A 72089-nucleotide genomic window follows, 5' to 3' on the forward strand; every position below is an offset into this window, starting at 1 on the left:
ATATTTTCTATGCTGCAAAATAAGCCCTGAAACTCTCATTTTAATGGTTGCATAATGTAGTATTTTATTATACTATATTGTCACTTATTTAACCATTCATACACTGCTCAAGTCATTTCCGGTTTCTCAAGTTATAAACAATGCTATAATGCATCATATTTGCATAGATAACCATTCCTAAAACCACTTACTGTGGTTATAGTCCAGAAATAGAATTACAGAATCATTTTAATATAAATATTTTGGGTTACTTACTCATTTTGAAGAAATTCTTTCTTGAAAGCATGCTGCCTGCTTCCTGCCATCATTTGAGTGTAGGAAGCAGCTTCACCAAGCTCTCACTGCTGACATCTCCGCATCCTGGACTAAGTTCTCTCCATGCCCAGAGCCTGCTGAAGCCCTGATCCTTAGCTTCAGGGCCATGGGATTTTGAAAGGACATCTTCAAGAAGTAACCAAGGTTAGATGAGAACAAGAGGATGGGGCCCAAATGTTAGAACTGATGTCCTATAAAAAGATCCTTCAGCACTTCTGCTACTTCTCCCAGCCACGAAAGCTTTGTACAACGTGGCTCTTTGAACCATGAAGAAGGGGCTCTCAAGAGGAACCACATTTATCACCATACTCAGACTAGAGAAATTTATTGTGGCAGCCAACCTAACACACACAAACATACACACGCACACACAAACAGACATACACACACACACACACACACACACACACACATGTGTGTGTGTTTGCTATACAAATACCTGATAATAAGCAACTTAAGGTAACACACACACACACACACACACACACACACACACACACAAGTTGATTTGTGATTATAATCTGAGGGAATACATACATTTTGGCCCAGAAAGCATCAGGGACGTAAGGAGTGTATATGTGGGGGTCGGGATGCCACATTGCTTATACAGTCAAGAAATAGCAAACAGGAAATGGGTCCCAGCTATAAAACCTCAAGGCCTGCCCACAATGTCCTACTTCCTTCAGTAAGACTGCACTTCTTAAAAATTCCCGAAATTTCCAAACCAGGACCTCCAGCTGGGATGAAGTATACATGACCCTATGGAGAACATTTCACATCCGAATAAAAACAATCTAATTTCTGTTTTAATATCTTATTATAAAATTATAACTGTAAAATAAAGCTTTTTACCCATTCATTGGCTTTTTAGCTATCAGTGTCAATCCCTCTGTAATCTCTGGCTAATCCTCTTTTACTAACTATAATTTTGCTTGAGCCCTTGCAACGGGACTGATATCACGTATAGATGCCTATTTATAAAACATGCTTCTACACACAGACACACATGCTTCTACATGCAGACACACATGCTTCTACACACATAGAAACAGAGCCTCATGGAAAAGTGTGTCGTCTTCTCAAGTCCTTATCTGACTAGTGAGTCAGATATGTAAGAAAGAAAAGTTTAAATGCTCCATAAGGGGACACTGGGAATAAGGTCAAAGGTTGAGGGTGCTTGAGGAAGAGGAGACATCCACTAAGAAGGAGAATCCTGGCCAGGTAAATGGCTCAGCTGGGTGGCTTAGGCAGTTGCTGCTAAGTCTGATGACCTAAGTTATGTCCCCAGAACCCCAGAACTTCAATCCAGGCTGAAGAAGAGACCTGACTTCTCTAGGGGGCCCTTGACTTGCACATGAGCACCATGCTTCGTGTACCCACAGCACAGACGTAAATGTCACACAGACATTAAGTAGCATCAAATGGAACTTGAGTGAAGAGGTGGCCTTAGAAAGAGGCAAGACGGTGAGATGGATGGCCAATGGGGATAGAGAACCAGAGAGGAAGTTCTGGGGAAGCGACTAATGCGCTTAGAAGCCAAGGAGAGCTAGCCTAATTACAGATATAAAATACTTGATGTGGCTGGCCACACCCTTGAGTCATCAAACACGAGTGCCTTGCCCGCCACGCCTTTCTGCCTTTCCTCCTTCCCTGTGGGTTCTCTCCACATCTACCCTCCAGCCTGCCCCACTGTTCACTTTGTTCCCACACAGCAGCCTTGCTAACTGTACACCGCACTCAGAAATGGAGAAATTGAAAACCTGCCTTGCTCCTGGGTTGATGTGGTGTGATAAGCCGGGAAGCCTCTGGCTGGGCACGCTTCTGCTTATGTGTTTGAGCAGAAAAGAATCTGTATAGAGAGGCAGCACACAGCCATTCCAGCAGCGGGGCAAGGCATGCTCTGCCTCCTGTCTCTGCTCCAGGCAAGCCTTTCCCTCATTTCTTCAGACATCTCAGAGCTTGCCAAAGTGGATTCCCACTGGCAGATTTCAGCACTGCACGTTGCTTCTCTCCACAACAGACAGGGAGATGAGACAGAGACAGAGAGAGCAGCGGGTTCACTATGCTGGGGAAGTTAGGCTCACACCGAGTTGGATTTCATTTCCACTGAGTTAGAAGCCCAGGCTCAGCGAGGATCGAATCAGTGTTCTTCAGTAGCACAAAGCGAACTAAGTATGCAGACTGCTTTCTGTTGTGCTCCGAAGACACAATGGTTTTTTTTTTCTATTGTGTTCGCGTGCTCTGCCCTCCCCCAGAAACACTGCGCTTCCTGGGTGCCTTTGTGCTCCCACAAACCTGTAAGGCTTCACAGCACCCTTCAAGAGGGTCATTACATGGTCCAAATCCTTTATGATTCAACCGCTGAAGATGGCAATCATACAGTGTCACCAAGTCTTATGACCTCAGGCAACACCATTTCAAGCTGGACTCTTGAATTGGGTGACTCCTGGGCTGACATCTACTCTGTGAGAAAGGAAGTACTCCTGGGAGGACACACTAGGTCTTTGTCCAGCTTTCTCCTGCTGCTGCCTGAACGTGCCAGGAGCTTCTAAGCAGTAAAGCTGGATGCTTGTCCTGGCGCCCTACAACTTTTTACTTTGCTCTCTGCTGTGTACAGCCTTGGAGAAGACCTCACCTTGTGGGTTCCAACTGCTCCTCCAATGCCTCTTCAACACACAAACAAATCTGCGAGGCACTGGAGCTTATGGGGCTTTCTGTGGTTTTGTTTGTGCATTTTAACATAAAGCGTGTTTCAAGTGTGTGTGTTCTGGTTAGGAGAGTACACTGTGCATTCTGCCTGCAAACCCCATGTTTCCTTCCAGTAAAATGGACACTTTCTGTATCAGTTACTTTTCTGTTGCTGCAATAAACACCATGGCCTGAAGTGATTCAAGGAAAGAAAAGGAATTTGGCTTACATTTCCAGAGGATTAAGATTCCCTAATGAGCAGGGTGCAGTGGTGTGTGCCTGTAAGCCTAGCACCTAGGGAGGCAGAGGCAGGAGGAGGGTCTCTGTGAGTTCAAGGCCAACCTGGTCTGCGAAGTAAGTCCAGGACAGCTAAAGCTGCACAGAGAAACCCTGTCTTGAAAAAGTCAAAATAACAAAACAAAACAAACAAAATCCCAAAAGGTTCTGTAATGGTGTGGTGGCAGGAATGGGAAAATACAGTACATTTTATCCACACAGGAAACAGAGAAATGGAGAGAAAGGGAAGAGAGCCAAGTCTACAAACCCTCAAAGCCTACCTCCTGTGACATGCTGCCCCCAGCAAAGCTTTACATCATAAAGAATCCATAATGTCCCCCAGTGTCACCAACTGAGGACCAAGTATCCAAAACCATAGTCTGCTGGGCACATTTGCCACTACCACACACCCTGATTTAACCATCTTAAAATGGGTAACTACCACCTTGCTAGACCTGGTGAGGTACACCTAAGCTTGGCAGGCTGAGACTGAGATAAACACAAGATCAAAGGCTTCTGGATCAAATTGTCATGACCTCATGCCAACCATGTCAAAGCTGAAGAAAGTAAGAGTAGAAATAGAAGTTAAAGGCTAGGGATGTAGCTCAGTAGAAGAGCACTTGCGTAGAGTGCAGGCAGGTGTGAAGGAAGACCCAGGTCCCACCCTATCACTGCGTACAAGACAAATAAAACACAAGGAGTGACCTTTGACCCTCACTTTACAACCTTTTCTGGAATTGGAGTGTTTGCATATCTAATTCCCCTCTTTCATGGCATGTTGCAATTTCTCAAGATGGCTATGAAGCTCCCCTCAGGTGTGTTCCAAGACAAGGTCACCTTGACACCTTTTTTATAAAGAGAAGCATCCACAGCTCCACTGAGGGCCCAGCTTGGCTTGTGATGCAGTGTTCCCCAGAGCTAAGACTTTGCCCCTTAGAATCAATGCTCTGCTCAAGACCCTTCATGTATTGAGGAAGTCCCCCAACACACAGGGCCTCATGAGTACTGACTTCCAAGACAACTGTTGTCCTAGACACAGACAGAATCCACTGCCAGCTACAGGACTGTAAAACACATCTTTAGATTCTGTGAGCCTCAACTATCCCTTGGTTTTGTCAGCTGAGATCACAAATGTGGGCGACTCAGGCTCCTCCCACCACACTTTCTATCACTGTAGCCAAATTTAAATGCATGAAGCAATGACAGGGGCTTGAGGAAAGAATTCATCATGGAGACTGTTTAAATGGAAGCATACAAGCAACATGGAAAATGCCCAGTCATGAGCCCATCTGCTTAGTGTAATTCCCCAGCAAAGAACGTCCCTGAGACGCTGAGCACCAGAGAAATTAGAGAGCAAAGCTCTGACAGCCCAGGATTTATCAACCAAAGCTGCCTTCTGCTGGTGAAAGGGGATGTGCTGTAGAGGGTGCATATCTGCAAGCCAGATAAGGATGTTAATTGTCAATATTTAATAATTTATACATTCCTGACTTTGTGGCTTGTTTTATGATTTCTTTAATTTGAGTTGGGATTGTGAGAGAACACAGTGAAGACAGGCTGGGATGCGGTCCTCACTCCCTTGGACAGCTTCCCAGAGGTTGGGGCTGAGATGGCTCAAGGACTTTTCCTGTGCAACAATTTTGAAACAGATGGCTAAATGTTTGGCATTCATTGTTTAAGCAATAAAATATAGATTTCTTTTTGAAAAGTGAAGGAAAGATAGGAAGAAAAAAAAAGACTTCCAGGTAATGACACTAGTTTCTGAGCAGCTCCCTGTGGCATTAGAGGCTCAGGGACAACAGGGAAGTTCAGATCTGTTGTTTTTTTCCTCTCCATCTCCCAAGCTGATCAGACACTGGAAGTAGGACAGAAGACAAGGGAGCTCTGTTCCTGTATTCCTCTGAAACAGGGCCTGTCTATCCCGGGGAACTAGGAATCTTCCCCTCTGGGAAGACAAAATATTGTTTAATTTGCTGCATGGTGGTTTCTGTAAATAAATCACATATTGGTGGAGGCAAAAGAAATGGCTAAGAAACTTTGCCTGGGAGGTTAGACACATTGTGTGGGACTTCAAAAAAGCTGGGCACACACTGCAATTCAGAAGATGCATGTAGCTGCAGAGCACAAAGGCAAGGGCTTTATTTACACATTCATATGGTGCTGTGTACAGCATGTATGTATGAATATAAACTTAATCTTTGTGTGTGTGTTTTGTTCCCTACTCTACAATGAAAAGCCAGAGAAACAATATTCCCACGAAGGCTTGCAGCAGCACACCCTGTCCCTCTGAGTGCTCTTTATTCATTCAGCAAACATCTGAGTGACAATGGAAGTGGTTCTTCTTATTAGGAGACCAAGGATAACAGGAACAATTCCTGCTCAAAGAGGAGGAAAACTAGGCTGGTCCTCATAACAACTTCAGTCTGTGCAAAACACCCATTGGTCTCAGGGCGCCCTTAACTCATCAACTCAACAGCGTTCACTAAGTACATGTTAAGTCCAGTCACAGTGTGGATTGTTGCAGCTACAAAAATAATAAGGTAATAAGACATAGTCACTTCCTTCCAAGAGGCTGTGATATAGAAGACAAAAATACAAACAAGTGATGAAGACGGTGTGGGGAGTGACTGCTTCAGGCTGGTGTGAGGGAGTAAGAGGAGAATGTTGGAACCCAGGCAACCTCCACAGGGCAACACCAAAGCTGGGTTTTGAGGGATAAATGAGAGTTTCCAAGGGATGGCATTGGTGAAATAGTTCATATGGAGGAAGCAGGATATGAAACAACACAAAGACACCATTTTACACATCACAGCTGTTTAAGGAACTTTACATGAATATATTGTCACTGACTCTATGTACGAACTGTGTGAGCATGGAAGAGGGTAGGGGAGGTGAAACAAAGAGGAGAAATGTGGAAGGCACATCCTCCTGTGGGCTGCAGGTAGCTGGGTGATTAAACGGTAGACAGTGCCGAGGATGGCAACCTGTGTGATCGCTCTCCTTTGCCTTTGCATGATGAGGAGCTGGGTCAAAGCCAACAAGGCAGCACCAGGGGCCAGCAGAATCAACCAAGAACGTAATTAAGCAAGTCTAGAAGGCAAAGGGGTCTGAAAGGCTTACTTTAAATAATCAATGTGTCAGTTCCATAATTCGTGCTGTCTTTAGATGTTTGCAAGGGAGCAGCTACCCTTGTTACGCACGCCCCTACCAGGCTTTAGTGGAAATAAATCTGAAGCATCGTTTGGCTCCATACAAAGCAGAGCTTCCTAGTTGAGTTATTAAAGCACGAGCTGTGTTGTGAGTAGGTACAAGGTCTGTGGCTGATGAGTCATACCAGGGGTGAGTCCCACGTGGTAGGACAGGCAAAGGCTGTGATGAGGGCTGATGGGAATGTAAGGTTGGCCTCTCCAAGGTCCCTTTAAGTCGAGTATTCTATTGTGAGAATCACAAGTGCAAACACGAGAGGGTCAGGTTGAACATCAATGACAGAGGGAAATGGAGTTAGGGTTGCAGCTAACTCCACAGACAGTAAATAGAAAGGTCACATTTGTTTAAAATAATGAAGCCATTCACAGGTCAAACCAACCCTCTTTGAGGGCCTGACTTACTCTCTGGGTTCTGGTAACATGATTCCTGATCCAGAAGTGCTTCTTGTATCAAGGGCCTGCTTTCTCCTTCATCCCGTGAGATGCTTGGACGGTCTCTGCACCTTGCCTCTGATCTGACTGGCACACCACCCATAGGAAAACTCAGAAGCCTGGGAGGACGGAATAGAAGCTACACGAACAGGAAGCACTGTTCTCCTTAGGGTCGTTACTGTTCAGAGAAGCTGTGCTGACTTACGCAGCTTCTGCTAGAGTGACAAGGCATGAGTTCTCTGTGGTTAAGGAGCCTGCCCTAGTCACCTTGCCAGCTTACTCTGTCCCCCTTTTATAGTAACAAATTACTGAAATATACAGAGCAGAATTATACTTTGCACCTGCCACCAGAAGTAAAATCTTCTTGTGAAACCATATGTCTTTAATTATAGGAAATATTAAGACCGTGTGGCCCCAAACTCATGCCCTCCTTTCCCAAAACACCCATTTCCATGGATGTAGTCTGCACGCTATATTTATGCTTAGTGTGCATATTTACATACTATGGCACTTCATATGTCCTGAAAGCCTACACTAATGGTGCCACATTCAGTGTATATATAAGGCATGTCCAATCTTTTACACAACATGGTAGTGACATCCACAAGATCAATGCTTGAGAAATGCTCAATCCATTCACTATGAAAAGGTTGCAAAGAATCTGATACCGTTGTATTTTTATGGCTTCGTGTTTGGCCACAGTCTTGGCCATCCGGGGGTTGGCCAACCTGTGGGGCAGGTTGGACATTTACCTGTGGAGCATGTCACCTGTGGGACAGGTTAGACAGTTTACCCGGGGAGCATGCCACCTGTAGGGCAGGTTGGACAGTTTACCCGTGGAGCATGTCACCTGTGGGGCAGGTTGGACAGTTTACCCGTGGAGCATGTCACCTGTGGGACAGGTTGGACAGTTTACCCGTGGAGCATGTCACCTGTGGAACAGGTTGGACAGTTTACCCGGGGAGCATGCCACCTGTAGGGCAGGTTGGACAGTTTACCCGTGGAGCATGTCACCTGTGGGGCAGGTTGGACAGTTTACCCGGGGAGCATGCCACCTGTAGGGCAGGTTGGACAGTTTACCCGGGGAGCATGTCACCTGTGGCACAGGTTGGACAGTTTACCCGTGGAGCATGTCACCTGTGGGACAGGTTGGACAGTTTACCCGTGGAGCATGTCACCTGTGGGACAGGTTGGACAGTTTACCCGTGGAGCATGTCACCTGTGGGACAGGTTGGACAGTTTACCCGTGGAGCATGTCACCTGTGGGACAGGTTGGACAGTTTACCCGTGGAGCATGTCACCTGTGGGACAGGTTGGACAGTTTACCCGGGGAGCCTGCCACCTGTGGGGCAGGTTGGACAGTTTACCCGGGGAGCATGCCACCTGTGGGGCAAGTTGGACAGTTTACCCGGGGAGCACGCCACCTGTGGGGCAGGTTGGACAGTTTACCCGGGGAGCACGCCACCTGTGGGGCAGGTTGGACAGTTTACCCGGGGAGCACGCCACCTGTGGGGCAAGTTGGACAGTTTACCCGGGGAGCATGCCACCTGTGGGGCAGGTTGGAAAGTTTACCCAGGGAGCATGCCACCTGTGGGGCAGGTTGGACAGTTTACCCGGGGAGCACGCCACCTGTGGGGCAGGTTGGACAGTTTACCCGGGGAACATGTCACCTGTGGGGCAGGTTGGACAGTTTACCCAGGGAGCATGTCACCTGTGGGGCAGGTTGGACAGTTTACCCAGGGAGCACGCCACCTGTGGGGCAGGTTGGACAGTTTACCAGGGGAGCACGCCACCTGTGGGGCAGGTTGGACAGTTTACCCGTGGAGCACGTCACCTGTGGGACAGGTTGGACAGTTTACCCGTGGAACACGCCACCTGTGGGGCAGGTTGGACAGTTTACCCGGGGAGCATGTCACCTGTGGGGCAGGTTGGACAGTTTACCAGGGGAGCACGTCACCTGTGGGGCAGGTTGGACAGTTTCCCCGGGGAGCACGCCACCTGTGGGGCAGGTTGGACAGTTTACCCGGGGAGCACGCCACCTGTGGGGCAGGTTGGACAGTTTACCCAGGGAGCATGTCACCTGTGGGGCAGGTTGGACAGTTTACCCGGGGAGCACGTCACCTGTGGGACAGGTTGGACAGTTTACCCGTGGAACATGCCACCTGTGGGGCAGGTTGGACAGTTTACCCGGGGAGCATGTCACCTGTGGGGCAGGTTGGACAGTTTACCAGGGGAGCATGTCACCTGTGGGGCAGGTTGGACAGTTTACCTGGGGAGCATGCCACCTGTGGGACAGGTTGGACAGTTTACCGGGGGAGCATGTCACCTGTGGGGCAGGTTGGACAGTTTACCGGGGGAGCATGTCACCTGTGGGGCAGGTTGGACAGTTTACCTGTGGAACATGCCACCTGTGGGGCAGGTTGGACAGTTTACCTGTGGAACATGCCACCTGTGGGGCAGGTTGGACAGTTTACCTGTGGAACATGCCACCTGTGGGGCAGGTTGGACAGTTTACCTGGGGAGCATGCCACCTGTGGGACAGGTTGGACAGTTTACCCGGGGAGCATGCCACCTGTGGGGCAGGTTGGACAGTTTACCCAGGGAGCATGCCACTTGTGGGGCAGGTTAGATAGACTTGATTCTATTCAGCTGTCCAACCTTCAAGAAACATCCAAGTTGCAAAATATTCAGTTTATTAGCTTTAATTAAAGGAGTGTTACGACATCAATATTTTATTATTTATTTTCACATTCCCTTAACTCTCCCCAAATCTCTGCTTACGTATTTTGACATTCGTGGGTGCCCTCACACGTGTCACTGTTTTCTTGGAAATGAAGTTGGCTGCTCAGTAGTCAACACCGCACTGTGTGGATTTCCTTGCTCTTGTCAACTCATTCTTTAAAATCTGGGTACCAATTTATACTTCCTGTTGCAAGGCTTGTAATTCCTATTTTGCACGAAGCATTGGTAAAACCTTGGCATATCAATGCATTCTGAAACTTTCGTCCATCCAATAGGTGAAAAATCTGAGGCCTAAACCCTGATCGGTGAGGCTGCATGTGTTTCCATCTGCATTTACAAGTCTGGCTTGCTTTACTTTACCCTGTTCAAATCTTTTGTCTTTCATTGGAATATATGTGCGCACACACACGCGTGCACACACACACACACTCCACTCTGGATCTGGGTGACAAGAGTTCCAAATATAAACTTATCACTTATACATTGTGGGGACTTGGGTGTGACATGACCCTTCAAGAGGAAAATGGAGATTAAACTGGTAGCCTGTGGCTTTATTATCATGGTTTGGGGAGTAAATTCAGACTAACCTACCTAACCAACTAGTTCAGATAGCGGTGTACAGTAAATGATTAATGTAGCCACCAACACCTGGCATGCAGGGAAATGCTCCATATACAGTTTGGATAGATTTCTTGTCTACAAAGCATGGTACAAAATCTCTTTCCCCCTTAGCGTAAATTTATTGTTTTTATTTTTATGTTTTTTTATTCTATATAATTAAACAATTTCGTAGTGCAATCATAAAATTGTCACCCTACGTTGTATTTCTAAACTGTTTTGACTGGATCTAAGCCTTTAATTTACCTAGAATTTATTTTCTTAGAGAGGAATCTCTAATTATCTTTGTTTCCATACAGATGACTAATATTTCAAAAGGCTCTGATATGTGAGGCCACCTCTCTCATAAATCCAGGTCCCAACGACCCTGGCTTCTATTTCTAAGCCCTCAAGTCTATCTAATTAACATATTTTAACCCTGAAAAATACCACTTCTAATTATTGCTGCCTTGAAATAATTTGTTCATCTAATTAAAATAATATCCAGAAAAGCAACTTTTCCAAATCCTATCATACCTAGTCTTGAATATTATTTATTCATAGTCTAGAATTTTGAAATTTTTTATTAAATTACATGAACAATATTTATTAAGTATTTTTATTAGAATTACATTGAATTTGTTGATCAATTTTTAAGGTAAATTTATAAAATATGCTCACAATGTTGAGCTTTCTTAGTATTCATAAATTAGTTTATACATGAATACTTGTATGATTTTGTTGCATAAAAGCACTAAGTAATATTTTTGGTCATTTCTCCAAGGCATCATGGAAGTTTAAATGTAATAGCCAGTGGGTATTTTAAAATGTGTTTTAAAACATTTGTTTACTTTTACTTATTTACTCACTCACTCACTTACCTAATGTGTATCTGTGTGTGCCTTACTGTATCTCTGTGCACCACAGCGTACATGCCTGTGGAGGCCAGAAAAGGGTGTCAGATCCTCTGAAACTGGAGTTACTGACAGCTGCGAGCTGCCCTGTGGGTGCTGGGAACTGAACCCAGATCCTCTGGAAGAACAGCCAGTGCTCTTAAAACTAAGCCATCTCTCTAGCCCCATAAAAGTTTTTTTTAACCTAATACTTTCTATTATCCAATTACCATTAAGTCAAAATCTAATCATTTCTGTGTATTTATCTCCTTTGAAACAAACTTCTTAAACTTTTAATTCTAAATACTTTGTGATTTTTTTTTGCATTTTGCATGAAACACTGATGCCATCCTTAATTCACAATTGTCTCTTTCAATAATTTTAATGCCTATTTTAATCATATTTTTATTCACCAAAATACCCTATAATTGCTATAGAGGAGGGGCCTTTGATCTACAGTGTCTTGTCCTGAGTTTAATTTGCATCCGTGAAATCTTGCCACAAATTATGTGATTGTTTGAAGTCTAGGGTGAAATTCTTTATAAGGTTAAAGATAGTTCTATTAATAATGTAGTGTTTCTCCCTTAGTTTGTGGATAAATTTTTGTTGTTACTATTGTTTTGTAAAGTAAGCTTTTACAATATCAATGAAACTAGTCTGGAACTCACAGAAATCCTCCTGCTTCGGGCTGCAAAGTTCTAGGATTAGCAATGTGAACCACCATGCCCAGTTTCATGTGGGTTTTTTTTTCATATTTTTCATTGAAAATACATTCTTTTCTCATGCAATATATCCTGATTATAGTTATATGGATTTTAAAAAATATTTTTATATCAATTGACCTGCAGTTTTCTTTCTTCTGTTAGTGTGCAGGTTTTTGAATGTTGAGTTATCTTTGTATCCTGGAAACAGACAATTTCATCACAACAAACTCCAAGTGCAGCCCTGGGCTTGCTAATGGTGTGCTTTATTCATCTGAATGACAGTGAGATTTGAAAGACAACTTCATTTCTTGTACTCTGTCTAATTTTGATAGCCTGTGATAGGCAGCTGCTCTCTTTTATCTATTCATTTAAATAAATTTTATCAGACTGGGATTTTGAACTTGTAATTTTTAGTAAAAACTGCTCCAGAATCTTGTGTTGTCATGATGCCTCCTACATGGAAAACTGTTTTAATCACCAATTGAGTATTTTATAGATTTATATGTTTGGAAAAACCCAGTTACACTAATTTTATTGTGCTGGGGTTAGGCAACACATATTGCACATCAGAAAGGGTTTGAGACCTTTTGTAAAGGGATATGTGACCAACTTTATGGTGGTACAAACAGTCAGAGGTGTTCCCTGAACCTCGGGTATGTAGCTAATGTGACACAAAGTGTGTCGTGCTCTCATAGTCAGCCTAGTGAGACACAGCTAGCCTGCTTACACCAGCCTCACAATTGATGTCTACAAGGTTAAAAGACTTTGGCTCATATAGTTTCAGCTTTTGGTGTTAATAAGCACTGCACTTACAGATTTGGAAACAGAAGCATACACATAATTTCCACCATAGCTATGGTTTCGGCCGCGTCTTCAGTACAGACAGCTTACTGCAGCTTCAGCTCTGGGAAGGAGACTTTGAGCCAGGCAAGAGCAGGTGAGAGATAAGACTTGAGTGACCTCATCATGTAATAGTGAGTCCCCCTGCGCCAAAAACATTCTTTCCTGGGGAGAAAAGGGAGGCTTAAGCCCTCAGGAAGCTCTGGAAACATAAGATTCATACTAGTCTCTTAGAGGTCATCAAAACAGTAAGCAGGCGCTGAGGGAGAGGAGACTTTTGGGGAGACTCAGATGACACGGTTTTGTGCGTGGGCATTCATGCTGGGACGAGCTTTCGATGATACCGTTGCGCTATGCTGCCCAAGCTTGCATAATCCATCAGTTCATGCTCCTGCAAGGAAACACCAGTAAACTCATCAGTTCGACAAGCTAGAAATGAGCGGAATAATTTCTTTGTTGTATCGCAGGTTTGAATAGATGTCTGTTCCCATCTCCGTGGAAAAGGCCAAACATCCTACAAGGGATACAAGAGCTGGTCCTTCATTACTGCTCCCAGCTGAGGTGAGGATGACAAGGCACTGCATGCCTTTGCCAGTTACTCATCCGATGCGAGCTGACCTGGAGAAAGTGTGGCTTAGGGCCAAGCAGGATTGGGAGGCCAATACAACCCTGCAGGAGTTTCTGGATGAGAGTACCTTCTGACTAGAGCCCTGAAAAGCTGGCGCCCAACTCCATCCTCAGTGAAGGAGTGTCCGGCAGGAGCTCCAAGTGTCCTCCACAGAAACATCTGAAGCTGTGTGGAGCCACCTCAGCCCACCAGCAGGACACGGATCACGAGTGGCTTTTGTAGCCACCACTACTACCACGTTGCTGTTCTAAAGTGCAGAATGGTCATCAGTAGGCATAGATGGACCCCGTTAAAATGTGGACCCCTTAAATCTGTCGTCTCTTCTTGTTGTGTGGTGTATAGTCCTGGGATGCAATACTCTGCAGAGCTCCACCGGGCACATTGCTTTTCCATGCTGGGAATTGATGCTTCAGGAATCGGATCTTCGTTTGAGAAACATACAATTCTCTTAAGGCTTCCACCAGGAGACATTTTAGGATCACTTTAGAAGCATTTATTAAAATTTAGGCTGGGATTTTGTTGAATCTATAGATTGAATTGGGGGGAATTGATCTCTCAGAAATATTGAGTCTTCAGCTCTCTTAGGAGTCTCTAACTGTCTGGGGCACACGCTTCTTAATGGAGGCGCCAACCAGCATCTGCTTCCTGTTCATCTGGTTCTGTGAACACACAACATCATCAATATAGTGAACAAATGAGGTATTCTGCACAGACTTCCAGATGGTGTCTGTCTCTTCATACTATATTTTAACAAAGGGCAGAGGAGTTAACACAGCCCCGGAGCAAACTCATAATGTATCTTGTTGTCTGCTCTAAATAAATGGAAACCTATACATTTCCTCTATTTCTAAAGATGAAAAAATATATTTTCTAGATCAGTGGTTATGTACCATTTATCTGGTGCCATGTGCTGTGGTTTGAATGTAAAATGCCCCCCACGGGCTCATGTGCTTAAACACTTTGCTCTCCAGCTGGTGGCCCATGCTTTAGGGAGTTATGGGTCCTTTAGGATATGAAGCCATGATGGAGGGATTAGATCAGACCCTGAAGTTTTACAGACAAGACCCACTACTTGTCTGCTCTCTGGTCCCTGACTATGGACACCATGTGACCAGTTACTTCGCCCTCCTGTGGCCATGCCTGCCCTACTGTAATGGACTATACCCCTCCTCAAACTATGAACTAAAATATTTAGTTTTTGTTGCCTCTTGTCGGGGATTTATTCACAACAGTGAGAAAGCTCACTAATATACCAAGTTAATCTCTAGCAATGGTGTCTGCCTTGGTCTGTGGCCAGGCTGTGTTTGCAGCTGTCCACTCTAGTGATCCTGTGTGGGTTTTGTAGGACTCATACTGGCTGGTTAACGGGGACTGATGAGGTCGGGTATTCCTATGCCCTTTAACAGACGTTAGTAAGGCACTCACTCCGACCACTCAGATTTAGCAAGGATTTGTTTTTATTGATGTGGATGATAGTGGCTTTACAGGTTTCCACCTGTCCTGTCCCACTGAGTCCCGGATGCTACAGGTTAAAGATCCAGGATGAAGGCTGTGATGACTGCTAGGCATGTCTGCTATGATGAACGATGGACTGGGTGGGTTTGTGGACATGGTGGTCCCCCTATGAGCTGGCCTTGACAGTCCCAGGTCTCAATCATGGCAGAGGGATAGTAATGACACTTAGGCATCCATGTCAATTTGGACCACATAAATACAACATTCACTGAAGTGTTTGCATATCCTTTCGTGTATGTGGGGATGGTTACACATGTTCAAGTGCATGTGTGCAGAAGTCAGAAGGCAGCCTTAAGTACCCTTCCTCAGGACAGTCCTCGGTATTGAAGACAGCCTCTCACAGGCCGAGCAGACAAGTGTGGCTGAGCAGTGAGCTCTAGGGCCCCTGTCTCCATCTCCCTAGTGCCAGCACCACACCCACTTAAAAACAAAACAAAACATGGCTTCTGTCGATCAAACTCAAGTTTGCATGGCAACTGATTGGCCACCAGAGCTGCCTCCCTGCTTCGATTGCTTTCTCTTCACAGTGCTACGACTTGGTAAGTGACAGGAGACCTCTCTGTGCAGGTCTGAGAGAGACACTGCCATTTCCATCGCCACAGTGTTGCAGGCTCCTCAGAAATGCTGGTGTGCTGGATAGTTTTCTGTTAACTTGATGCAAGCTAAAAGCATCCGAGAGGACATCACAATTAAGAAAATGTCTCTATAAGATCAGGCTGTAGACAAGTCTGTAGGGCATTGTCTTAATTAGTGATCAATGAGGGAGGGGCCAGCCCACTGTGGGTGGGGCCGTGCCTGGGCTGGTGGTTCCGGATCCTATAAGGAAGCAGGCTGAGCCAGCCATGGAAGCAAGCCAGTAAGCTGTACCCTCCATGGCCACTGCAACATCAGCTCCTGCCTCCAGGTTCCTGCCCTGACTGAGATCCTGTCCTGACTTCCTTCAGTGATGAACAGTGATACGGAAGTGTGAGCCAAATATACCCTTTCCTCCTCAACTTGCTCTTTGGCCATGGTGTTCCCTCTTGCTAATTGAGAAGTTAACTTCCATTTTTATTTTCCTTTCTCTTTGAGCAGCATTTATATTATAATCCTAATGCGCACAGGTAGCTAAGCTAAGACTAACCAGCTTCTTTCCCATATTATGGAACAAGAAGGAGTGTGCAGTGATTGCTGAGTCTCCCTCGTCCGATGCCTGGTCCTCCTGTTTCCCAGCTTGCCCTGCTTTGACACGCATCCCTGACTTCAGCTGACTGTGTGAGCAAAGCGCCCCATGTTTGCCAGTCCACTCTGATGGCAGAGACTCAGTTACTCCCATCTTGCTTCCAATTCAGACATATGTTCTTCTCTCTAAACAATCACTTGGCACCGGCAGAGATGTCTCCCATTTTGGCTTGGTTCATCACAGTGACTACAGGGTCTTCTGGCCAAACTTCTCCCCTTCATCCTTCAAACTGAGTAATACTTAAAGAATCCATGTCATTCATTTACTTAAGCCATTAATCCACTTCATTCATCCATCCATCCATCCATCCATCCATCCATCCATTCATGCATTGTCCCTTGGACATGCACCTAAGGATGATATTAACTTTTAAAAAAAAGTTAGGAAAACTCACTTTTGTATATCTAGAAAATATTTACTCTGTGGTATAAAAGGTAAGAAGGAGTGCACTCTGCCTGAGGCTTTGGAGTGGTCCATTTCAGTTACACATTGCTGGGAATAAATGCTCTCCTGAAACAGGTTGGACTAGCGAAGGCTCTGCAGCCACCCTGTCAGCAATGATAGCAGAGCTTTGAGCCTAGCAGCAGGCCTTAGGGAATGAAGGCCCATGCAATGAAACTCAAGATGGAATCGAAAACTTACTGCAAGCCATGTCCTTTGCCTTCATTTTACCCTGCCCTACCCTCACTCCTGGTGGAATACACCAGGCCTTTTACCATAGCTCACTCTCCTGGCATGGTTCCCCAAGCACAGGGGTCCGCTTGGGACACTGACATGCCGTATCACCTCAGCAGTCTCTGCTCGCTCTCTCGTGAAACTGGCTGGCATGCTGTTTATTCTGATTTTTTTACTTGAGTCTCTCTGCCTGGCACCCTCACCCACAGGAAACACGCAGGAAATCACTGCCTGTTCAGTAATAATCTTAGCTCCTCTGGGAGATGAGAAAAGCAACAGAAAAGCAGAGACAGCCTCCCGGGGCTTACTCTCCACACACCTTACTCAGGGAGCGCTTGACCTTTCTCCAGCTCTGAGACTGACCTGGGGCTCCCTGGAGCTTCCTGTCAAGTCTCAGTGGACTGGCTCCCACTTCTCAAGTTGTTCTGCTTCATCTGAGAAGGCCTTAGGCACAGCCCCCTGAGGGATTGCTTCCTCTGGCCCTCCGATACTTCTGTCTCCTTGGCAAAGCCCAGTAATTGGGGTTTCTTGAGTCTCGGGTTCCAAACACATCTCTTCTTATTCTGGAAAGATTTCCTTTTTTCTTTTTAGTAAACAGGTCTGTCACTAAACTCTCACTTGACCATACCCAAGACAGGATCAAAGGCTCAATTCGGTTTCCTTCTGGCCTTTGACAAAGAGAAGTTTCTTTTGAGTAGTCCTGACCCAGGTGGCCTCAGGAGTTTATCAAGCAAATGACACTGAGGTGTCAAGTTGTTTGAAGAATTGTACATTTAAAACTGTGATGAGGAAGGTCACCATGGCCTTCCTTCTGGATTTTAATACGATGCTGTGATTAATGGTACCCACAGCAGCTAAACATTAATGGTCTGCATGCCAGGGACTTGCTAAATGCTTACGTTGCACTGTCTAAGTTCACCCTCACAAAAGTCTTCGGAAATAATTGTTATTAAGCTCATCTGGAGAAAAAGAATGCCTTCTTCACAGTTGGAGAGAAGAGGCTTAAAGAAGTAAATTATCCACCAAAATTCTCCATCCTTTGTTCTTGATTTGTAATCACCTTCAGAAAAGACACGTGATATTTTTGCCAGGCCGGGTCTATTCTAGTACCCGAGTTGACACAGTTTGTGACGCACTGTCATTTCTTGCAGTGAGCACACACCAAAGATGATTGTGAGCTTCAAAGTTCTCCAGGTGTCTCATATCAGAAGCTGAGTGAGCGAAAGCAAGGGTTGTTCTCCAGTGGAGATTCTGTGGGTCCACATGATGCTTCTGCCATAGGGTGAGAGGTTCGGCTGCGGGGAAGACAGCAGTGTGGGGACCGGTGTAAGGACAGCAGTGTGACCCAGAAGATCCTTTCTGGATGTGTAATATAGATAAGAGAGCATCCTTACCTGCATCCTGAGGGCAAAGCACTGGGAAATGCAGAGGTAATGCAGTTAAGTCCTGGAAGGCCCATATTGTTTTGGCAGCTCTGGTCTCCAGGGGATGGAAGTTCCATGTTGTTTGGAGGTGCTAGAGCCAGGAAGATTGCTTGGGGATCCTTATACTTGAGGCAAGATTGATTGACCTAAGATGGGGTTTGAAAGAAAAATGAAAATAAGACTTGTCACTCAAGGAACCTGTGTATTATGATGACAGGTGTAAAGGATATTCAGTCGAGACAACAGAGGCTGCTGCTTGTGGATATGTGACCCACAGCCACAGAATATGTAATATGTAGTATGTTCACAGTAAGAAGCAAGCAGAGGAGTGGAGCAAGCAGCACTCAGAGAGGGCTGCAGGGTGGGCTCTGCCTCTGGCTGTCAGGATCAAGCAAGGCTGAATTTCTTAGGGCCCCATATTTCCTATCAACAAAACGAGACCTTTGGATCATATCTAAGTTCTAAGTTCTGAAATAAAGTTACAGAAAATGCAATCATTTATGATACCATTGATTTCATAGTGCTTGATTTACAAAGTTCAGCACAGAAATGCAGGCTAACTTCTCTGCAAACACTCTCTCTCTCTCTCTCTCTCTCTCTCTCTCTCTCTCTCTCTCTCTCTCTCTTCTCTCTCTCTCCCTCCCTCCCTTGGTTTTTCAAGACAGAGTTTCTCTGTGTAGCCTTGGCTGTCCTTCCTGGACTTGTAGACCAGCCTAGCCTCCCCGTGTGCTGGTATTATAGGTGTGTGCCACTATATCTGGCTAATTTTCTTAATGTTAGAAATTTTTATCTGAAATAATGAAGACTGAGATAAAGTTCAGCAATTGTGTAAACATAATTTTAAAGAAAAATGAAATCATGGAATCTGCAGGAAAAAGATACAACTGGAGTCATCATGCTAAACAAAAGAATCCAGGCTCATAAAGGCAAATGACACATATTTTATGTTTTCTTTCACACAATGAACCTAGGTGTGTGTGTGTGTGTGTGTGTGTGTGTGTGTGTGTGTGTGTGTGTGTGTGTGCATTTTGATAATACAAGAACCCCTTATTCTGACAAAATTCATCAACATACACCCTATCCACTCAATTCTCTCTCTCTCTCTCTCTCTCTCTCTCTCTCTCTCTCTCTCTCTCTCTCTCTCTCTCCTCCCTCCCTCCCTCCCTTTTTAAACACATGGAGTCTGTACTGTTCATACTTTTTGAGCCTGGCATATATGTTTATATATGTGTTTTAGATCACAAAACTAAAAAGAGGATCATAAAAGGAGGGGGAAAATCCTACAGAAAGTATAAATTGGTCAATAGGTTATAAAGAAAGCAAGACTATTTAGGGGAAGAATCAGTGGGCAAAGAGATGGGTTAGGGTGGATAAGAGCAAAGTGTAATAACACATATTATTAGATGAGATCAGACATTTTCAGACTACCAAAAGAGAAAAAAGATAGTGAATCCTATCCAGCTATGGACCTTAGCACATTATGAGCTACAATAATGGCTGTTCTAACAAAATGTGCCTCCTGATGCAACAGTGGTACAAATATTGTAGGGGTAACCAATGACTTATGATTGAATCTGTGAGCCACCCTATGAGGTGGAACTCATACCTAGTACCATAGCTCGACAGGTCACAGGCCCAAGAGAAGAACCCACCACTATTATCCTGCTAAATTATCACAGCACTAAAATGACTCCAATGACATATTGCTGTACCCATAGGTCAGCGCATCTGTCAACCCTCATCACAGAAGATACTTGCTGCAGTAAACAGCTAACAGAGGCCCACAACTGATCACCATGCAAGAGAATAAGAGACTATAGTGTACTCATCCCTAAACGGAATATATATCACATGCCTTTCTGGTTGACCATCCTCCAGGACAGGCCCAACACATGAGTATTTGGCCAACCCAAACTAGACTCTGTGGGATTAAAAAGAGAGAGTATACAAAAAGGAGAGTCAATAAAGCATGTGGATGAATCTGAGCGGAGTTGGGGGAAAGTTAATAATATAACCAAAATGCACTGTGTACAATTTTCATAGAGTTAAGTATAATTTTTAAAAATAATATGGCATGATGAAACCCATTACTTTGTATGTTATTTTAAAATATTAATAGAAATTCTAAAAAGAAACTAAAACTCCCATGCTTAGGAAAGGCATTAGGAAGGGGCATTTAAGAGTTTCCTATGCCTCTTCTTCTTATAACAGAGACACATCAAAATAGCAATTTGTGATCTTTGCAGGTATCTGAGATTATTTCTGGAGGAATCAAGGTAACAACAGGTGAAGTAGGAAGAGCAGGACTCCAGGAAGAAGGCACTAAAGAACGAGCAAGGGTATGTGGAGGTCCCTAGGATCACCACCATGTCTGGAATTTGCTGTAATTAAAAGTCCCCAAAAGCCCAGGAGGCAGAACCTTAGGAAGGTAACTGGTGTCAGACTGTATTTATTGAGTTCAGTGATTTCCTTTGTAATTTTTCTGATTTTATAATGTGTATTAAATTGAGCTATAAAGCAGATGGATGAAAAATTTTAAAAAGGGGGGAAACAGCAACATGGTGCTGCTTTAAGGGAAGAAAAAAACATGTCAACAGTTCACTTGGAAAAGAATCCAAAAAGTAAGGTGAGATGATACAGAGAGAGTATGAGTCATTGGGCTGTGTGCTGAGTCATCAATTAGGACCCCTGCTGAGCCGTGAGCTCACTGATGCTGAGTCATTGCTGGTTATTTGCTAAACCGTCCTATGATGATTATCTGAGTCATTTGGCACTTTGCCAAGTCACCTTACAGAGATTTGCTAATTCATCGTTTATTTGGTGATGTCATCACTGAACTTTCTGCATAGTCATTTCGCTTTTCTAGGCAATAGTGATGACGTTGTTCTGAGTCACTGGTAAGTATTGCGGTTTCTGTTTCCTCTAGCCTACAATTCTATCCCTTGCAGTGAAGACTTCAAGAGAGCAGGATCACTTAAAATCTACCCTCAAATGTTGATGAAGCCTAAGTCCTGGCAACCTACGGCAATTCACAGCATCAGCTGAGCATCATCAGGACTACAAACTTGGCTTCCCGTCTCTGACTCATGGATTCTGTCACCCTGGTCAGGTTCTGAAGGCTATGGCTGTCTGGCTGCGTGCACTCTACCCCACTCACATTGCTGCATGCGAACTTCCGTCTGTGTGTACGAGGGTTAGGACTTGGCTCTCCGAATTCCAAGTGCCAGTTTCCCATCTCACTCAAGCAGTGTAGTTGCTGCTTCTGAGCAAAGCTACGAGGTGGAAATAGTCTTCTGGTCCCAGACAATGATAACAGGAAACAGCATTCTCGCTTCAATTTCTTTATCTGTATAATGGGGACAAAATTTGGAATCTATTTTTGTGTTGCTAACAGCAATGGATGAGTCCATACACAGTAAAGTGCTTAGACTTTCTGGCGTATGACATTATAAGAGTCTTACACGGAACTCGCAGATCTCCTGTCTTTGTTCTATGCAGTTAGAACTATGCATTACAAACCATAGGGTAACCACTAAAAGCATTTTTAGCGGCATAAATAATAAACTAACTGAGGACATAAAATGCAATTATAAAATTTCTCAATGTAAAGCCAGAAAAGAAGTTTTAAAAATAGAGAATACATGAAAGCAACAACAACAAAGCCCAAGCAAGACGGCATCTCAATAATCAGTGCCTGCCAAGCATGGCGGCACTCAACTTGAGTCCCAGCTCTTGAGAGGGAGAGGCAAGTGGCCGTCTGTGAGTTTGGTGTCAGTCTGGTCTGCATAGTGAACTCCAGGACAGCTTCATAACACATAGTCCCTGTGTCAAAAAAGTCGATCAACCAATTTAACAACCGTGTTACTTAGGAATGTTGAATCCATCAATTAAACATCAAGACTGGCAGTTTGAATCAAAAAAGCAATCCTCCTCCCTCAACTATATACTTTCCTCAAGAAATCAATTTTACATAAAAGTTAAAAATAAATCTAGATTAAAAGTTAGAAAAAATGGGGAAAAAAGAAAATGTGATCCTGCCACAGCCCCTCCCCTAAAAACCAAGTAAATACTTTGACCATTTAGCAAAACAAACTTCAATAAGGGACTTAATACCAGGAGGTAAAATCACGTAGACCCAAGGGGACAGACCCACTACTACAGCAGACTGGAGACTCTCGGCCATCTCTGTCACCGACAGTGCATCCATAGAGAGAACCGGTAAGAGCAACAAGTAGGGATGCTGTCAAACAATTAGGCCTTCTTGATGCTGATGGAACATTTATCAACGAGGAGAAAAAAATGCTTTCATTTTTATACATGTAATATTCACCAAGCAAGATCATATTCAAGCCTCATATAAATCTCAACAAACTCAAAGAGAATAAAAACAAAATTGTAGCAATTGCATTCTCAGACCACAGAAGAATTAAACTAAAAGTAAACAACGAGAAGAGGAGACAGACCCACAACTGCAGCCAAAGACACTCGCCTTCTCTACCACTTGGTCTGCACACTCCTGTGAGTGAACTGCACAGTCACAAGCAACCTGTGATCAAACGGAGAGTCTCTGAGGAAGACAGGTTGAGTGGAGCGAAAGCGGGCCCACGGCGTGGGGAATCTTCCCAGGGCAGCAGTCACACCGGCATCTGTGTTAGTAGCACAAAGTGGCTTCCACAGGAGGGGAGGGGCTGACGAGATGGCTTCGCAGAGAAAGGGACCAGATGCCAAGCCTGGGAACCTGAGTTCGACCCCAGGTTCTGAATGCTACAAAGAGAAACTTGACTCTCATAAATTGCCTCTGGCCTCCACACATTCTATGGCTTGCCCATGTCCCACACTCAGGCACCAAGTAAATAAATGCATAGAAATATTTTTTTAAAAAGGAAGAAAGTTAAAATCACTGGTGTAAGATTTTATCTTAAGAAACTAGGACTGGGGGAAGGAGAGCAAACCAAACTAAGGCAAGCTGGCAAAAATACATAATAAAAATAAGACCAGAAATCAATGAAATAAAGAAATAAAACCAATAATCACTGATGAATATAGAAAGATACTTCAACAAAATCCAACCTCCATTTATGGTTTTTTAGAAAACCTCAAAAATGAGAAAAAAAAACTTTCCTACCCAACAAGTGCTCATGGCACATCACATTGATGAGGAAAACATCACCACTACAGCCGGGACAAGCATAGTCTCTAGTCTCTCTCCCAGCTGTTTTCCTGGAGTCCTAAACAGTGCAATAAAGAAAAAGAATTGCAAGAAGTTGCACAGCAGAAAGAGAACAGAGACCATGAGTGACCGGCCATAGAGGTCTTCAACAGATGCCTGGAGACCTGCGTGTGGTCCCTGGCACCACTCAGGAGAGAACCAACTCCCACAAAGTGGTCTCTGACTTATACACACACACACACACACACACTCACACATTCACACACACACACACACACACACACACACACACACACACACACACAACAAAAAACAAAAGCAATATAAACTCAGTCAGGTTTGCATTAAATGTCACTTTAAAATTTGAAGTCATTCTTTCACGATGCAAAGAACTAAAACCTCGTGAGATGACTTAAGAGATGGGGTGGTGAACTTGAAGGCTTCCTGATCATCTGCATATCCTTGGAAATAAAGATTTCTACTTGAAATAGGATATAATAAAAAACATTAAACCATACGCACTTACAAGCATGATGCTGACTAGGCAGAAAATTCTCCCAAAGACGTCAATAGACATATCCTCCGACTAACAAAGGAGCTTGACAAAGCCACAGGCTTACGTCAGCAACTTGAATTCAAAGATAAGGAAGAACGCTTCTCTATCACAACACTGCCAAAGCATATCTAAATCTTAAAAACATGTATAGGATCTACATATTACAAACCACAAAACACTGGCAGGAGAGTGGAGAATGAGCTGCCCATTGGCTAAATCTGAACAGAAGGTCTACATTCCAGCATCTGTCCTGATGCCCCACTGGGTAGAGTCTCTCAGAGGACATCTACGTTGGGCTAATATCCACTTATAAGTGAGTATACACCATGTGTGTCTTTCTGGGTCTGGGTTACTTCACTCAGGATAATCTTTTCTAGTTCCATCCATTTGCCTGCAAATTTCAAGATTCCTTGTTTTTAATAGTAGTACTTAATTGGGTAAATGTACCACATTTCCTTATCTATTCTTCAGTTGAGGGACATTTAGGTTGTTTCTAGATTCTGGCTATTACGAATAAGGCTGCTATGAACATAGTTGAGCAAATGTCCTTGCTGTATGGTGGTGGTATAGCTAGGTCTTATGGTAGCACTATTCTCAATTTTCTGAGAAAGCAACAGATTGATTTCCAAAGTGGTTGTACAAGTTTGCACTCCCACCAGCAATGGAGGAGAGTCCCATGAGCATGGGAGGGAAACTACACACTCCATACTAGCCACAAGTAATATAAAGTTCTTAATGTAACTCTAGCCAAGCAAGTGAAATACTTGTATGTATGTATGTATGTATGTATGTATGTATGTATGTATGTATTTATGTAAAAAAAAACCTTCTGATCTCTGAAGAAGACATGAAGATGGAAAGATCTGCCATGGTGATTCTAACACGAGGAAAGCAAAGCGACCAGAGAAAGCAATGGTTCAGAATGAGAACAGGAGGGAAGAGGACACATTCTCCTTGACTCTAGACTTTCTGTACAGCTACAGCACTCAAAAAACCATGGTACCAAAAAAAAAAAAAATGATAGACACATAATCAGTGGGCAGACAGAGGAAGTAAACAGACGGTACAAATAAAAGGCAGTGGGATGATTAGGAATTACACATTTAGCTGACAAAAGAATTTCAGTGTCATCAACAAGTACAGAATACTTACAAATAAGCAAAAACTATGTCACCCTTCACCTCACATCGTATGTGTCATCAACTCTAAATAGATTCTAGACATAAATATAAAACATAAAACTAAAAACTCTTAGGAAACACTGGCGGGGGGAGGGGGATCTGTAAAAAAAATTGCATTAGAGGGAAAACAGCTACAGCGCTGAAAGCACGGTCCTTAAGTGAGGAAGCCTGAAGAGCATCAGAAATAGAAATGCATTTGACTTACCTGGTCCGCATAGTGAAAGCCTGTGTTAAAATATAGATATTTAGATTTTTTGCATTTCAAAATGTAGTAAGTCAGAGAAAATATTTATAAATAACAGTTTGGAAAATTGTTTCTAACTAGAATTATGAAGAGCTCTCAAAATCTCAAAAATAAGGAATCAAAAAACTCAGCTTTAACGCAGACAAGAGATCTGAACACACACTCAAACAAAGAGGATTCATGAATGGCACATAAACCAAGAACAGATATTTAATGCCATTAGTTATGGGAAATGCAAATTAGAACTGCAACAAGATGCTGCCGTATGCACCATTAAAGCAGTGAGCATTTTAAAGGACTTATTTTCTAATTATGTATAGAGAATGTGTATCTGTGTATGGGTATGTTTACATGGATGCAGGTAACCAAGGAGCCCAGAGGTGTTAGATTAATGGAGCTGGAATTATAGGTGGCCGTGAGCTACCTGATGTGGGTGCTGGGAACTGAGCTGCATCCTCTGTAAGGCCAGTGTAGGCCCTCCCTGCCGAGCCACATCTGTAGCCCCGTAGATCACTTTTTGTTTACACGACTATACTAAGCAGCAAAAAAAAAAAAAAAAAAAAAAAACAAACAACAACAACAACAAAAAAAAACTGTCGCACCAGCACATAGCCACTAAGAATAGAAACAATTACAACCTCTTTGGAAAACAATTTTGGAGTTCCTACAAAAATGAAACTTACACTTACCATATAATCTAACAACAATTCTACTAGTTATCAACCCCAAAGAAGTTAAAACAGATAAAGCGAGGTGTAGTACATTCCACCATGGACTACCACACAATAAGTAGGAAAAAGCTATTCATTAGCAAACCACATGATCAACATTAAACGCATTTTGCAAAGTTTGACTCAAAACATGATTCTATGTACATAATATTATTCTACGGAAGGAGAATGAAACAGTGGCTTCCTGGCTTTCCCAGGTTTCATGACAGGAGAAGCAGTTGTCTATAAAGAGGACAAGACGGCTGGAGAGATGGCTCAGTGGTTAAAAGCGACACCTGCTCTTCCAGAGGTCCTGAGTTCAATCCCAGCAACCACATGATGGCTCACAACCATCTATAATGTGATCTAACACCCTCTTCTGCAGATAAAGCACTCATATGCAATAAATAAAACTTAAAAAAAAAAAGAGGACAAGAACAGTTGTGGGTTGGTGGAACTAGTCTGTAGGAAATTGGTGACAGATACATGAATATTTTCACCCAAAACCATCTATATCTTCATCAAAACCCATAAATCTGTTAATCACAAAGATTAAATTTAATCACATTTAAAAATTTTTGTTTTTCAGTATCAAATTATTATGCAAAAACAATTATTACATTACAAATGGAAAGCAGAAACCATACTTTCCAAGTGGAAAATTCGAGCAACTAGGTCCTCAGCCAATTACCAAGGTTAAGATTAATGTGCAAAGACCTATTTACATCCCACCCATACCCTGGTACAACAAAGTAACAAGATGGACACTTGTCTCTCAGATACCCTTCCCAACATTAGAGCCATAAAACACAGCAACACCAAACACTCCGAGATAAGGAAGCAGTAAGATGGCATAGCATCCTTTAGCATCCCTTCCTAAGATGCACGCCTTCTACTTACTCAGGAGAAAAACTCAAGCAAATCCAAGCTGAGGTCTTTCCTAGAAACAACTCCTGGATGCTCTTCATAAATGTCAAGGTCATGAAAGACAAGGGAGGAAAACGAGAAAGACTCGAACATCTGGAGAGAGACTGAGACCAGCATAGAAAGTTGTACCTGGGGTTTTATCCTTGGGTGGAGAAGAGAGACCATGGGAAAGGTGGCTACTCATGTTCTGCTTGTTCCACTTCTGTGGAAGAGCCTTTGCTGATAGAGAAAATGGAGCTGCTTTGACTCACCCATCTGATGGATGAGTCTCTATCTGTTCCCAATCCTCACTTGGCCCCACTAGACAACATGATGCTAAGAGCTGTGACTCCCATGCTATGGCCCCTGTCAAAAATATGGTCCACCTAGGTCTCAGAAGAAAGGTGGACCTGGTACAGGCCACATGTTTTTATTTTCTCTTGGTTCATCATTATTCCATAGATAAAAAATATGTTATGTAAATCTCAGAAACAACTTGAGATTGCTAAAAGGGATTGTTGTATAAGAGAAAGAAGAAGGAAAAATCTATTTGTACAGTCTAAGGGAAAAATACATTTAAAAAAGCAACGTCATGTGTATTCTACCCACAGGCTCCCTTCTTTCACTTTGCTTTTTCCTGAGAATATCTTCTTCTTTAGACATCACCAATGCAAATCCTGCCACTCTATATGATGAAGCCATAGGATTTAGCCTGACATGGAAGGTGTTCTGTCATGTCTTTAGTTCAAGGTAACTCACGTTAATGTATAACAATACAACCCTTAAATCCACGTTAGTTCTATGAAAACAAGAAGTACTCCTGCTTGAATGTTATTTTCACAAATACAACATAATTTATAGGACCATCTCCAAACTTACAGAGGCATATGTCTGGGATCCTGTTGGAGGTGGTTAGAGCCTGGGATGCACAGTGAAGATTCCATGGTGTGTCACAGAACACAAGGCATGCATCTGGGGCAGTGGGACAGGGAGACAGTTCAGAGTTATTTAAAATCCTTTCTTCACCTCAGACAAGGGCATCTCCAAGGCCTGGAAGAAATTCTCTAGACCTCAGAGCTCCTTTGCTTCAACCAGAAGAAGGGCAGTTACCTCCCCTGCTTACGAGGTTGAGACCCTGGGCACTGCAGTGCTTAGGAGTATGCAGAACTTGTTCTGCTAGGCTGACAGCATGCAGAGGCTGGCGTGTATACATGACCAATGGAAACGACCATCAGACAGGTAAACGTGGTGCAGTGGGTCAGTGCTGGGATAGAGGGAAGACCAAGAAGAAGGAGGGGGCTGCCCAACGTCAGTATTGGAAGAGCAAGAGACCAGGTAAAGAAGAATGTGGGTTAGGAAAAGACATAGAGGCATATATTTACTGTGGAAACATTGGAAAATGCATAGGAGAGAGAGAGAAAGATCTCAGATTGTGTATAAATCTTAAACTGGTACAAGTGAAACCATACTGCTTAACTTTAAAGTTTTTATTTATATATTTTTTTATTAATTAATTCATATCACATCTAAATTGTTATCCCATCCCTTGTATCCTCCCATTCCTCCCTCCCTCCCATTTCCCCCTTACTCCCCTCCCCTATGACTGTGACTGAGGGGGACCTCCTCCCCCTGTATATGCTCATAGGGTATCAAGTCTCTTCTTGGTAGCCTGCTGTCCTTCCTCTGAGTGCCACCAGGTCTCCCCATCCAAGGGGACGTGGTCAAATATGGGGCACCAGAGTTTGTGTGAAAGTCAATCCCCACTCTCCCCTCAACTGTGGAGAATGTCCTGTCCATTGGCCAGATCTGGGTAGCGGTTTGAAGTTCACTGCACGTATTATCCTTGGCTAGTGCCATGGTTTGAGCAGGACCCCTGGGCCCAGATCTGCCCATCATGATGTTCTTCTTGTAGGTTTCTAGCACCCTCTGGATCCTTCTATTTCCCTATTCTCCCATGCTTCTCTCACCAAGAGTCCCAGTAGGATCTTCCTAGGTTATTGTATCGGTGTTTCAGTATCATTTCAGGGACAGTGTTAGAATGAAAGACGTGCTGTCACAGAGGACGCCCTTAGGCCAGGATTCTGGAATTCCAGGCCAACCTGTAATGGTTCTTTTAAATATGTATAGCATTATTTAAATACCCAGATCTATAACAGGATATTTTATTACCTACTGATGTCTATCTACAGATACCCTCAAACCTACTGGCTTAAGCACATGTTTACAATACCAGATTACCAGTGGGTTTGGAATCTGGGAATAGTAGGCCAGGGTCTTGCTAAGTTTGACCCAAGGTGTCAGCTGGGACTTAGCTCCTCTGTGGACTCAACTCACGGTCAGAATCTACCTCAGGAACAGAATCTGCCTCAGGAACACTCATATAGTCATTGGCAAGACTCAGTTCCTTAGGAGTTGTTATACTGGGGGCCTAGTTTTTTTTTTTTTTTTTTTTTTTTTTTTTTTTTTTACAGTTTTTTACCAGAGGTCACCGTTCAACGCAAGCCATGTAGCTATTATGATATGGCAGCTAGCTTTCCCCATGAAAGGAAGCCCTTTAGGGCCAGTGTGAGGAAAGAGTGTGTGCTGATCTTGCACAGGACCCAAGTTCAGTTTCCTGTACCCATATTAAGTGGCTTAAAACTACCTGAAATTTCAGGTCAGTGGATCTGACCTCCTCTTTTAGCCTCCTTAAGCAACTGCGTTTATGTGCCTGCATGTGTGCAGACACACACACACACACACACACACTTACTCTTACATGTGCATGTGCACACACACATAAAAGAAAATAAAATTAAAAGATTACTAGTCCCTTGCACACACTGCGGGGAGGAGAAGACTAGGATAGGGCATCTGCACACAGGTGGACCTTCCATTGGCCAGAGAACATAGGAGTCACTCATAAGAAATACATTTTTCTCTCCCTGTCATTCTGTATTTACATATGTTTATCTATCTATCCATCCATCTATCTATCTATCTGTCTATCTATCTATCTATCTATCTATCTATCTATCCATATATCTATGTATCTACCTATCTAGCTAGGTATCTAGCTAGCTATCATCTACCATGCATCCATCCATCTATCATCTATCTATCTATCTATCTATCTATCTATCTATCTATCTATCTATCTATATATCCATCTATCATCTATCTATCTATCTACCTATCATCCATCTCTATTCCTTTTTAAGCAAAAGGGAAGTGAGTAGAATAGTCCTTGCTGTAGTCATGAGGCACTAGATGCCAGACTCTGCTGATGGTCTCACAATTAATGAGTGTATGGATTTTGGTATTAACAGTGCTCTCTGGGACTAGGTAGAAAGGTGGCTGCTCTGTCAAATGAAGACAGTATTCAGTGCAGGCCCTTTGGAGCTCAGAGAAGCTCCAGTTACAACTTTGGGAAAGTCAAACAGCTTCAGCATTGTCTCTGGGCAATGTGTTGACATTCTCCTTTCCTGCTTTGTCCCTAGATAAGTAGCACGTTTTCACCACCTTAACTCAGTCTTGGCTACATTCCTGAGATCTTTCTAAAGTTCTTGAAGCTCTTCCTTCCTGTTTCAGGCTACCCTGCATGTGGTCAACCTTCCCTCACAGTATCATTTCAGTTAATGGACATACAGGAGGCCCGGCATAGATAGAGCATCTATCATCACCAGCGTGCACTCCCAGAGAGACACCTCACTGACCGCAGACTTTAAGGAATTCTAATCCGCATGATGGAAGTTAAGGGTTTCTGGGTGGTCAAGATGAATGTTTGTTTGGTGTGTTCCATACCATACATTAAATATGTCACAAGATCAGTTGCCTAATATCAAGGGAGCTTTCACTGACTTGGAAAGTATTCAAAACATGAGGCTTTAACCCATCATCCCTCTTCAGGCTTCCAAGGCAGCCACATCAAGGACCTCAACAATTGTACCGTGAGGTGCAAAGAATGGTTCCTGCCTGATGAATGTATGGAGATCATTTATTTCCATGAAGAATGCACACAGACCAAGGTATGGAATGGATGCTTTTCAATGTGACTGGGCAGTTTTCAGGAGAGCTGTGTGTTGTTTTCCACAGTAAATATACGCCACTATGTCTTTTCCTAAGCCGCATTCATCTTTACCTGGTCTCTTACTCTTCCAATACTGAGGCTGGGCAGCCCCCTCATTCTTCTTGGTCTTCCCTCTATCCTAGCACTGACCCACTGCACCACGTTTACCTGTCTGATGGTCGTTTCCATTGGTCGTGTATACACGCCAGTCTCTGCATGCTGCCAGCCTAGCAGAACAAGTTCTGCATACTCCTAAGCACTGCAGTGCCCAGGGTCTCAAGCTCCTAAGCAGGGGAGGTAACTGCCCTTCTTCTGGTTGAAGCAAAGGAGCTCTGAGGTCTAGAGAATTTCTTCCAGGCCTTGGAGAAGCTCTTGTCTGAGGTGAAGAAAGGATTTTAAATAACTCTGAACTGTCTCCCTGTCCCACTGCCCCAGATGTATGCCTTGTGTTCTGTGACACACCATGGAATCTTCACTGTGCAATTCAGGCTCTAACCACCTCCAACAGGATCCCAGACACGTGCCTCACAGGCTTGATATGCATGGGAAAGATGCCCAGATGCTGTGCATGTCTGGGAAATGGGATTGCTGACTCAGCCTGTTGCTGGGGTGTCACATTTATGCTCAGAACACATCTAACAGCACCTGCCCAATAATTCCCAATGAGTTAGCTGCAGCTATTAGCACTGGACACAGACTCAGTTTTCTGTGCCCTCCTCCATCCCATAAACCCACATGTCTGGCTTATAACATATACCATATATCTTCTTTGTTTCAAGGAAGGTGGTATATTTTGGAAAAATCACATCATTAAGGACACATGTTCTTATGATCAAGAAAGAACAGTAAACCACTTAATAGCAGAATTTATCTGGACTGTTTAGAAGCACGATGATTCTACAGACTCAGTATGGAGTGCTGCTAACCACATGTCTGCATTCCTGGGCCAGCCCAGAAGACTGTCTGGACCAGTCTTCTTCCAGCATCATATTTCATTTTTCTAATGCAGGGATGCATCCTGGAGCTGGACCACAGCACCCAAGAGAGGGTGTGTAGATTATCTCTGTGCATAGGGCCCTGTCGTCCCTAACTGATGTGTATAAAGTGCCCCGCAGTCCCTCACTGAGAGAAGCCATACAAATGCAAAGAATTCAGTGTGATCTTATCTGTGGGGTTAAGTTCAGGCCAGAACATCAGGCAGGATTTAAACCCTATCTTCTGCTCCCTTTGCTACTGTGGATTAAAGCCAGTCCATTTTAATGCTCCTAACTGTAATTTTTTTTTCTAGAGATAGCGAGACGCACAGCGCTGAGAAGGATTTAATGCATTGTGTTGTCACAGGGCTGATGATGTGGGCTCAATGCTAGCTGCTCAGAGGAAGCCATAGGGTGCTGAAATCCCTCTATTGCGGTTCTAGCACCGCGGTATAATTAAGAGGAAGCAAGAGGGCACCTAAGCAAAACGTTAAGATGCCGGACAGCTCGAGTGAAGAAGGGTCAGAGAAGGTTGAGCTCACAGAATGGCTCCCTGGCGTGGGGCGTTATCAGGCCAGGATGGATGGAGAGAGGAAGACAGACTCAATCAGGAAGAGGTTGCTGAGTGCGGCTAACTGCTGGAGGGTGGGTCTGGGCAAACCACAAAGTATTAAAAAAAGATTTTTAAAAGCACCAAGGGATTAATTGTCATTCCACTGGCCTGTGAGGAAACTGATACCAAATATAATTGAATTACTTCTCAATTATTTCTTCCAAGTGTTTAGCTTCAGCTAGTCTTTGGAGAAAGACCTCTCTCTCTCTCTCTCTCTCTCTCTCTCTCTCTCTCTCTCTCTCTCTCTTTCTTTTCTTTCTTTCTTTTTTTTCTTTTTCTTTGCACTGCAAATGGATTTTGCATTATGGGCATTGTTCCCTCTCACTGTATTATCTTGTGCAAACTATTCTGGTTTGTTTCCCCTCTTCCTTGCCAATGGGGTTGTTTACTTATCGGAATTAAAGTCAGGAGTGAGCGTCTCTTGCCAGTAGGACAGAATTTCTAATAAATATGTAAATAATGCCTCTTTCTCAGCCATGGCCCCAGGTGTTGCTCTCACGTAGTCCACCCAGGCCACTGTCTGAGGCTCAGGAGAACGTTTTTATCAATCTAACGATTGAAAAAATGAAATGAAATTCATGGAGAGGGCAGACTAACAAAAGATGAGGCATGAGAAACCGGGTATGTCCTTGTGGGTCACCGAGATGGGCTGTTTTCTTAGATTCAAAGGTGAAGGTGTCTGAAGGCTGAAAAGGCTTGCCTTAAGAAAGGGGACTTAGATAATTCAAGGTAGCTCCAGGTAGAAAAAAATGTTTTTCTTTGTGGCAGGTCACAATCATTTCAATAGCAATACAGGCATTAAGTCAGTTACCAATCACCAGCCAGCTACACCTGTCTTTCCACAAGACTTTGTGTCCCTGATAATTAACACCTGGTGTTCACATTCCATCAGGAACTCAAAGCCTCTTTCCATTTGTCACACTTACCCTTCTGCAAAAGGCGAAATAAAGTCAAACCTATAAAGACGTCAAGGACACATTCTTTTAACATAATATTAGTAGAGGTAGTAATTGTAGTAGTGTGTGAGTGCGTGTCTGTGCGAGTGTTTATGTGTATGTGATTGTCTGTGTGAATGTGTGTGTGCATGTGTGTGTGTGAGTGTGTTTGTGAGTGTGTGTGTGAGTGTGTGTTATCCATGGCACACATGTGGAAGTCAGTTCTCCATCTTTTTTTTTTTTTTTTGAGACAGGTTTCTCTTGTAGTGCTTGCTGTTCTGGACTCACTCTGTAGACCAGGCTGGCCTCAAACTCACAGAGATCCAACTGCCTTACGCTCCCTGAGTGCTGGGATTAAAGGCGTGCACCACCATGCCAGGCTCTCCTGTTCCATCTTTATGTGGATTCCAGTGACTGAGTTCAGCTCACAGATTTGCAGTGTGAGTTCCTTAACCTACTGAGTCCTCTTTCCAGCCCGTGGACAGAGAGAGTTTAGGATATGTGCTATGAAACCAGAATGGAAGACCGTTTGTACAAAATACCTCTGTGAAATGGGAAATCATGCATTCAACACTGCCACGCGCTGCATGCTCTAGGGTGTAGGGACACTGTGGGGAGCAAGGCAAGGTCCTGGCCTCAGAACACCTACTGTGGTCGCCACAGTGGCAGCTACTGTGAGCTGTCTTGTAATGAGTCAATCAGTCCTTAGTACTGAGCAAGTCCCAATCATTCACAGAGAACGGCAGGTCCACAAAAAGGGCTCCGCAGCTTAGGTGCTAACCAGTGGGCCATCAGGCTCCAGACACAATGTAGAAGTTTTGGAAAAATGGGCCCACTGGGATCCAGTCAGAAGGTTCACAGCTAGAACAGGACTTGAATCCAACCCACCTCACTGAGTGACACCAGGCTGGAGGGCCGCTCACCTCCGACTGCATCATGTCTCAAAGGAGTCTAGAACAGGGTTCTCCCTGACGGTACCCTACTGTAATGATGCCTCAGATGTCTTTCTGGAAGATTTGGCCTCTATTGAAGGGCGCAGCAGACTTTGCTTACTGTCAGTCTGTTTCTCCGTGGAATAAAACAGAACGGGGGAGGAAAAAGGGCCTCCCTCCCTAGTGCTTTGCATCTTCCTCTAACTTAATGGTTTTTGCTAAACGAGTTTCCAGCGAGGAGATCCAGGGAAGCGGGAAGCAGGGTATCTGAGCTTCGCCGGGTGGCATGCTTGAGTGAGTCTCTCCATGATAAAACGAAGAATTAATTAGAGCCATAAATTATGGATCGCTAATCACGGCACATTACACGGCAGAGACAGGCAGCTGCCTGGGACCTCGCCCCTTCTCTCGGGGTGTCTGACCTTGGTGACATCCTAAAGGCATTACTGGCTGTTTCTCTGGAAAACCACATGTACATTCATGTCAGAAGGTCAAGGAAGAAGGGATGCTGGAAAGTGCTAGAGTCATCCTGTTCCATTTTGGATGGAGGCCATAGCTTGAGAGAAAGACAATGTTGTTACATATTAAACAGAACCTCGGAGTGTCACCAAGCCATGGAGACTGGGGCTAACACTCCTCAAAAGTAAAATTATTCATTTTGATATTAGGCATGAAGTCAAATTTAAAAATGAAATTTCTAATATCATTGAATGTTGAACAGCTATTAAAATGATATTTACATAGAGTTTTTAATGATATGGAAAAATCATAACCTTAAGCAAAAGAGTGGAATAAAAAATTACATTAATATACAGAATGTTCTTAATAAGGTTTTAAAAGCATGGGGGAAATGTTTGATGGAAATAAGCCCAAATTTCAGGATGGGGAAATTAAAGATGATTTTTTTTTTACTCTTATTAAAATGTATGCATTTTCCAAATTGTTAAAATATTACCATGTATTACATTTCAAAGTAATGTAAGGATATGAAAAAAAGTAAAACTGGTGATAATAACCAAATTGAGCTGAGGCAAAAGCCACTCTCATTCTTAAACTGAGATGTCTTTCGTTATGGTGAGAAGGACAGCTGACGCAGAGTCCTGGTTACCCGTCCTTGTGTGGCTGTGACAAACAACATGATGAAAAGCAAGTTAGGGCAGAAAGGGTTTGGCTCACAGCTCTACGTCACAATCCACCGTTGGGGGGCGGGGGAGGGGGGGCAGGGACGGGTCAGAGCTCAATCAGGAACTGAAGCGCTGTCCATAGGGGAATGCTGTTTGTTTCCTCGCTGGCTTGGCTAGCTTTCTTATTGGCCAGAACCTCCTGCCTAGGAATGGTACTGCCCACAGTGGGCGGGGCCTCCTATATCAAACTAGCAGTCAAGAAAACGTCCCCACAGACATGCACACCGGCTAATCTAATCTGAAAAGTTCCTCAGAACATGTCAGTACAGGTCGAAAGCCAGGTGCATATTGATAGAGGCTGTTGAGTTTTCCCGCAGAAGAAATGAGCTTTTCCCCAGCAGCTGGAGGCAGAACAGGACAGTTTGCAACACTTCTGTCAGGCAGCAGAGAAGAAGCACGCAGGGTTAGCTTTCCTCACTGCTTTGTTTTAATAATGTTACTTACTATGAGGAAACCCGAGTCTTTTACTCATTAACTATTATTTTTATTATTATTATCATCATCATCATTATCATTTACATTTTCTATCAAGTTCTGGTCTTAGTCTCCAGTTTAAAGGTTGGATGTTTTATTAGGAATATTAGCCCTCAGCCTGTCATGTGCATGTGTTCTTATTACTTCCATCGATGCTGGGGTTTTAATTACATTTTTGTGGTATAAATATTTTTAATGTTTATGTAGTTAAAGTTACAAATCTTTCTTTTTGTTACTTTGGGACAAAAGATTAGAATCTTAGTCACTTATGTTACTCATTAATTTACTTAAATTGTGCTCTGTGCCCAATCAATGTCAAATTGTTACTTTCCCTGGTTCTAATCACCCAAGGCAGAAACTGACTATAGTTAGTTCTTGGAAACTGACTCCAGAAGCAAGTTAGAAACATCCTGGTCTCCAAGCAGAGGCTTTGCCCAGCTGCTGGTGTGACCCAACCGTGTGTGCTTGCCGGCTCAGCTTGGGTATGTGCTGTGTGGATTTCTGGACTCTTTCTAGTATGTTCTTTCATTGTGACTCATAGGAATTCGGTCTCCTTGAAGAACAGCTGTCACCTAGCAGTCAGCTGTGATCTACTACCCAACCTTAAAGTTGGAAAAAATAAATCTTCAACACAAAATACAGCTAAGACAGCCCATGCATGTATACAACCGCATGCTTTACAGAAGACCACAGTGCCCACAGCATCCCACCTGCACTGATTTCCTGCTTGAAATAAGCCCATGCCAGGTGCTGAGGGTCCTACAGACAAACACTATACACAGTGCTCCCCGTGACCGAGCTAAGAAGAATCAAGAAATTAAAAACTTGAGGGAAGTAGGCCTTTAAAAAAACTGCCTGTGACCAAGGGAGTGTCTCTAGTCTGTACACACTGGCTGTGGGCAGAGAAGTCATTGAGGCAGAGAAGGGAGGCGCCTCCTGTACTTGCCCTGCAGATCTAGGCGCAGGTGGGTAAGGAAGAGAGGGGTAACCAGGAGAGGGTCATTGGCATGTTTTTCTGAACCACACTGAGCTGAGTGCCCACTATGTGCAAAATAATAATCAGTGGCTTCCTAGAGAGAGGGAAGTGTAACCACTGTCCAACAAGTTATGAAGTTCCGTCACGGGCAGGGAAATGGATGCCTGAAAATGTATCTGGAGGTTATCATATTAAATGAATTAAGGTCTCAGAAAGACAGATTCCATTTTTTTTTCTCACTTGTTGACCCTAGGTTTTATATAGATTAATACAATCAAGCATGTGTTTATGTCAGAAAAGTAGAGGTAAAACTGTCTAGGTGACAAAGATGAGTGCCAAGAAAGAAAGATATGGGGTATTTTAGCTTCATTTCTGTTGCTGCCATTAAAAAAAAAACCCTAAGAAAAAACAAGTTAGGGAATCAAGGTTACAGTTCAAGCTTACAGCCCGTGCCTGGAGAAAGTCAAGGCAGACACTTCCAGCAGCTGGAACCTCTGTAGTCAGGAGTGGAAGGAGGCGAATGCTTGCTCCCCTGTTAGCTTCTGCTCTACTCTTCTACAGTTCAGGATCTCCTGCCAGGGATCTGGGTCTCCTCGTTTCAATTAGCTTAATGAATTCAGCCCCCCATAGACATACCCACAGGCCCAGTTGACAATTAAAGCCAACCGTGGGGGCAGTGATCAATGGACAGAAAATGTATACGTGTGTGTAAGTGTCCTTACGTAGCATAGTACCAGATGCTGTGAAGAGTCACGATAGAAACAAGTTGACTTTTATACCTGGAACCCACCTTAACAGCACTGAGTGTGAATTATAAGATGCATGAAGTGAATTCTGCGACAGAAGAGGTAAAGGCAAAGGACCAGGAGTAGTAATCGAACTCATATACTTACTCACCTTCTCTTGACCGGAAGGCAACTTTGTAATTTGAGTCTAAGATGATCCAGGACCATCTCTGTTGTGTATAGACCAGCCTACACAGAATCTCACTCACACTGTTAACTGCCCCTGTGATGGGAGGACATTTTCTCCTTTACTAGGTATCAGGCTCCCTGCTTATCCAAGGGCTTTGAATAAACATCTTCCGTTGGATCTTGGGTGTAAAGTTTGTGCATCCAAGTGTCCAGCCAGCTCTTGCTGCCCTTTCCTGGCTTAGACTGCTCAGAGAGGCAAAGCCAGAGACAGCTGACCTCTAGAAGGCCTCTGCCTCCATGGTGGGACTGTGAGCCTCACCACCAGGCTGCCTTCACACCACTCCAAGGCTTTGACACGGTTAGAGCCACCAAGCCTCAGAGGAGGGAAGAATGCAAAGGAAGCCTTTTGGCCCCTGATGTGGCTGTCTGAGGCTAGAGGGTTTGTGCTCAGTAGCAAGAAGTTCTGCCAGACTTGCCCAGGAAAGCCAGTCTCCGAACCCTGCTCCACACAGTGTGGTGGGGATTGAAGTGGAAAACTCGGAACTAAAGCTCAGTTTATCCAGGGAAGCTGAGATCCAGGGCAGCATATTAAGCTCAGAAGATTGGAACTGAGCATGAGGTGTTATTGGTTTGGGGAGATGGGCTATTTCCCCAAGGCCTGTAATTAGAACGGGGAACCTTTTGCATGTAATTAAGAGTAAGAAATTGGTTTAACAACCACAGCTGAGCAAGTCTGAATTCCCCCCTCCTGCCCCCTCCCCCGCCGACTAACATTTGGGATTAGGTTCCCCTCCCATCCCCCTCTCTTCCACTTATAAAATGCGAGTTTCTGAGTTTCCTGGCTACTTAGGAAATGGAGGCTAATTCTACTGCCACAGCATTTTAGCAGCTAATAATAAGGAGACATATTTTGCATACTCAATGTGAGATCAACAAGGCGCCCTGCCGAAACATGATGGCCTTTGCGACGCCTTTTCCCCCTCAAGGAAGCTGTCAGGGAGCAGCTGATTAATTACTGTAATAACCATAATTTTTTAAAATTAAAAAAAAAGTCCTCTTTCCATTCGTTAAGTACACTGCAGATAGGTGCCAGAGGTAATTATTGTCTAGAAGAACTTCCAAATTATCTTTTCTAATCCAGCCATGCTGACATTTTTGAGAGGGGAAAAAAAAGAGGTGTTTTGTCTTTTCTCTTGTGATCAGGGTGACATTTGAATATGCAAACAATGGGACTGGCTGTGTGGATGCCGCTGGAGGTATGATTTATGAGGCCAGCCCATCGAGTTTGCTGTTGCTCCGTGGGAAAGGTCATTAGACAAAGAAGCTCCACCTACCGGGCCCTATAGGGCCTCTTATGGTATCGTAGTTGCTGGTCCTGAGCTGTGGACACCGCCTTGTGCAGGCCTTGCATCTACTCCTCGGCACTTGTTGGGTGATAAGTCTAAGGGAGGCCCACAGGAAAATCTAAGTCTCCTGTTTAGCAGCTCTGAACTTGAACTTAGTGTGCTGAAGCTGAGCTGTCTGCTGGACATTTATCTCCAAGGAGACCGAGAGGTGCCAGTGTCCTTCCTCGGCCCGTGGTAAGTAGGAGAGTGACATTATGCAACCTCAGACACTGTCTTTAATCCCTCCCCCACTACGTGACTTTCATCTCAAATACCCCTGAGGTGGCTTCTTAGTTTGGTGCCAAGAATTCATCTCCTAGTCTATAAGACTACAGATGGTAACTAACTGCTGAGAGACGTAGAGTTAGTCTTTCCCAGGGATGAGCCCCCTAATAGGTTAGTCAGCACGAAGTGATCAGTCCTAAACTCATACACGAGCAACATTAAATTGACTCAGCAAGTTGTATTTATACATTTATATACCTATGTAACAATAATAAAGAGAAAGAGGCCATGAATTTTAGAGAAAGTAAAAGGGCTATAAGAAAGAAAGGAAGACAGAAAATGATGTAATTGTGCTTTAGTCAAAAAAATTTTTTTTGCAAATAAAAAGAAAATCTTCCTCTCATATTGCAAAAAAGGCTCAAAGAAAACATTCCTTTTGTCCTTTCAGCTCAGCAGATAAATAGTTGCCCAGATGAATGCTGTTGTGAGGTGTTCACAAAATAAGTCTTTATTGGTTTAATCCAATAAAAAGTTTTTGTTATCCAACCTGCAGCTACACTGTGTGTTCAGGACTCCAGTGCAATCCCGAGCCCTTCTCGGGGTGAGCTTTTAGGAACAACGACTATGTTCTGGGTTGACACACCTCACTTAGCAAGAACAGTTAGCCCAAAGTTTGACTGGAGAAGCCAAAAAGCAAGGCTAGTACATGGAGGGACTTTCCCAGAACTATGGACTTTGATGGATTAGGTATTTATTCTCATTTTTTAGTGAGTGTCGCTGCCTTGCGTGCTGGGTTCTATGGCCTGAGTGGTATTTCCATCATGGTGTCAGTTGTGTTATGGTCTGGAGCAATACATTACACCGTGATCTTTCACTCTCTCCAATTTTGTTAGACTAGTATTTACCTTTTACTTATTTTATGGTGTTGTTCTAAACACGGTAGTGGGTACGATCAGCCATGAGCAGGTGGACTAGAGTCACACCCTTTCTAATGTGTTAGAGGCGGCTCTACCCCATTATCTCCCATTAGGGACACTTATGGAGGAAAAAGAAATAGGCAGCACTATTATAGTTATGGGCTTGAATATGTTTGTCTATTATGATGATTTCAGCCTCTAGTAAAAAGTCCACATCTAGTGAGTTTAAAAATAAGAAAATGTATCTGTGCGTTTCATAAAAATGAAGGGAGATGGACTTCGAGATCTGCCGGGTTTTATAAGGGACTCTCGATATTTCCAAGCCATTTGGCCAGGCACACTGCAAACTTCAGTTCCGGTGCCACGCAGCCAGAGCAGTGGCCAACAGCAAGAACAGGTATGTCCCGCCTTGAGCAGGTACGACGAGAGGAGGAATCACGATCTCCCGTCACTCTCTCGAGGAGGAAGACCAACCTTTAACTGACTGGGCGGCAGCAGCACCAGAGTGCACTACATGTCTGTACCTAAACCTGCCACTTAGGTAAACAGGCTCCAGAGCCAGCCTGACTCCAGCAGACCCACCTCATGGTCGGGTGTCGGGTGTGAGATCCTGCTGGTCCCCTGCAGAAGGGAGTCTTAGCCTGTTCCTCCTGATATGCCAAACAATGATTCAAAATACCATTTTACCAGTTTTGAGGCTCTGGAAATCCAATATCAAGTAGATGGAAGATGCAGCACCTGGTGGGGGCTCATGCTCATTTCTGGGTTTGCCACTCATTGTTAATCCCCTGGAGAAGGAAGGCCGTGTCCACACGCACGTGAAGCAATGCTGGCCAGGGGGGATGCCGGACCTCTTTAGTAGGGGCATACATATCCGTAATCTCTTTACCAAGGCCTTTACTCCTAAGAACCGCCATAAATAGGGATTAAACTCCAACATAAGGGTTCTGAGAAGAACACACACTCACGAGACGAGTGACTAGATGGCTCATGGTGAGAAGTAAGTTCCTGTCACCGCGTATCAAAGCGAAGTGAACAGAAGGTGTCAGTGTCTTGTAGCTGAGACCTCATTTGTTCTGTATCTCTATGGAGGTACTCCTGGGCTACATTTTTGCCTATTTTTTTAAAATTCCCCCATGACAGAGAAGTGGGGAGTGAGCCTGAGCTACACATTTCCCAGGCTCCTTCTAGCTCAGCGGCAGACTCTATCAAGTACAAGACTTGAAGGAAGGCTGAAACGAAGAGAAGGCAGGAGCCATGTTTTGCGGGTCTTGATAATGGCTCCAACAAAAGCAATAAAAGACAGGAGTCAGCCAGTCTCCTACTCCATAGACAACAGAGAGCATCCTGGGTCCCCAAAACTCATGACCCATAAAGCAATCAGACAAAACAGAATGAAAACCATATCAGGTAGGCCTGGGTTCAAAATATGTGTATTTAAAAACAATTCTAGGACCGAGATATCGTTCTTGGGCACTTGCCAATCATGTAAGACACTTGGGGTAACAAGAATAACAGTTATCATTACTATCTTACACGCTACGCTAGTGTAACATTCAACCCCCGTCTCACTGATACTTGTGTCCTGGCCTAAGATGTAGAATCAGGTGATGAATGAGAAGCTTACAGGATGAGATAAGGGCCTTGTGTTCCATCGGCACTTTTCAAACAAACCATGCCAATTTAGAAGATGTGCATGATACCCCCACAGCCTCTTACAGGAAGCTTTGCAGAAAAACTATATGAGTTATTCTGTTATTTACTTTGAAAGGTTTTAAGGGACCAGAAGGTATTTCTATCAGCGGGCTTGTCCCACTTCTAGACAGCTTGCCCTTTGACACTCCTTGTCAGGTTCTCCACGGGGCCTGCTTATTTCCAGAGGGCTCTTTCTCATGTCTGTAACCATGCAGCAAATTATTTCTTGGAACTCTTTAATTAGCCCTTAATGTCATTTCTCCCTGGGTCTGCATGTCCTCCTGGATGGCCTCAGCATCTTCCTTCTTCCTTCTACACGTGGCCCCAGTCAGTGGCTGGTGTGTGATGCAGAGCTCTTCCATACATTGCCCCAGCCAGTGGCTGGTGTGTGATGCAGAGCTCTTCCACATGTGGCCCCAGTCAGTGGCTGGTGTGTGATGCAGAGCTCTTCCATACATTGCCCCAGCCAGTGGCAGGTGTGTAATGCAGAGCTCTTCCACATGTGGCCCTAGCCAGTGGCTGGTGTGTGATGCAGAGCTCTTTCACATGTGGCCCAGTCAGTGGCTGGTGTGTGATGCAGAGCTCTTTCACATGTGGCCCAGTCAGTGGCTGGTGTGTGATGCAGAGCTCTTCCACATGTGGCCCCAGCCAGTGGCAGGTGTGTGATGCAGAGCTCTTCCACACGTGGTCCCAGTCAGTGGCTGGTGTGTGATGTAGAGCCCTTGTGGATTCTTGAGATGCCTAAGCATGTGTGGGTGTGGGGTTACCCAGTACACAATGAAAATGCCACTCTCAAGCCACATCAGAGCAGACTCAGTTAAGGATGGCAAGTGATCCCGGTGAGCCTGAAAGCTACAGCCCCACTCTGAGTGTCATCCTTCAGCTTGTATACGCTCAGAGAGTCTGTAATTTGTCATTTCCCTGCCCTTCTTTAGAATTTCACTTAAACAAATAAATATTTCAAAATCCAAGTGAAGGTTACTAGGTTACCTTCCAATTCCTCTGCACGTCTTCCTCTCCTACTGAGAGTTCCCTTTTATTTAAAACAAAAAACAAAAAACAAAACAAAACAAAAAACCTCTTACTTCTTTTTATCTCCTACAGAAAAAAAATTTGTGCTGTTTTCAGTTTTTCTCTTCTTACCTATCCTTATTTCATTCCTTACAAAATAACATGCTTCATTTATTATCCTTTTATTGCTTTTCCTTTTCCTTTTTTTCTAATCTGCATAGAAAAAGTAGCTGATTTTGTGTATGAGAGCTCAACTTCTAGTTATTCAATTGAGATCAATTTCCATCTAGGAGACAGAGCACGCCACACCCATGATGCCATACCTGTCAATAGGAATGAGATCTGGAAGCTGCAAAGCAACAACATCAGCACCAAAGGGACCAATAACAAAGAAAGTCCCTCAGGGAGGCCCCCTAAGAGCCCTCAGTCCTCCTCCCAGAGGCACAGGTAGCTTATGTGCTCTGCAGGCCTCAGAGGTCACTCACATAACTACAACACAAAAGCCTGTTAAGTGAGTGGAGCATGGTTGCACTAGAAAGATGCTCACGGGAGCAATGTGGTGTTCTGTCAACAGATAGGAGCTATGCAACTCGGGATGGCAGGCCAAAGCACAACAGAAGAACACTGGCTGGCAGGAGAAGGCTTGGGTCAAGAACCTCATCAACTGTGTAAATCCTGGGCAGTTCTGTGTCAGAGTAAAACTGGGCAGGAGTGCAGGCCGACTGGGGTTGGTAGGTTCCCCTATGAGGCCTCTTGACCTTGAAGCAGTGCCTTTAGTATGTAGTCAGGGATTTGTGAATTAAAAGCTTCTGTTCATTTATGTCTTCATTAATTAAGAAACTACCCATAAAGCACGTACTGTGTGATAGATAGCATCCCAGTCCCTACAAAGCAATGAGCATTATAGCAATAGCACCTTTCCTCCCAGAAATCCCCACAAGATTAAATTCTGCTAAAAAACAAACAAACAAAACACAGATGGTAAATAACAAATGTGAAATGTCAAGATGTCACCCATGCTCCAGGGAATGGAGAAAGGCAACATGGGCGAGCAGATGTGACAAGGCGGGGCTATTACCTGAGACAAGGTAGGTGGAGAGGAACTGGCACCCAGGTATAGGAAGAACAAAGTTATGGAAACAGTGTCAGAAAAGGACACAGGCAGCCTGCGCTATGTGCAGCAGCCACAAGAAGTCAGTGTAGAAGGCGAAAAAGGAGGGCAAACAGCAAAGAAGGTGAGAGCAGGCAAGCAAAGCCCTGCAGACCTTGGCAACCAGTTTAGACCTGGTACTGGTGAACTCGGGCTTACTATACGGAAACACCTGGATCATTAACATGCAAAGACAATCTGGACTTTTAGGTTCATGTTTTTGGTGGTTCCAGATCAAGATTGACTCACCTAATGGCTTTTGATCTCTTAAGAGGCAATTTTTCATGGCACAGGCACATGACAAGATGTCTTAACTCATAAGTCAAGCAACAAGAGGAAGAAATGAAGGTTCCACAATCCCCCTCTAAAGCACACCTTCAGTGACCTAACAACCTCTCAGAAGGCCCAACCTCCTCAAGGACCACCCAACGAAGTAAGCCTTTAACACATGGGACTTTGGGGAACTTCAATATCCAAATAACATAATGTTTGATGGGTCTGAAAACTCACACGATACCAGTAGGTAGACACTAAGGCAATGGTAGATATGGCAAGGAGAGGACCAAGGGGGGCACAGCACTTGGTAGAGCCAGATCTTGGTCCATCTCTACAAACTAGGGCCATGTGATAATTCTGTGCCCTGGAATTTTGTGAAGACTGATTGCTACTGCGTGTGAAGTTGCTCTCAGTAAGCAACTGGGACCAAACTTTGTGCTCCTTTGTTCTCATCTCTACTCCATGTTGACCTTCAACTGCATTTAAGTATAAATATTTTAAGTAAAATTATGCTAACATCAATATATTTTGTGGAAAAAAGTATGTTTCCAGTACACTCCATTAAACCAATTTAGTTCCTTGATCAATGTTCCATGATGCACAATTTAATCATTTGTAGAGTTTCCCATTTTCATTAGCATTATGTCTTTTCCATTTCAATTTCATAGCAAGACTGAAACATCTCTGAAGCTTCAAGGGTGGAGTCACACTGCAGTTTCAATCTGGTATGGCTAAAATACTACTTTCCTCAGGGCTCTTGAGATTCACGGGGTTAACTCACTTACTTAAAGATGTGCAGATAGTAAGTGACCCAGGTCACATCCCAGAAGAAATCCAGCTCAGTCTGGTACCAGAACTCTTCACCATGGTATTTTCCTATAGAAAACATAGAGAAGGAATAGCACAATTGATTACCAACATACTGGGGCTGGCAGGAAGCTTAATGATGTATAGGAAAGCAAGTTTGTAAACTGTGCAGCCCTGTGCTAGTAAGAGTGAGAGTGTGAAAATAGGACCCACCTCTGAGTTTAGAAAAGTACAAGGAATAAATTTCACAGAAGTCTTGATTTGTTACATGCACCATACACCTATTTTAGTACGTCTTGAGAGCCTCCACCAAGGAGGACGAGACTTGGATTTGGCCCAAGGAAGGTCTAAGGACACTGGTGCTAGAGAGGACCCTTCAGTTAGCGTATGAAGTGCAACTGAGGCGTTCTGTCTGTAAATGAAAACCTAGTTCAAAGAGATCAGCATCCAGGCACTGGGGAGATGATGCTCTTTGTATACGGGTCGTTCTGTGGTCCTTCCCTGAGGGATTAATGCCTCGAGGTTCTATACTAGAGGCTGACAATCTTTAAAGACACTAGCTCAGCTTCAAGAGGCCCAGGGCTGCCTATAGGAAAAGACACTTCAAAAAGGCAAGCTTCTTACAGTGGAGCAGCCATGGGGACACACAGCTCAGGGAGGAAGACATCCCACATGAGGTGTACTTAGATGGTAGCTCTCAAGGGCAAGTTGGAGCAATCCAGTAGACTAGATGGAGGGCTCATTCCAGGAAAGCAATATTGTATGTGCAGAAGAACAGCAAAGAAAGGAACTGTGCAGGCTGCCAGGTCCAAGGACCACACAGCACTGAGAGCGCTGTAGGAAGGGCTCCCAGCTCTAACCTTGCCTTTCTCAGTTATTAGCCATCGGATCTGGAACCCATGGAAGTTTTAGGACCTTAGTTTCTCAATCTTGTTATCAGGCCAACACTTCTCTTTCAGGATTGGTGGGAGGAGCTTATAAAATAGTAATGGCAATTGATGGAGCCATTGCCAACCGCATTCCATGCACCTACTGTGTGAGGAAGAGTGTCCTTAGTCAGAAGCACACACTGCTGTAAAGCCGTTTCCTCTAAACTGAAACATTCCCTCCAGGAGACAGGGGGAGGCTCATGCCACTCAAGAACTAAGTAAACTTCCCATGTCTCGGGAAACTGACTCCTGCAAGATTCAGGAAACCCCATCCCCAGGGTTATAGAAACAGAAGACCCAAGACTCTGACCAGCCAAGCTGCCTAGAGAAGATTCTTGGACCTCTCAAACTGCCTACAAGTTGTGCAGAGAGCTCCAGCTTTTGTGAACCGTCACCTGTGTTGGGGTAAGCTTTTTAAGGACGCAACTGCTTTTGCATCATTCTGGCTTCTATAAGTAATCCCTCATATATGTTCCTGCTGGCGTTTCTAATAAAAACTCTTTGTTCTCTCTTCTCTGTCTCTCTCTGTCTCTATCTCTGTCTCTGTCTCTCTGTCTCTCTGTCTCTCTCTGTCTCTCTGTCTCTCTGTGTCTCTCTGTCTCTCTGTGTCTCTCTCTCTTTCTCTCTCTGTCTCTCTGTCTCTCTGTCTCTCTCTCTCTCTCTCTCTCTCTCTCTCTCTCTCTCTCGTGTATGTGTGTGTGTGTGTGTGTGTGTGTGTGTGTGTGTGTGTGTGTGTGTGTGCATGCATGTCTCCCCAGGAAAACAGGTAATTTGATCAAGTTCACGCAACCAATAAATAGCAGAGCTGTGATTTAAAACCAAGGATTTAGAATCTAGAGTCTGTTCCATATCAACCTATATGAGAGAAGATGGCCAGCAAATAACAATTATTTGCTGTTCGTGTTGCAAAGGTCAAATGTGTTACTTGAGGACAGTGGGAAACTAACCTGTCCCACAAATTCACAGCATTGGGACAGTATATTTAAATGCGTACCCCATGGAGGACAGTTTGAATGCTCTGTCAAGAAACCAGAGTAAGAGCACATCACTTAGCTAGCTCCCTGCATTGCTCAGCTGGCTCTGTGTTACACCTTCCATAAGCCACAAAGCAAAAGCACGGTGTAGTGATGCAGTGACTGCATCTCCCTAGAGGCTCTGCCCACTGTTTCTGCAAACACTCATCCTAACCTTCATAGTCACTTCCTTCCAACCACAGTGTCTGCCTGTCAATGGCCAAATACCCTTGGCATTTCTGGGAGGATGACCTTTCTGCTCAGGTGTTTGTCCAGCTGCCCTCTCCTCAGTACTCCTCCTTAGCGATCCCCAGCATAGAAAAGAGCATTCAGAACCTGCCCACGCTAAATGCAGAACACGTCTTAGGTGGGAGCAACCCTGTTTCCAATGAGATCCAAGAATTCCTCATACGTTATAGAAGGGGGCTGGAGGTGGGATGAAGGAGAATAAAAATAGAGATGGATAATTAAGGAATCTGAGCTGAGAAGTTCTAGACACTGACCACTCTGATTTTTTTTTTCAGCACATTGGAAGCCATTGTTTTCTGTCCCTCTTCTCAGAACCTCCATATTTACCCTTCCCTTTTGTCTACAGAAGGCAATGCCAGAAGCCACCCAGTGACTTGTGAGCAATACTGCAGGCACCAGCAGAGCCTGTGGGGTCCGTGAGACACTGACTAAGCAGCACGGTCATGATGGTGACCTCCTGTGACTGGACTGGCTGGGAAGGCTAAAAGTCATGTCTTTTCCAGGATAAAATGGGTTCCCACCTCAGATCTGAAATCCCTATGTTTTGACTAGGCCATAAATTAAAGCTGACTCTAACTTCTAAGTATTAAATAATAAACTCTTATGTGCCAAGCATTTTCATGTTTATGCTATATTACAAAATAACCTATTTAATCCACTTAACTAATTTGGTTTATTAATATTACTTTTCTATTAAAGAGCAAGAGGATAGAAATGTATTGAGAATACAGAGTATCTTAAGTTCTCAGTTCTGGGGGCTAGATAAATTATACAACATGCTTGTTACTTCTTCAATGGATAAGAGGAGAAATCATTTTCTTCTTGTCTTATATGTGTTGTATTTCTAACTGATTAAAATGTAATCTCTGTAAAGCACTGCTGTTTAAAATTTCCATGAAGCCATATTTTGCTCTAAAATACATCCCATTCTTTCAATATTCACAAATAGCAAAGTTGTGTAGAATTTGTACAGCTGCTTCAAAACTTAGCAAGTAAATATCTATTTACTTTTGTGGTAACAAGAGAAGGTAGACCAAGAGACTTTGGTGAGAAAAGTGATGCCAGTCTGCTAACTGCCCGATCTCAGCATCCATTGCTGCCCCCAGAACTTCAGCAATGCCTTCCCAAGTATCTGTGCTGCCTGAGAGCCCGTGAGCCTGGTGCACTATGCTCCCTAGGACAGGGCTAGGCCACAGAGGTTCTAAGAACATTTTGTTTTCTTGAAGATTTCTATTACTGTTATAAATTTTTCATTGTGGCTTTTATGTAAATGCAGCAAGAAAGGCAAGACAGAAAAATTTATTTGTAAGCTTTAGGGGGAAAAATGAGGAATCTGAAACTGTTTATTGAAAATAAATGAATATGGAATGTAGAAGGGAGGCCAAGAAAGAAATGAATATTTTTTCCTCAAGTAGCACACAGACAGAATCCCAGATATTAAGTGGCTGGTAGGGGCTGTGTCAGGGATATCTAAGCATGGGGCTGTGTCAGGGACATCCAAGCCTGGGGCTGTGTCTGGGACATCCAAACATGGGGCTGTGTCTGGGACATCCAAGCCTGGGGCTGTGTCTGGGACATCCAAACATGGGGCTGTGTCTGGGACATCCAAGCCTGGGGCTGTGTCTGGGACATCCAAACATGGGGCTGTGTCTGGGACATCCAAACATGCTTTGTTCCCTGCAGATAGGCCACGGTAAAACCCAAAGTCATGGGTCCCAGTGAAAACCCAGCCCTTGCTTGGCTGTCAGAAACCGTATTTGAACCTGTTTCTCCATCATTTAAAGCAGTGGCCTCACCCTTCCCAACGCTGTGACCCTTTAACACAGTTCCTCATGCCGTGGTGACCCTCCAGTGATAAGTTATTCCATTACTACTTTGTAACTGTGATTTTGCTACCGTTATGAATCATAACGTAAATATATGATATGCAGGATACCTGACCTGCAACCCCTCATGGGGGCTGTGACCCACAGGTTGAGAAACACTTATTTAAAATCTTCCTCCTGTCACAGGAAAACTTTCCACAGCTCATTTCATTCTGATAAGTCTGTGACTTAGTTCCTTGAAGAGGGAAGTAGATGTTACTCATATCCTGGTAGACAAGGACTTCACATATATGGGGACCTTGGGAGCTGGGGCCTTCATACATAAGGTGTTGTGTGAAACACTCTGTGATTTGTGGCATGGATCATATTACTTTTCCATTTTGAGATGCCATGTCATGGGGAGGTGACATTGATGACACAGATTTCCAGGGAAAAAAGGGGGGCACAGAACCCATGGAAATGAGGGAGGCACCAAGACTGGTGAGGAAGTAGAAGAACAAGACGACAGAAGCAAAACCCTAACCTCTGGTTTCCTCGACAGAATGGGAGCAAGGGAGTAAAATGCCTCAGGGTTGGCGAGTGTGAGTGATCTCTGCGGGTTAGGGACAGGAGGACGCTGGAGTTAGGGACGGGAGGACGCTGGAGTTAGGGACGGGAGGACGCTGGAGTTAGGGACGGGAGGACGCTGGAGTTAGGGACGGGAGGACGCTGGAGTTAGGGACGGGAGGACGCTGGAGTTAGGGACGGGAGGACGCTGGAGTTAGGGATGGGAGGACACTGGAGTTAGGGACGGGAGGACACTGGAGTTAGGGACAGGAGGACGCTGGAGTTAGGGACAGGAGGACACTGGAGTTAGGGACAGGAGGACGCTGGAGTTAGGGACAGGAGGACGCTGAAGTGAGTGATCTCTGTGGGTTAGGGACAGGAGGACACTGGAGTTAGGGACGGGAGGACGCTGGCCCTATTGGTCTAGAACCTGTGGGTGGGAAGGTAGAGTTAGAGAAATAGAAGAGAGGGCTGTGGGAGCTTGACAGGGAAGGCGATGGGCAAATGGGTATGAGTGGAGCTGCAACAAGACACATGGAGAACAGCCCCCAGAGTCAGAAAGGCCCAAGATGTCCAAGCATATGAAATAGGCATCCATGAGGATGCATGCTGGGAAGCAAATTCTAAAGAGGGCAAAGCAAAGTGTGGTTCAGTGCAAGCCTTGCCTATGCCTTTAAATTAAGCTGTGGTGGTACTTAAATAAATATAACAAGACCCTAGATTTAATTATTTAATCACCTCTCTCTCTCTCTCTCTCTCTCTCTCTCTCTCTCTCTCTCTCTCTCTCTCCCTTTCTCATACTCACACACACACACACACCACAAATGTGTTGAATCTGCATATACTCCTTTAACATTAAATTTTAAGCATATTTATTGTACATTTTAATATGACAAAGTAAATCTGAAAATGGCTGTGAAGCTGAGCCAAGGTTATACAGTAAGTGGGAAGGACTGGAAATGCAGTCAAGGTCTGTGCAACCCTAAGCAAATGTCAACAACCCTGGCTTTCTGTCTCTGGTTTAGATGCAGTATACCTCTCCTGGCTACAGTGCCCTTACTCCTCTCTCTGTCTGTCTGTCTGTCCATCTGTCTACCTTTATTCATATTCTACAGAGCAAGTCAATTATGACAACATTCAAATTTTAGAGTGGTGACAGGATATTTGTAAGAAAGGAAGGACATTTAGCATTCTGCTGTTTTCTAGTAAGTTGAGAGCCTTTGAAAAAGTCATTTGGCCACATAGGCTGAACGCAATCCTTTACACACAGCAGAAAAGTCAATAAATCCTTACTGATTGATTTGAGTCTTAGCTTCCTTATCTATGACAGGAAGGGATTAAAACAGATTTGTTTCAATGCTATTTACATTTTTAAATGTGATGATTTTTTGATGTATGACACTGCCTCCAAACCTAATATTTACATCATCTAAAAAATGATCCAATCAAAATTGCATTATCCCTGCTAGCTTACCTCCTACCCCCAATAGTCTCTGTGTCTCTGTCTTTGTGCCTCTCTGTGTCTCTCTGTGTCTCTGTGTCTGTGTCTGTCTGTCTGTATCTGTCTCTCTCTCTCTCTCTCTCTCTCTCTCTCTCTCTCTCCATGAGTATCATTTGCCTAGGTTGGGCTCACCAAGGCAGAGTTCAAGACTACAGGGAAAACAAGTATCCTGTGTTAGGAGTGCACTATAGGGAGAGGAGCATTTTGGGTAGCAGTTTCACTTCATGCTTGCAAGCCTGATGCTGTAAGAAACACTGTTAAATATGTGATTACAGGAAGTCATTTGGCACAGAACAGTCCTGTTGAATCATCACTCTTGTTCTCATACAAGGCTAATTTTTTCTTTTTTATAAATAAAAAAGAAACATTCTGGCATCATAAATAACACTATTGGGACAGGAAAATGAAGAGAAAGTAGAGCAGCCTTGCCCAGCTCGGCCAGCCTCCTGGTCTCCTGGTCAGCTGCCCACACAGTAGTGCTCTGGACACTTTCCTTACCTCCTCTGGCAAGAGGGGAAAGCAAGACAAAAATGGTTGAGCTGTCCTCCCTCTCTCATAGTACTAACAGAAACTTCCAGAATGCAGGTCTACCAACAGCTCGACTTGGAATGTGATGGTCTCTGTGCCTCATCATCAGGCCTCTAGAGGGCTGGAAAGGAGAGGAAGTGGGATGCTGCATGTAGACACTAATCTCCTTGTTTGACTCAACAGGACATAATCAAGTTTTCAAGTCATGGAATTTTCCTTCAAATTGCGCTTATTTTACTACAAGCCATTGAGCCAAAGCTTTCATCATTCTGAGCTTCATTTCTCATATGATTCCACAGAGGCTAACAGAAGGTCTTCCCTTTGATCCATCTGCTGCTCCCAGGCATGAAGGTAAAGACCTCCTCCTCCTCTGGAGAGTATGCATTCTCCAGCGCAGGGTCTAGTCTAGGATTCTGTGCATGTTCTTGGTGATTTTGTGAATCCTAAACCAAAGCTGCTCTGTGGGCTTTCATCTTCTCAAAACCTACGTTACTTGAGCTTTATTAGTGCCCCTACCTTCCTTCTACCCTACACACCCTCATTAGGAGAGAAAGAAGGTTAACAGGGACAGGAGAAGTGGACATTTTTAGACTCAGTTCCTTGGGGAGACCCCACTCTTCATTGTCAGGATTCCAGCAGGCCAGTTAAACAGAAAACCTGCAATTAGCAAAGGTGACTGCAGCTGCAGCAGCTGGAACCCAGAAGCATCCTCTGGAGTGTTTCTCTCCACGAGTGTCTCAAAGCAGAACGATGAACAGCCAAATGATGCGAAGCAATGCAAAAGCGATTGATCTTTGTTATTTGGACTATTTATACTCTCCCATAGTCCATACAGGATGTTTATCAGCTAGTAAAGACCATGCCCTACAAAGGCAGTAACTCTCCTGGATTCCATGCAAGGCTTTGTAATTTCACCTCATTAGAAAAATCTAATCTTGTGAATAAATGAAACCTTTCTAGTAACAGTGTCACATGTAGAAACTGCCTGGTTGAAGTTGGGACAGAATACCTGGGCATTCTTGCCAAGGCTGCTCCTGTGACTCTTTCCCCTGACTCCTTGGCCTTTGTGGGAAATAGTTTGAAAACCACTGCTCTACTACCTGTCACGACCTTGGGGACTAGAAAAGGAATGAGTTAGACCTGCTCCCACTGCCTCAGCTCTTGCCTCCTCAGCCTTCATTCATCTGGGATGTCAGTGGAGGCCCATGCTATGCGAGATTAATCTGCAGGCCCTCGGTATGTGGGAAGCACATGGAAGGGTCTGATCCTCTCTCTCTATCGCCATCCTCTCCACAATGACCTACAAATTATAGGTGTCTGCAAAATGATTTTTTTTTTTTAGGTTCAATAGTAAAAGGTGATATGCAATTGCAGTTTCACTAGGGAAAACCATGCTAAAGAAATCTGTACTTTCAGAAGTCAACCTTAAAGATCCATACAAATGAGGCATATTCAGACCCTTTGAAAACTGGGGTTCAGGCTCATTGAAGTAACCATTTTGGAAGCAATTTCCTTCCCACTAGGACTCTACTTTCTGTCTGTGAGCGTCTTTACTCTGTCCGATTCCTCTCATAGACATAAGTCTCCTTCATCATCTCTGTGTGCACGCACGTGTGTGTGCGCGCACACACACACACACACACACACATCTCTAGACTCTGCTAAGGCTGGGCCTCCCTGTTCTTCCTTCCCACCCCCTTCTTTGTCCCTGGCTCTCCTAGTGACAGATGTACTTCGGATACCACCAGCAGCTAGATCTAGCCTTTATCCAGCTTGGCTCAGCAACCTAGTTCTTGTGGTGTTTCTGAAAGAATAAAATTAGAACTTAGGAAAATAGGATTAAGAGTTGCAATTATTTCTTCGTTCAAAAAGTCTTCGACTAAATTATATACTAAGTGATATTTTTTTCTTTCCAAAATATTGCTGAATTAGAGATCCTTTTTCTTTTTTTTCGTTTTTCTTCAAAGCAAGGGAACTGGCATAGATCCAAGAGTGAAAAGATTGAAATAAATGGGAATTCTGTGATAAAAATGTTAATAGTGGGAACACCAAGATTTTAGTATCTTGATCACTCTCATTTAAATTTTTAGCCAATTAAGTAGAAGAGAAAATATCTAGTTAGAGCCCCATGCCTATAGATATTCAGGAATTTTTCATGTGGGAAATGACTTTTCCTATGGCACTTCTGAGAAACATAAGAAGAAACTATGGGCAGGTGGAAAGGTGGGGACATATTTCCACACAAGAATAAGGCAGTGAATTCAGGGACCATATCTGTATTTGAAGGACACTGGGTCCTGAGTGATCATTAGAATGTGGTATGGGGATTTGGGAGACACGGATACCACTTCCTAAAGAGATTCCAACGCCTTAGGGACATTGTAATAAGCTGGTTGGAAAGCACTGCTGTGTCCGTATAGAACCCATGAATCATCTGATTCCTGTATTTGGTTCAAGGTGCCTAAGCCACCTCACTTCATAAATGATGAAGTAACAACTCTCCAAAACTCCAGAGAAAGCAATTAAAATTATCATCAGGTTGCAATGTGTGAAAATGAATCAGAAAGATTAGAACTATTTGCAAAGAAGTAGTTAGAGGGGATGTGTTTTGAATCCTTTAAAAGACTGCAGAGTGAAAGAAAGGCCACAGAGCATAAGGATCCTGCCAGCTGCAAGAGGTACACAGGTGAGGCAGGAGCTGGCGCAGGAGGCTTAAAAAGGAAAACCAGAACTAGCAGGATTAGGTGTGAGTCTCATTCCTTTTTCTCCTAAAGAATTATTGGAACGTGCTATGTGTCAAGCGTTTAGGTAAGCTCTTGGGGTACCTAGGCAGATAAAGCTATGTCTATGTCTATGACGGAAACTTTCACTGAAGAAAATTAGAGCTACACAGAAGTAGGCATGAGGTAGTTACAAATGTGGTACCAAGAGAGTGAAGTCGCTGCACTTCACACGGAGATGACACTTGACCCAAACACTGAAGCATGGCTACGGTTACGTCATCAGTCAGTGAGAACATCTGAGACGGAGAACTTAGAGAAACAAACAGGATGGCAGAAACAGGTCAACGCAGAGGCACCCAAGACAAAAACATAAGCCCCAAGGGGTTGCTCCCGCCCAGAAGACTCAGGAAGTCATACGTGAAAGGGCCATCCGCATCTCGGGAAGTGACAGCCCGTGATCAGACTGGCATATTAGAGACATGGCTCAGTGTCGGATACCCTACGGGACGCATGTGACCCAGGCAAGATCCACCTGTGTTCAAAAATGACCTCATGAGTTAGTAAGTCATAGTGACTTAGAAGAACTGATCGACGGTTCCTGCGCTTTTGAAGTTGATGACCTTAGAACACTATGATGGAGTAACATGGTGTGTTAGTCTGGATTTGCTGGGCTCTAGGCAGGGCCTGCACACTGAGGGTACGGTCTGCTACATCATTTGATCAAATGTGGAAGAAAGTTTCCTAGGCTGGAGAAGACTATGAGCATACTAAATACACACACACACACACACACACACACACACACACACACACACACACCACAGAAGCCCTTACCCAGAAGGGAAGCATTCTCTTCCTGACCTTTGCCCAGCCTGACTTTACAGCCTCTGAGAGGTGTGCTCTGTGGAATCTGTCAAAGCTATGGCACAAATATGGAAGGCAGCATAACAGGGTCAGTGAGAAAGAGTCTGCCACTTGACAGAGGCTGACTCCAGAGTACAGAGCAAAATCATCTGGCTGCTAGTGCAGTATTCTTAAAAACAACAACAACAATACAGGTATTGGGGGTAGAATACAGTGGCTATAGGATCGCTTCCGCTAATGTTTGCAGAAACGGTTGTGTATCACGCCTGCTCAGTAAAGTGCATGCTGGGAAGCTGCGGAGGAAAGTTATTAGCACTCAGGTGTCTCGCACCCAGACTGGGTTGGGGGAGGGGTAGAGAAGTAACAAACAGGCTTTAGGGAGAAATTTAGAATAAGAGGCCACCGAGTGAAGATCAAAAATGTATTGTGAATACAAGAAAGTCACACAGAACCAGTGGGAAACCAGTCCCGGTGATATCCTGGGATATTTGTTTGTGAGTAACCTGTCTTTTTAATTAAAGAGAGCTTTCCTGTCCACAGCTCCCACCATTTTATTAGAATGTCCATTTTATAGTTACACAAACTTGAAACTCCTGGATATCTGGATCAGTCTTTTTCTGATATTATAAAAAAAAATCCCTAGTCTTGGGGTCTACCTGATTTAGTTCCCAGTTTCAGAGGCTCAGGCATGACACCGGAATTATTTTAGCATGACCTCAGGACATGGAAAAGACAAACAAAAAACAAACAAAGTTAAAGAGGTGCCTAAAATGTACCCTGAGGAAGGACAGCCCTCACATGACCTAAAGGCTTCCCACCAGCTCCTCCTTTTAATATATATATATATATATATATATATATATATATATTTGTTTGTTTACATTACATCCTGATTGCTATCCCCTTGCTCTTATCTTCCCGTTCCTACCTGCCCTCCCTCTTCTGCCCTGTTCCCCTTAGTCTTTACCTGTGGTGAGGGGGCCCTCCTATCCCCACTATGTGGCGACAGCCTATTAGGTCCCCTTCCTCTGTGTGCCCACAAGTCAGTCTTGCCAAGGGGCAGTGACCCAATCGTGGGCCCCAGAGTGCATGTCAGAGGTTCAGCAGATGCTATCCCCATCCCCACCCCCACTCACCGAGGAGAAAGAGCTGTCCATCGGCTACATCTGACAGGTGGTCTTGGCTCTCTTCATCGGTTTGTGCAGGCCCCCCTGTGTCCAGATCCTAGGACCTTGATGGTCTCCCAGTGGAGATCCTGTTCCCTTCCCCAGACCTTCCATCCTTCCCCCCCACCCTGAGCCTTACAACTATCAGCACTCCGCCATCCTGTTAGTGCTGCCTTGCTGCTGGGAAATAAGTTCCCAACACATTAAGCCTTGGGAAGAAAGAAGTCTGATCCAAACCACAGAAAAAGCCAACTAGTTAACCACACCCACCCACCCCCATCCTGGTTTCCCAATCTTGGCCTGGCCTGTGTTACCTCTGCGTCAGTATGAAGTATGTCTGACTGACTCATCACAGCACTTGGGAATTCAGGCCTCCACCTGTGTCACTCACTGCTGAGATGTGTCAATATAAACAAAGGAACAGGAACAGCCAGGCTCTAACAAGATGCCTTTGTTGGTTCTCAAATGACAGCAACAAAACCAGAAGCAGTTGCTTCAAAGCTCCTTAAAATTCCTGAAGGACAACATTATTCTGCACTAAGGAAAGGCGGGCAGTCGCCTCACTGTGAAAATGTTCACTGCCCATGTTATGCACCACCAGCTGTCCCTCCTTCTCCTGGCCTTGGAGTCAAGCACAGGACATGCTCCTTGCTGAGGAAAGTACTAGACAGGTCTTCCGCAGTGGCAATAATACATCCCCTACATTTTCTAGAGCAGTAAAGTGGCCTAGTGGGAGACAGAGGGGTGAGGAGGGGCAGTGGGGTATGTCGGGATATACACACAATCTATTATATACTTGTTTCCACCCGATATAATATATTCTAAAAGATAATAGAGGAGAAGAATCGAAGGATGCGTTGTTTAACCTTCAGTGATGCCCGCATCTCTGTCTGCGGCACCTGACTCCTGTGACTGTGTGCATGTCACTGAAGACAGCAGTGTCTGGTGTCTGCCCCTTTAGTAGCCAGGAAATAGCCATGCAATGATAGCCAATTAATTTTTTAAAATCACTTTTTATCAGCAGGTCTTATCTTAGCAGGTCTATAAAATGCTACCACTTTAGGCAACGGCAGCACTAACTCTCCATTATTTTGCTATAATAGCCCTAGTGATAGCATTTGCCCTACCACGGGGCACCCTTGCTGCAGCCTGGCTCTGCACAGGAGGAAATGGGCGTTCCAGCACCGCTGTGAGCTGGCTCTGCTCTGTCCATCCACACACAGAGCCTTTGGTGCATTTAAATTGCTTTTTGCAGCAGTTGAAGGGATCAATAGCTCTTATTCTCTTTAAGGGATGAATAATATACAAGACAGACATTTTAAGCTCTTTAGAAAATATATTCATGAGGTCATCCTGTTTCCCCCAGTGCCCAACTTTGCTAGTGACATTTATTAACGTTTTTGCAGCAAACAGGAGGTGGAGTCCTCTAAAGGCTCTCGTCTCTGTTCTTCCAGAAAATATTGATTTTATTACAAGAATTGGGGGTAGGGTAATGTTTAAAAAGAAAAAAAAGATGCTCAAAGCAAAAAAGAAATCTTACGAAGAATAACTTAGCTCAAAGCTGGCTTGACAAAGTAACATTCTCTAAATAGCTTTGTACCACTTGATAGCGACAATTTCTCCTGATTTTCCCTTTGAACAATTTCATACCCTTTATGAGAGTTTGCTTTAAGAATGTTATGTTCTTAATGGCGAAACAGGACTTTCCATTGAATCTTTGTACTGGCGAGAAAGGACAGCTTCACACTGCCACAGACTTGGAAAGCATTTGAAATTCCAATTAATTAGGGTTAATTAACTACATGTTTGGTAAAACCACTCTGAGATGCCAGACTGGGGAAAAATAACTGCTTCTTGATAGCTGCTTTAAAGAAAAGCCTGGAAGCCAGGGGAAAGCTCAGTCTGACTCACAGAAGTCTGGGTGTATTGGGGTGTGTGATTAAGTTGGAAAGAAATCAAATACTGGAATGGGGGATGGGATTAATCTGTGGACTCTATTTCATCAAACTGATATCTTACAGGACTTCAGACAATAGAAGTGTAGCCAGGTGGGCAGGGCCTGACTGGGCATCCATGCACCCACACACATTGGAGACAGAGGTCCCATGTGCCCTGGGGCATGAGAGACCGCAGTAGCAAAGCCATGTCCAGGGCGGGTACTGTATATATGGCTCACAAACAGCTTTTGCCATTGAATGGGAATCTTTGGAAATGAATTAATTTCTTCATGACAATCCAGTTATTTAGATTTTTTAAGCCATTGACATTTGACCCTCGGCAGCCCTTGGGAGTCTGCAGGAATCCTGGGGTTATTTCCTGACATTTGCCCCCGCCCTTCCCATGCCTGCTACCCCTCCCTGTAGACACTGATCTTCTGTTTTCACAGACCCGGACTCAGGGTGAGAACATACCTGTGTCCAGTGTACCAACAAGGGTCAGTGACACGTGTGTCTGAACGCTTGGAAACCCCTGGTCACACCGTGTGGACCGGCCTTTGTGTCCACCACCTTCCTCTTGCTCTTTTTTCTGACATTGTGTCGAGACCATTGGAGGACTTCTTTCTCTGTAAGGTTCCCCAGTGTCCCCCAAATCCTTTAAAACCCCAAACTAGTATGTGTGATGACGCATTCTCTAATAGCCTCCTTTGCTTTACCATAAAAATCTCCAACTAGCTACACCAAGAAAACATCAGTTCCCACGCACATATGCATCCGCCGAAGGGCGGGAAACAGAAGGCTGCCTAGAAGCCCCGTGCATGCACTAGCCTTGCTGCAGCCACCATTCCTAGCCTCTGTCTAACCCCTGCTTCTGAGGCAGCCACAGTGCCAAGCCGGCTTCAAGACGCCCCTTTCCGGGGACCTACTGCTCGTTCCATACCTCGTCACACAGTTAGAGCCACGCTTTATTGATTATGCTTCATATTTTCTCAACAGCTCGATTATGGGCTCAGCAATGGTAGAGAATACAATCATACGCCCTTGGAACATACCGTGTGCGAGGGAGTGCCTGGCCTACGGAGGCCACTTAATAATATATGTCAGACCAACAAAGCCCAACATAGTGAAATATGAAAGACTCCTCGGACAATTACAAAAGACATCAAAGAATGCCTGTGGCTCAGAGCTCAGACTTCAGGCTCTCCTCCAAACCAGAGCATGAACCTCTCCTTTCCTCTGGAAATGATACTTCAGGCGTAGTAAGATCACATTTGGTAAGAATGGTCTTCTTCCCACTGGTCATTGAGGACATATTTTTTTTTCCTACAAAGATTGCCTGGCTCTGCTTAAAAAATGGCAAGCATAGCACTGAAGTGACTATTCCCAGTCTGCCTCCACTGTTTTTCCTCAGGTGCCAGTTTGGAGACTATGTTGTACCATGTAAGTCTTGTAACATGACTGAAGAACCAGTCTCAGTGGAGGAGAAGGAAGAGGAGGGAGGGAAGGAGGAAGATGAGGAAAATGAAGAAGTAGAGGAAGAGAAAGAATTATGAGCTTGAGGGTTCTATCTGCCATCAGGTTGGCCTCCTTTAAGCTCACTTAGATCGCATGGCCATGTGCTAAACATCCCCTCCCCTCTCTCACTCTCTCTGTTCTCCTGGGGACTGAATCTAGGGCCTCACACATGTGATTGTAACCCCAGCCTTACTGTCTCTTAAGAGGGGGAGGAACTGTAACATTCTCTAATATTTTGTTCCCTTCGTTGCCAGAGACACTCTCAGCCATTTCTCCTGCAGATTTGAGATTCTCAGCAGGAATCAGCTACGTTTCTCTCATTTCACTGTGCGCTTCAGATGCTGCTGTTTGTCGGAAGCTAGATACCAACAGCCACAGACGGAACCGCAAGAGCTGTTGCTACCCAGAGGGAGACTACGCCCCCACTGTACTGAGGGCCACAGAGCTCTTGTGTGGGTCTAGAAGGATGGGGCCCTGGGAGTTCCCAGATAGGTAAAGGAGATGAGTAATTTTCCCAGGAGGGAAGCAGCTTAGGGCTCCACAGAGCAGTGTTTATAAGAATTGAAGCTTCTGTGCTGGTCAAAGGAGACCCCTAGGTAAGAGGAGGCAAGGATTCAGACTGCCTGCCAAGGAAGATACCAAACAGAGGAGCCAGGCCGGCCCTGTGCTGAAACCAGCTGCACCACCACTGCCCCCTGCCTCCGGGGCCTGTCCCTTTGATGCAGTACCATTGACCCAAGGCAAGTTGTAACAAAAAGACCTCCCAGAAAGCACAAATTCTGCAAATAACTAAACGCTGTTCAGTCTCCCCAGTTCTTGACTAATTTCCTTCTGTTTAATCTGACTTTTATTTTAATTTTTGAACCTAGATAGAGTCTTTATCTCCTCAAAATGAAACAATAATCGTTGCCTTTGAACTTGCTGTGGGAATACAATGCATCTAGACACTCAATTTCCTGTTACACTCACGTGATAGAAGAAATGATTCTTTGGGAGGACTCTCATCCCAAGAGGAGTCAGCAAAAACATGCACCTGGAACTCACAGTTTAACATGACCCAGCTCCATATTAGCTCATAATATAAACCAGTATGCTAGCATGTGACCATAATCTGGCCAGCCAGACAAATGAAGGAAGATAGCAGTGAGTTCAAGACCGGCCTGAGCTATGTGTGTAATGGGTACCAAGCCAGCGTGGCCTACACACGACGAGCTGCTGTCTTAAAGGGAGAAGACAGGAGAGGAATAAGAGAGAGGAAGGGAGAGTGGGAGAACACAGGTTTCAAAAGAGTTAGAGGAGATTTTTTTTAAAGGACCATAGATCATCAAAAATAAATAAAGGGCAGTTCAGAGCCATGGTTTCTGTAATCACAGAACTCACGAGTTGTACACAAGAGGATCAGGAGGTCAAGACCACCCTGAAATAGGAGACCACGTTACAAAGTGCCAAAAATAAAGTAAATACTCATGAATTCCCCATGTCTATAAGGCAGTAAAGGCAGCACTATCATATTACATGAACAAATTACTCCAGAGATCTAAAGGAGAGGGGTATTTTGTTTAGAAAGGTGTGGAAAAGCTGGTTCTCAGGAAAGCCTTGTCAAGGTGAGGGGTTCATGGGAGCAAGAGCCAGGAAGGCAGCGCACTCAAGCGGGGTGCGCGCCTTTGTCCTGCTTCCCAGGAGGCCTCAGTCTCACTGGTTTACCATCCCCAAAGCATTCCATTATTTTATTAGCTCCCCATATAAATTATTTATCTGAGCAATTGCTGATGCTGACCAGCTCTGATAAGTAATGTCATCTTTGGGAAACGCTGCTTGGAGGGACCACAGTCTCTCAGTCTCTGGTGGCTGCCAAAAACTCTGAAAATCAATTTTAATTCCTTTTGTGAGCGTCGCATGTACAAGGGGAGGCTGCTCTGATGGCAGCTGCCTTTTCTAGAGGGTCTCCATCAGATCTGTAAGAGAGATGTCTGGGAGCACCGTTAGGGAGGCCGCCGAGGGACACACCTTCTGCTGCTGCTGCTTGGCACGAAGCAAGCCGTAAGAACTCAGCTCAGGGCAGGATATTAAAAGGTTGCTGAATTTTATCTCCAGTATGCGACTTTTGAAAAAAAAAAGTCACCTTGCTGCCACATTTGGAGAAAATTTTGTTAGTATATTTGCTGGTTTCACAGAGGCAGAGCGTGGTGACAGGCCCAGAAGCTCCTAAGACCTCTCGACTCCTTCACTACCTCCCCTAACCGCAGTCGCTGACGTTTTCTTTGGTGCTCCACGGCAATGTTCTGTGGCTGAAAGCAAGAATTAATCGCCTGTAGCATGCCCACTTAAGAGGACCTATGCTATGATGTGAAAAGCAAAGCATGCACAGCTGATGTGTGTGACTGGGGGGCAGGGTGTGGATAGGCAGCGAGTTGGGCAGGAATAAGATGTTAAGTAAGAGAGGGAGTTCTTTGACTTGTTTATAAAAATGTTCTTCCAGGAATCTGGAAATCTCGCTTGTCAAATTCGATAGGAGCCACTTCCTCCCCTGTGGAGGTCAGACAAGAGAAAAACTTCCCAAGAATGAGTAGAGCTGGTTCCTTAGGAAGAGAGCTTAACGTCCATACAAGTGGCGGGGGTTGGGGAAGCCTTTAAATTGTCAGCAATCCTCAAGTCTTGCCCTTTCTAGACATCCATGGTGAGGCAGTCTGTCTGAGTGACTGGACAGTCTCTCTGTCCTCTGAATCCCATCCCATCCACCAGCTGAGCATGAAAACACCCAGCAAGGCCCAAGAAGTTACTCAGGACAGTGTGACTCTCTTCCCCACATTTTGTCCTCAGAGGATGACAAGGTTTCTAGCCCAAGCTTTGACACACTGCTGTGTTTTATAAACCATGTCGCTCTAGCAGTGACAGTGACAGTGACAGTGACGGGTGGCTGGCTGCTACTCTGAATCCAGGAGAGATCAGGGTGGGCCGCCATCCCTTGTGGCTGCCTCAGGCAGAGCGTCTACACGCTCATCCCTGTGGGTCCTCAGGTAAGGCCACATGGAGCATGTACTACTCAGTATTTCCTTTTATGCACACCTTGAAATGCAAAATCACTATGGTCTCAGAGTATATTTAAGCTTTAAGAAACACATTCACAAAGACTATAAGGGGTTAACTTTTCCTCTGGGCCACAAAGGAGTCTCCGACTGGCTTGCTCCAGTTCCTAGAAGGCAGGAGAGTGAGGAGGGGGCTTAAGCAGAAGCCAGGTAATCGGTCCCTTTCCAGCGGCACTTCCTAGATGACCCATAGTGACTTCCACTGGTATTTCATTAGCCAGAACAGTGGCACTTTGGCCTCCCTCATGTGAAAGGGAGAGCTGGGAAATCACTGGACTCGTGGTCATCCTGAGCAAGCCAGGGTTGCCTGACCACCGTGGAAAACAGAGGAAGGACTGAGCAGACAAAACACCAGCCTTAAAGAGCAGAATCGTCTTCTCTCCTTAGACCTAACCTATCGCACAGAGCCTAATGTCCATCGCACAGGCCACAGATGAGCAGCAGGTCTTGCAGACGACCCCCCCCAGCTCCCCCTCTGTTGGCCTCGCACTTTTATGCAGTTTGCATTTACTGTGGCCAAATCTAATTCATTCATTTATGAAGCTATCTCGGCATCAGCAGATATCATAAAGTATTCATCTCCTGGTGGTTTACATTGGAGAAGGTCACGGTATTGAGTGTGTGTACGCCCCAAAGCCCCTTTCTCCATCTGGGCCCCCTGTGGCTTAGGCCTGCTATTTTTCTTTAAACAGCGAAATAAGGTATACATAGCTTAAAATACATACTGGTGTTTTCCCACAAGCTCTGGAGGCCTCGCTATGAGGGACTGGGACCTTCTCTGATGCCCCTCTTCCATTTTTTTTAAAACAGTATTCCTTGCTTTCTTTTGCCTTGTGGCAGCCTTTGGTGCATGACAATGAATTTTCTTCTTTGCTACTGTTTTTCCATGCTGAGGGATTTTTTGGCTTCTTCACTTCAAAAATTCAGAAGAGAAGACACTTCAATCCTCTGTCCTTCCAAACTTCCAAACATGAAGGAGGACAGAAGAGACATGGTGGCTCTTTACAAAAGGCTAAGCTAGTCAGCTTCCCTCCAAACCCCTTTGCTGAGAGCTGGATCTCACCTCCAGTGACAGGCAGGGGTGCAGAGCTCAGAGGTGATGCTCTGATGCAGCGGACTGGCTGAGAGCTGGGAGTGTCCATGAGCCAGAAGTGCGAGGGTGCTAAATGACAGTGTGGTGCTTTAAAATGGGGTCCCCTAAAGTCAGAACGGTGACCTTGGTGAAGGTAACTGAACCTCTCTTGACCTTGATGAATGCCATCGAACCTCTCTCAAATTGATGACAATGTCGTAGAATAAAGTTAACCTCAGCATCCAGCCCTGGCCAGATCTGATCTTTGCCTAATCTCTCATTTCCTGGAATGGCATCTTATTTCTCCCACTTTGCACTCATGCTCCTGGCTCTGTCAGCTGTCCCCAGATCCTGTCTTATTGTCTATTCTGCCCCTCCTGGGTCCCTTTCTGCCAGGGCAGGCCACATTCCTGCCATTCCCTGGCCCATTCACCTGCTGGTCGGAGTCCTGGGATGTAATTTTCTCTTCTGGCTGTTTGCACCTGCACAACCTCCTCCTCTCTGCAGAGGCTGTGCGTGCCCCTCCCCCCACCCCACCCTCCCCACCCCCACCCTCCACCCCCGGCACAGTTAATGTGATGCAGTGTTGTGAAACTAACCTTTCCTCAAAAGGTCACTGAGAAAATATAAGGACAGCATCAAATATTCTGCCCAGAAAAGGTCCTCAGCCTCCTGAATGGTGTGGGTCTACTTGTTAGCAAGGTTGGACAGTGACAAGGATGCTAATGGTGAACTCAGGATAAGGAGATGCACTCACTGTGCCCACACTGGGGAGAGGAACAAAGCTCCCATGGGCCCCCAAGTCTACTGTCAGGGTTTTGGTCGGTTTAAATGGAAAACAAGAGATGGTGACTGAGCAGAGCCTGTCACACTGTGTTCCTGGCCTCCCGTCTCTCCTGTAAAGACCAGTCAGGATGCAAGACCTCCTTCCAGGCCTTAGGATGGTCCTCTGGCTGGCACCTGTATTCAGGTCTTTCCTTCTCCCAGCATAAAACTCCCTGGAAATTGTAATTTCTTAGGGTCTATTGTTTTAAAAGCCTGATAGCTGAACGGAGAGGCACAATTGCCTTTTTAGAATATTGTTGCTCCTGTCCGGGTTAGGAGATTACACACCACTCTCTTCTACAGTCAGTCCTTGTTCGTTCAACCTAGCACAGTCTCTCTCCAGCCACAGTGAGCCCTCAAGAGCCCATCTCTGGAGAAAATCCATCAGCACACTCTCCCCAGTCAGATGAATCAGAGCTTTCTGGCCCGGGAGGGAGCACACTTCTACTTGATGTAGTTTTACAGACAACTGAATGTCCCCATTTTAGAGAAGACCCAAGGCTGTGCCTTTTATGACCAAAAAGAAAAAAAAATAGAGTGTGTTCCTAAACAAAATAGATTTTCCCCTGAGGTAAATGCTGTGACTCCCCTAAAATGGAAAAAAGGAAGAGAGCATCTATATTTAGCTCCTTGTTTATTTAATGCTCAGTTTCCTCCACAGCATCTGCCTGGGAGCTGTGACTGCACACGCAGCCTCAGATTCCAGGTCAAGCATGGTAGGAGGGTGGTTTGGGAGGAATATTTCTGTTTCTCTGGGTCTTAGTTTGTGTGCTTGTGGTGGGTAACTGAATCCTATGGCTCTAGGATTGAAATTCTAAATTATGTTCAAGAGTAGCCATCTCAAAGGCTCCTCTTTTTAAGAAGGCTAAATGTGTCTGTGACTTATTGTGGAAAAAGGCAGGGTTAGAAGGCTGGCCCTCCACTGAACACAAAGCCATTTCAGCCACCACAGGGGTCCTGCTGGGCCCAGCACAGCCAGCACTGACCCCCTACCGAGGCGGCTGTGCTTCTCAGGGCTGATAAGGTAGAGCCCAGTGCCTCTGGGCGACACAAGCAGGAGGTTTATTATTATTGGCTTCACAATTTGTTCGCATTTTGCTGCCATTTGCCTCAGTGGCCAAGGATCTGTACATTAAGATTTCGGTTTTATCCCCTGGGGCATCCATGTTTTATGGAGATCGCTAGTGTTTGCCGTCCTTATTGCAGTTTTTGTACGGCCCCTGGCTCCTGTGTCGAGCATAATCAAATGTCATTTATGAAGTTCTCCTGCCAGCAGAGGACAGAGGGGGAGCTCTGTGGCCTATGCCCGCACAGTTTTAAGGAACAGAAGGCTGCAGAAGCATGTTTAGGTGCTAATGAACTACAGGCTGAGGCCTGGTGGTTCCCAGCCAGCATTCCCCTGCTGTGAGCTACAGATTGCTGACATTTCTGGGTGGGAGTCAAGTGCTTCCCAGCAACAAGCCTGACTCCTCTTCCTGCATCTTTGCAAGGAAGGCAGGGTCCTTGGGAGACTGACCCACAGTCAGTTAAAGCCTTGATTAGATGGTGGCTCTGACCCAGCTGCAGGTCTGGCTCTGTGGCGCCTTTGCTTTGTAATCCTGCTGACTCTTCTACAGAGCGAGGGTTCTGAGTGAGTCATTCCTCGGGCTCTTTCTCCTCTCCTTTGCTCCTTGGTAGGCTCCACCGTAGCTTCATTCTGTGTGCCTGCTCTGCTTCCTTCCCAATTCCATGCTTTGCCCATGAACTCCTCCATCATTTCAGTGTTTGATCCTGGGATGCTTGTTTGCCAGCTGCTCAGTGATATTTCTACCCAGCTGTTTCTCCTCTGGCTTCTCCTATATGTGCCTCTAAAAGTCCTCTGGGCTCTCTTTAGTTCCCTCTCTGACTTGATAACTCTTCCGAAGCCAACACAGTGGCCAGGTGTTTCTTGATGCTTTACCCTGATCCCTAGATCCCCAAAGACCACCAGGAGGCCGAAGCCATATGCAAAAGCAAGGGGTCTTTATTTAAACTCGAGCCTGAGGGCATTCGAACTTCACCAAAGCATTGGATCAGTAGGAGAGCCCCATTTTTATCATGGTTACCGCAAGGAACAGGTTGTTTCCAGCTCGGCAGTTACAGGATTGGTTGACCTTTAGCAAGGTTGAGTTGGCACTAGAGGATTGGTCGAGCCTGACTGCGAAATGCTTAACCTCAGAGGATGATTCCTGCCATCCTCTGATTGGCTCAGGCCTAGGGTGGCTCTTTTCCCCAGAACAGTTTGTGGTTTTTACAGTAACTGAGGTGACCTTGAGGACAAGCTTAAGGACAGGCCTAAGATGAAGTCTAGCAACAAGATGGAGTCAGAATGGCTGGGGTTGCACAGTTGATGCATTGTCTTTGATAATGTCACGTGTCCCTGACTACTCTCCTGCGCAACCTTTAAATGATAAACCACCTACTGCCGCTTCTGAGGGAAATTCTCCTCTGTCCTAGACCCCTGTGTTCAGCTGTCTACTCGGCACCTTAAAGGATGACTCACACTCAGTGAGTCTTGAGCTAAACATTCCTTCCAGCTAAAGCTTGATTCTATCCGGAGTTTCCCTCAGCAGTGAATGGCGTCTTCATTCAGCTTCTGCCCATGAGTCCCCTCTAGCGCTCCTTTTCCCTCACCCCATTTCTTTCCACACCCTTTGTACATGCTCACAAAACACATTCCAAAAAAAAAAAAACCTGCCCACTCCCCATGTGTCCCCACAATCAAGTTCAGTCCAACACACACTTCTGGATGAACTCAGGTGGAGCTGTGCTAGTTTGGGCTGTTGACCTGACAGTGACACGATGCAGAGTCACCTGGGAAGGGATCTGAGTGAAGAGCTGCTTAGATTAGGCCAGGCTATCTGCCTGCCTGTGAGGACTTTTCTTAATTACGTCAGCTGGGTGAGAAGACCACCTAAGGAGGATCACAGAACACAGTAAGACTAGGTGGGTGGTGTCATTCATGGGCTGGGCCCTGGGCTGAGTGAAAGGGACAGCAGGCTGGGTACTAGCACGGATGCGTTCTTGCACTGCTCTCTGCTCTTGGTTTTGGATGTAATGTGATCTGCTCCTTCACATTCTTAACCACCTTAACTTCCCACCAATGACTTGTAACCTAGAATTGTGACCCGAACAAACCCCTTTCTCTCAAGTTGCTTCTGTTGGAGTATCTTATTACAGCGATGGAAAATTAAACTAAGACAAACTATGTCAAGGCTTACCCTTGCCCCTACGTATCTGATTTATGGTAGCTCCTTTTGAACAGATATGAGCCCTCGCTGTCCTGTTCTAAATCATCCAATACCTTTCCAAACATGTAAGGATTAAAACCCCAAATATTGTACATTAAAACCCCTTGCCATGTATAAGGGGGGTAGCATGGTCCTACTAGGCTAATTTGGGAACAGTGGCCTCTGCTCTTTGAATTCTTCAGATTTGTTATTTGCCAACTTCAAAGGCCACCTGCTCCTGCCTACAACACATGTCTCATACATTTGCACTTGGCACCTCCTTTTTCTAATGATGTTTTGTTACAAACTATCCGTCAACACCAATTGTTTCCAAGGTACTATGGAACATTCCTTTATGTAGCTCTCACTGTTAATAGTGTTGTATGGTTGGCTAATTAATTGATGTTAGCCTCTTTATGTGAGGAGTTCCACTAAGACAATAATATATAATTTTTCTAACCACTCTGCCTCTGATACTGTGAGGATAGGAACAGGGGAAGAAGGCAGATTTCAGAGGCTAGAATGGAAACAAAACAAAACAGAAACTTTGCGCCACTGCAGGCTAATTTAAAAAGACACCCATGGCAAAACCACCTGTAACTGACTTCAGGGTTAAAGGAAGGCAGCAGCCTGATAGTGTCCAGCTGGCCCAAAGCTGGACAGTAAATGTGGGAGCTATTCCTGCCTTCCATACACATACTGGGTTTGGGGTAACACAGGGCAGCTCTCAACTGACTACTTACTAAGTTGAGCTAAAACTGTAGAGTGCTGGTGATTATTTCTTCTTCAGTTAGGCCAAAAAGTAGAGCCTGGGCTTTAGGAGATGATTCTGATGTTTGTACCCAGAAGCCCAAAGTCACCTTCAATCTTCATTAACCCTCAAAAACCAAACAAAAAACACAACAGTCCTCCCCCCAAATACCAAACACAATCAAGTCACAGTGAACAAAAACTAAAGACACTGAACTTGGCTTATGGCCTCTCTCTCTGCTCTCATCTCACCAAAGGCTCTGTTAGCCTTTTTTCTGGTCTCCTATCTGGAAAGGTGCCATCTCAGCATCTCAGAAATATCCTTAATCTTCAACTGCCTCACCCAGTGAAGAACAGAATACATTCTCTGACTCTCAAGTAACAAACCCTTTTGTTGAAGCTGTCATTTAATAGGCTTGATGTTTACTGGGGGGGGAGGGGGATAAACAAATTATAAATTATAATTTGCTGAAACACAGAATATTTGCCTTCATTTCTATCATGTATCTTAATTTGCATCTATGTGCCAAGACATTCAATTGGAGGTTTTACATGAGTTAAACTTATACTGGATACCAGCTTCAGGTATCTAAACAAGATACAAACTTTAGAGGAAATGATAAGAAACAAAATCCTGACTTTTTGGGACTTCCTCGCTTCCCTCATTAAAGACGTAAAACAGAAGGAGAGAGATCTGTGGTGAGACTCCAACCTTGGCTACCATCTGACTTCAAGAGATGACCTGGGAAAGAGTCACGGTCTGATCTGCGTCCCTGTGGTTAGATGGGGATGTGGGACTCAGCGGCCCTGTCATTTACCCTCATTCTGGAATTCTAGAGAACAAACAGTGAACTGGCAAGGGGCTCTCTGACAGAACAAAGAAGTGCCTCTGTTTTGTTGACACACGGTTTGATAGAAAATAAAAGGGTTCTAGAAAGAAAAGGTCAGGATTGGAGTTTGTTCACACGCTTTCCAGCACAGTTAACCCAAAAATATACTGGTAGGACCTTAACAGAGAGAACTCGGGGAGGATGGAGGCCTTTAGGAATGAGGATGCAAATGAAGGAAGTTCAAGTTGAGAGCTAGCAAGAATGGTAGCTCTCAAAAGAGCATATAAGAGTGCAGATAAGAAAGACATGGGTGTGAAAGAATGTCACTGAGGCCATCAGTGCCCATAACGCAGGATGGCCTTCCTAGTCTCTGGCCCCTACCTCTACCCCCAGTATACACCCCACTTCAACCTACAAGGGTCAGGTAAAATACAAAATAGCCACAGCGCCATCTTTCCCCAAGGCAGGACGACTTACCAGCACATGTCCCCAATAGAAGGAACTGAAAATCAACTCCAGCCTGCTGCTGCTGTTGGGGGTAGAGGTGCTTTCTACATGTTGCTTGAGTTGCCATGTCTATAATATGGAAATCAAAGGACCACTCTCGCTGAGCAGATGTGAGGGGATAATGAAGATAAACATAAAGCGCCCATCTGAGACTAAGATAATCTAGTCAGAAAAGCGCTTGTGGTACAATCAGGAGGACATCAGTTTGATCCCCAGACCTGACATGAAAAGCTAGGCACCGCAATGTGTGCTTGTAACACCAATACTGGAACAGACAGAAGGATGTATGGGCTGGCAGACCTACTTGGCAAGCTCCAAGACAATAAGATGCTGTCCTAAAATATGATGGGCAGCATCAGAGGAAAAACACCCAAGGTTGTCCTTTGATATCCAAAACCACCTTGTGCACTGCACACAAACCCCCACCCCACTGGGATGTACCCCACCCCCACAGCTTTCTGATCAAGCCCCCTGAGTCCTGCTTTTTTATAGCAACAACTCCATGATGGAGCTGTGAGAAAATAACCCTTTGGAAGAAATATGAAAGATACATTGTATGCTTTTTTTAAAGGCTCAGAATGTTTGAAACATACTAGCTAACTGCTGCCGCAAATAGCCTTCCAGACTGCACAAGATAAACACACAAAAATGCCCTTCTTGCTAGGTAGGTGACAGGGCTAACTATGAAGGGCCAGGTTAAGCAGGCTCTGCTGTGTTTAAGACATTGTGCTGGTCTTTGCAGATGCCTTTAGTACCTAGAAATGGTGCACATGAGATAGCCTCATGGGAAGTTCTCGGAGGCCCAGGCTGCAAGGGGCACATTTGTCTCTCACTTTCTCCTGGTACCACAGTCACCTGCAGAAAAGGAAAAGGCTTGGGATTGGCGGGAGGCTGGCAGTTTCTGTTGCACGGAGTGTTATGAAACTGTAATTATAGGCTACACTGCTATTCACAGCCTCGTCAGCCTGTGGGTATGAATGAGGTCACATTAATATTTATGTCTGAATTTGCAAAGATGCACGAATTGACTGATCGACTACAGGTTCTTGACACCCTTTATAAAGACTTAGGCAGATTGTTTGAGGGAGCTTCAACAAGATCTGCAATTAACTGAAAAATAATTCCATTAAAACTATTGTATTCTCATTTGCCTTATAGTAGCACTAAAATTAACCACCGACACAAACACTTACTGCAGCTTTCTACGTGCTAGCCACTGCTCTGTGTTCTTTTTATTTTAACCCTGGAGCTATAACATCCTTTTTTTTTTTTCCAGATGAGTGAAAGCGCGTAGAGAGGTTACTTGCCCAATTTTTCAGAACAGGTGAGTGGCAGGGCAGGATGACACCCCCTGTCCGGCTACAGGTTGCCACCCCTTTGTTGTTCATCCAGTTTGGAAGTTCTCAGTGTCTTTGTTAAAAGCAATGACGTCTGTGGAAGGTGCCATCTTAGTCTGCAGTATCTGTCATAACACAGTACCATCAGCTGGTGCCTTAAACCACAGGAATTGACTTTCTCAGAATTTGGGAGGCTC

At 44.7% G+C, this 72089-nt stretch overlaps 1 long non-coding RNA gene across 1 annotated transcript; it reads right to left on the reverse strand.

The window, feature by feature from the left end:
- Positions 1 to 9652: 9652 nt before the first annotated feature.
- LOC311591677 lies at positions 9653 to 56890 on the reverse strand. The gene is made up of 5 exons (XR_014777162.1): positions 56756 to 56890; positions 45419 to 45509; positions 21315 to 21503; positions 18128 to 18303; positions 9653 to 13980 (listed from the first exon to the last, which is right to left on the reverse strand). It is a non-coding gene; the product is annotated as an uncharacterized lncRNA (long non-coding RNA).
- Positions 56891 to 72089: the final 15199 nt, after the last annotated feature.

The sequence above is a fragment of the Acomys minous genome, assembly GCF_964271855.1.
Source record: "Acomys minous genome assembly, chromosome: 1".
In the NCBI taxonomy this organism is placed as follows: domain Eukaryota; kingdom Metazoa; phylum Chordata; class Mammalia; order Rodentia; family Muridae; genus Acomys; species Acomys minous.